A 70,977-nucleotide genomic window follows, 5' to 3' on the forward strand; every position below is an offset into this window, starting at 1 on the left:
CTTTTATTTTGGTAATTAAAGATGAATTACATTAGTTTGACTTCGTCTACTTGTCTGGTATGTTGTGATGCCCAGACCACTTTGTCTTGGCAGGCCTTTGAAAAATGCAATTAACAATTTGATAAATGGGAAATTGCTTCAGGAAAATTAATGCAATCCTGTCGGGTGAACTAGTGTTTAGAGTGCTAGATTATGCCGTTGTCTACAAGAAGACAGCTGCAGAGAGCAGCTTCCATGTGACAAATGCTGAATGGAAAAATACAAGCATGGTTGATACATGATCTCAGAGTTGGGTGAGGGGGTTCCAAAAATATGTCCACATGCCAATGTTATTTACTGCTCATTGAAAGCAAAGCCACCCGAGATCACCAGTGACCCTGGCATTTAGGAAATACTCTGCCCTATCAAAAAGGTCACAACTGAGGGTCTGAGGAAATATACTTTTAATGACAATCATAGCACTTGGTTTTAGATTTACAAATATAAAACTACATCATGTGCATCTGTGTGGCCAACAGCATTCACTTGACATTGTACGCCACAATCACAACACATAAATAATGAAAATTATATTATTTGCACAAAACCACAGATATGATTATGGATGATTACTCAAATATAAATAAAGAACATTTAAAATAATGACTAGATCTGTCAATCTTAGAATTAATGACTGGATGAGCAAATGCTCTTTCAAAGAAACTTACTGCACACCAAGTCTGGAGGCCACTTATTGTATGTATGGGTGAAAAATGATTCAATTACTTTACACACTCACATTATGTGGCGGCAGGGTAGCCTAGTCGTTAGAGTGTTGGACTAGTAACCGGAAGGTTGCAAGTTCAAACCCCCGTGCTGACAAGGTACAAATCTGTCGGTCTGCCCCTGAACAGGCACCCCATGCCCTATGGGGCTTTGGTGAACAGTACATGGCAACCCAGGCCATCATTGAAAATAAGAATTTGTTCTTAACTGACTTGCCTAAAGGCAAAATAAAAAATAATGGGCTCTTGCTAAAACATGTGAAACACAAGATTGCATTTTCCTGTTTCATACAAATTTCAAAAGGTGTCACAGAGATTTAAAAATACATTTTACTAACTCTTCATATTGGTTGACTGTTTCATTTCAAGCTGTATTAAATTTAAGTACTTGAGCAACATTTGTTTAAAGATGCAGAAATCGCCCGGCATTTCCTGGTTGCAAAAATTTTAATAGTTCACCCAAATTTTAGATAAAAAATAAGCAAGTATAGTGTAGAATACCATCTAAACCACTGTGAAATATATTTTCCATAACCAAAAATATTGTATTTTCAGCTGTTTAAGGCTGGTGCACAAAAGCAAAAGACAAAAACAAAACTTAAGAACGGGAAGCATAGAAAGAGCTGAACTCTACCGCTTCTTAGACTTGCTTTCAATGACAGGTCTATAACGCACATTTCTATGTGAAATTGGTCAGGTCACCCCAAAAGTTACATATTGCAGCTTTAGACTTTTAGAACGTGTATTTGATCATGGTTTTATTTTCATGTTTTATGTAAAGTAAATCCAGTCCAAGTCAGTAACTACCGTTAAAACTGTAATGTCAACTTCAGAAATTGGCACATGATATCAGGTAAAACACAGCATCCAAAAATATATATTACCATTGGTGTCAAGGCAAACTGATATAAAGGATCTGTAGGTCAATATTCAGTTCTATGACATGTCATCTGGGGTCTGTTCATAGGTTGAAATCTGGAGTGTATCTGGTACTGCATACATAAACTTTCACTGAAACGTAAAAATGTTTTGCCCAATGCATGAATTGTTGTATAAAACAAACCTAAAGAGTAGAAAAAAATCCCCAACAAATTCAATATAACAAACCTTAAAAAAAAAATGTACAAACACAAAAAGAAACACTCATGCAGGCTGTTTTCCTTCACCATCTCCTTCTGTCCAGTAGCTTTACATCTTCCCCTTTCAGCACAAGGATTCTACAACATCCAGAAAGATCGATGCAAAACAATCTGCCCAGTCCATTTACACACCTCTGCTTCTCTCCTCAACTCATGTGACATTGTTCGTTCAGAAATCTAACACGGTATATTCTCCACTGAAGAGGAAATAAACATACAAAACCAACCAGTTCAGGCTTGATGGGGGAAACCTTGTCTTGCTCCATTTAGTGCAAAAGGTAGTTCTTATGTTGTGTACATTTTGGCCTGTGTCAGTGTGCCTCAATGAACTAGCCGAGTTTCTGCAGTAATTTGTCCTCTTTGAGGCCAAACTGTACACTTACAGACATCTCAGCTATGAACTGTTCACAGGCCGTCTTTGTCACCTGTTTGCAGTAGCGTAGGTCAATGTGACAGATGCTTCCACAGCGCTTGAAGAAGGTAAGGGAATGGTCTGTCACCCTATTACAAACTGGAGGCGGAGACAAAAACAGAGCCAGGCATGAGGAAACGTGTACAGAGCCGGATTGAATATTACGTACGCTAAAACGCAACAAAGACTATAGTTAAACTATTAATATAAAATCGAGATAACAGTTTAAGAATAAATACCTCTTCTATACCCTCTAATATTAACAGACATTATAAAAAGTCAAATAGCAGAGTAACTTAAAAACAGCCTCTGTGCGGTTGCCCCTGTTGCTCATACTGACTGGCTGAGGTTTCCTACCTGACAGGTTGATCTCTGTGAGGGAGTCCCTGGTTGTGGTCCCTGCGGCCGTCAGCAGGTTGACTGACTGGTTGTTGACGTGGTTGCAGTAGCTCAGGTCCAGTTGTGAAAGTACCGGCATATGTCTGATAATCAGACGCAGAGAGGCGTCTGTGATGTCCAGTCCAGCCAGACGCAAGTCCATAACGTTCCTCAGCTTACAACGGTTGTCCAACTGGCCTGGGTGGGTGGAGAGGAGGAATAAAATGAGTCATTTCCTGTCTCGCAGTCAAACATGGCGAGTAATGGCCTTCATTTTGGTCCTTTAAATAAACACATGTGAACTATCTAAAGATCCCCTCACATTTTCTTCCTAATGGGTTTTAAAAAGAGGAGCCTCACAGTCACACCCACACCCTGGTTATAACGTAGCCGCGTCAATTTCACACAACTCCCCCCTCCGGTTGCCGGTGGTTACCTGGTCTGTTGTCGGTCGGAGGCGAGAGCAGGTCCCTCATCTGGGCATCTTTGAGCCCCTCTACCCACTGCACATCCAGGGTGCGCAGCAGAGGGCAGCTAGAGGTGCAGAGGGCAGACACAGCCACCCACGAGCACCCGGAGAGCAGCAACACCCGCAGACCTGCAGGACAGAGCGGAGTAGTGTCAGATGAGTTGCAACGCCGAGATGGAGACACAGAGGGATGGGCAGTCTCTAATCTCGACCCAAACCATATTTCTCTCTCATAGATCAGTGTGACATGGCCATGGTACATACCTGGTAAGCGGTTTATAAGCCAGCTTAGTTGCTTCTTGGAGATGTTGGTCCAGCTGAGGTCCAGTGAGAGGGGCTGTCTGCGGATGATGCCACTCAGCATAAGGGGAGTGATAGATTTACAGCGGTTCAGATCGATTATGGTCCACAGTCTTTTATCACAACACCTGTCAGAGATAGACAATGGAGACACACACTCACTATTTGTAATGGACAGGTGAAGGTTTTAGATACCTAGATTCAAATATACCAAGTGTTTACGTTTTTAAAAGGCCCGCGATGTGAAGTAACACAGTTTGAGTAGAATGGAGCTCTCACCATCGGTTCCATGTCTTGCAGACACGCATGCAGACACACAGCTCCTTGTGTGTGATGTATCCGAAGATCTTCACCCAGACCTCTCGCTGCACCGCGTGGGTTTTCCCGTCCACCAGGGGCAATCTATCTGGCGGGGGGCTGATGGGGGGCGGCCGGATGACGTGGCGCTCCATTTGGACACACTTGGGTGGGGAGCGTGGGGGCAGCGGCCGGGTGCCAGGGGAGCTCCTGTTGAAGCCCAGAGGGGTGATTTGGCCGGGGTAGAAGTGGCGCAGCTCCCAGGGAGTGCAGTTAATTTCCTTGGTCCAGAGGTGTGGCTGCTCCCCTCCGAGGTCACTGCCATTGCGGAAGCTCCTCTTTGGCTCTTCATTCTCACTCTCTGGCTCCACCTTCAGGGGCTGGCGGTTCTCATTGACAAGGCAGTCCTCGGTCTTCTGGATCTCCTGGTTCAGTGCTTTGCTCAGCTCTTTACTCAGCTCTTTGTTTGGTAATCGGCGTTTGCGGCATGCTTTGGGACGTGGGCCCTTCTCCTGGGGTTCACTGCCCCCCTCACTACTGGGGCCAGCCCATGGAGAGCTGCAGTGAGACTGGTCACTATCTAGAACAGGAGTTTTGAGAGGAGGCCTGGGCAGGCTTGTCTTTGTGTCCTCGTCATCCTCGTACTCTGCCTCCTCCTCGGTATCGCCTAAACGCCCTCTCCTCTCCAGGCCTTGCCGGTACAGAGAGGCCTTCTCCTCTTCATCCACCTCCTCCTCTTCAGTCTTGATCCGATTAAGGAACAGATGTCCATCTGACTTTCCCTGGAGATAGGAAGGTTTAGTTAGAGAGTATGTTCAACTATGTATACCAGAGCACATAGCATCCAGACTTTAAACAAAAGGAGTTGCTTGGCATAGCATGAAAATTGCCACCCATAGTGAGAGTGTAATGTTATACTAACAAACACAAACCACATGCTAAAATCAGAGTATCTCTACCTTCTTCCTCACATCAAAGTCCTCTTCATAGTCATCGTCGAAGAGCTTCCTCTTCTTCCTCAGTTTGTCCTCAGGTCTGGGCCGAGGCAGGGTGCTAGGGGACAGGACAGGGGGTTGTCTGTGAAGGGGCTCCCATTCCTCAGGTCTGTGTCTGGGTGTCTCATCCCTCTCAGGCTTCCTCTTGACTGTAGACGTAGAGGTGGACTCGCCCTCCTCCTTGACCACCTTCTGCTCCCTCAGCAGAGAGCCAGGGAGGTTGGATGCGTACTTGAACCCTGGTCCCCTTTTTTGCTTGCAGACCAAAAGGTGGGGGAAAAAAAGGAGACAACTTTATACCTTTTGCTTATCACAACGTTGTCAACAAACTGAGCTACTGTTTCACAAGAGTTAAACGAGATAGACTGTGACTACCACTTCTAGAGAATTAGGTGTTGGTTTCCCCTGTAACAGAAAGGGCATTGGTAAGTAGCACAGTAAGTAAACGAACAGGAAGTAAAAACCACAAAGTAAATGCATTATGAAATGCCTCACACTTGAAAGAATTTAACTCTTTGGGGAATGTTTTCCAAAGTTCACAGCCCTGTTTATTAAGTCAATGCAAATCCAACACCAGACTACAAAATATGTTGTGGCAACTGAAATCAGTAATATACCCAGTAACATGTACAATGTATATTTCTGCACATACTTGAGGATAAATGATGAATTCATTCAGGTACTCACTTTTCCTGTTTTCCCAGCGTAGTTGCATTTGGGACATTCCCAACAGTTGGGAAGTTCATCATTCACCACGCCAGAGGCATCTTTAACCTGAAAACCATGAAGTAAAAGAGCTAGTTGACAAGAAGGGCAGACAGGGAGTCTAGAATAAAGTACAATGTTTTCACCACAGAGAGAAAGCGGGAACTGAAAGCACGACCGGGTCCACTTAACGTGAGGCGGTGGAAAACACGTCCTTTTTCCCCTCAGACAATTAAAGTGAGAATCTCTGGACAACCGACAACCTCTAGCATCTGATATAAAGACCGTCACACAAATTCCTATTATCAAAATGAAAAATGTATATTCTTCAGCAATACTTTACCTATCACTTTAGAGTATTATGTGCATGGAATACCGAAGGCAGTCACAACTTCCCTTCATTTGAACAGGTTTGAGCAAGATCATGCTATGGTTTGGCAGAATGGTGAGTCACTTTGCATTTGATTTGCATCCGGCTCGACCCGGCAGTGTCAACAACACTGCAAAGTTCTATTCTTATGCCATGTGGTTTCAGCTGGACACTTCCCCTTCCCAGACACTATATTAGCCTTCTGTAAGTCAATCTGGAGGAAGGAAATTGATGAGCTGGTTCAGTCCGTGTCAAACAACAACAGGAAGTCCCCACCACACCAACGCCTCATGCTGCCTTGTAAAACTGTCTGAAAGTCAAACGCAGTGAATCACCTACCACTGGTACAGCAGCAAACATTCCAGGATACAGTATTACCCTCAAATGAGTCACAAAGCATATAAAAACCATTCAGGCGAATCTCTCACAAACACAAATGATGAGTCATGAAACTCATCAAGTGGAGGCTTGGCCTCGTGTCCAGTCATGACTTGACGGGCTCATCCTAGCTCACCTTTAAGCAGTTGGGGTGAACAATCTCACTGCAGATGGAGCACTCCATGAGCATGATGTTAAACTTGTCCTCCTCTTCCTCCAGGGAGTCCTCCTTACCTGCTTCTCCACACACGACACACACAGCCGTGTGGGGCAGGACAGGCTACAAGGGACAAACACAACATTCCGTAAAACTCATTGATTCAGACACATTGGGTCTACTATGCCAGTGTGCAATACAATTTGGAAATGGTGTTCATAAGTTGCAACGGGTCATTCTGTGTTTCCTGTTTCAGGAGAATCATTAACAGACATTGGCGACGACGCCAAGCCGTAGACAAATGTCCACTGATTGGACAGAATCTAGAGACCATTGACACATGAATGAGTCATACTGTGCCAAATAAAACATTGTTAGCACTCACTTCCTGTTGTCTCGCTCTGTATCATTGTACTTCTGGTCGGTTCTCTTAAGCTGACCATGGTTTTAAACCCTGAACCTCTCATTATGGTTTGTATGTCAAATGCACAGTCTTTGCATGTGGCACAGCACTGCATCATTGAATAAGACAATATTGGCTAACTGAACTCTCTGCTAAATAGTATGGATAATGAAAAGCCTGTGTGGTTTCTTTGGCTTTACTCACTGCAATGCACTGCCTCATGATACAGGACTGCTTCATGCGCCCAGGTCCTCCAAACTTCTTCATGTCTTTACAGAAGTGACAGTCTCCACACTCGGTTCGGAGGCACGCCTCACACTTTCGGCAGCGTGTTCTCCTGCGTCTGGCGCCAGACGCACTGCGATTCGACGGCAGCTTGACCGCTGCTGACGTCCCCATCTTGGGCTTTGGCCGGTTGGCTGCATGCTGCTGCAGAGAGAAAAATGATACAATTCAAGTTGAGGTGGGCAATTTAATGTACACCGTCACCCAAGACAGTAAATACCATCGACTTCATTACTGAACACAAAGCATCTAGTACTGTATGGTCTAATTCTGACATTCATAAAGCTAGTGAGACAGTAGTGCAGAGGCCACTGGCTGTGAGCCACAAACATTTCTAGATGACAATGCCAAATCTGCAAATCAGCGTTTGCCCCCCCCCAACAAAAAATATTCTCCCAATGCTCTTCACCCAAGCCTAGAGCCACCAGAAAAATAAAACCATCCAAATGAGAGATTCCCTATGCAATTACTGAGACACATTTTTGTACTGCAGAGGCGAGTGTTTCCTTGGAAACACAGTCCCCCATATTTTCCTAACCTTTTGAATAGTATAATGAGAGAAGGTGGGAACTAGCAGAGACATACTGTACTTTTAACTTTAATGGGAGGGGGTTAGGATTATTTTGAAATAAATCATTTTCATGACTCCTCTTGCAGCAGTAAGGTACACAACTTGAGGTCATGGGAGATACGCTGGGAAAAAAGTGAAGAGATTAATGTGTTGTAAATTGGGTTATTCATTCCCCTGGTGGCTGTTCTTACTGGCACTAAAAACACTTTGTTGTGGGATCGATGAGTGAAATAGCAGGTAGATTCTAAGAAAGGACCATTCTCCTTCCCTGGCAGGCTATAGCGTCGGGAGTGGTGGATATGCACCTATAGTGATCCCTGAAGGGAAACTAAACCCAATAGATGTACACCTCAAGTAGAATCTGCTGGTTGTCACAAAGAGCCCGCAGTCCCAGTCGAGCATGCCTGCCTACTATCTCCTGCAAAGGACATCAGTGACCCGCACAGCTCATCTATAATGCCTATACAACATTTAAACAACCTATACAAAATACATATATATACATTTTTTTTTAAAGGTACAAATTGCATTGTGTCAAAATATGACCGCTTTAAAATAAATAGACACCAGATCAGTTTTCATCTAGAGGTTTGGAGGAAATATATTCTGTTGAACATACAGAACATGACTCTTAATGACATAATCAATGCTTTTCAATTAGAGAACACAAATAATGAAACAAGCTCAGTAACAAGAACTTCAAGGCACAGGGAGGGGTGTGAGGACCGTTTATTTAACTAGGCAAGTCAGTTAAGAACAAATTCTTATTTTCAATGACGGTGGGTTAACTGCCTGTTCAGGGGCAGAATGACAGATTTGTACCTTGTCAGCTCAGAGGTTTGAACTTGCAACCTTCCGGGTTACTAGTCCAACGCTCTAACCACTAGGCTACCCTGCCGCCCCAGTTGACTGCAGAAATCCAAAACAACCACAATCTATTATCAAGCACTGCAAAATCAGAAGGCTATCACACTCCTGTTAGGCTTAAGTAAGCATGTCAACACTGCATGCTTGTGTACTTATGGCCCAAACACATCTGCCACTGTATTAGCCAGTAACTCCATCAATGAAAATAAACATGAATCACAAGACACACAGGTTTACCAAAAACATCTTACCACCTAGCAATGCTCCTCAATTAAGAATGAATCCACAACAGTGAAACCCTTCCACCCCTGAACTAAACACTGAGATACCCACGTCACAGCCCTTACATAATCATCCTCCTGGACTATCCTGGCTAATAAGGACAAAAACCTCTGTTTTATAAAAGCAGATGGAATTCTTGCTGAGGGCTTAGATAGATAGATAGATAGATAGATAGATAGAGAGAGAGAGAGAGAGAGAGAGAGAGAGAGAGAGAGAGAGAGAGAGAGAGAGAGAGAGAGAGAGAGAGAGAGAGAGAGAGAGAGAGAGAGAGAGAGAGAGAGAGAGAGAGAGAGAGAGAGAGAGAGAGAGAGATATTTCCAGATCCAAACTGAGATTCTCAGAGAGACATAGAACAGAGAGAGAGAGAGGAAGAGAGAGAGAGAGAGAGAGAGAGAGAGAGAGTTGAGAGAGAGAGAGAGAGAGAGAGAGAGAGAGAGAGAGAGAGAGAGATAGGGTCATTGAGAACAAAGTGTTCCAGATCCAAACTGAGAACATTCTAACAGGGCAACATCTAACAGGGATTGGGAAACACAGACTACAATGCTTTTCAGAATAAATATGATTGACCAATAAGTGTGTGTGAAGACACCAGAAAAACACTGACTATCAGCATTGCACAACATTCAAGTGCGATTGCAACATATTCCTGGCATTGTCTTGAACTGTTGAACTTCCAAAAACAGATAATTTTTAGAGACCTTTGAGCAGAACTCTACAAAATGTTATCCAACACAACAGACCCTTAACATCAAAAAGGCACTAATAGACAGACAGGATCAATGTGTAGGCCCACTAGAATCCCATGTGTGCTGCATGACCTCTTTTCCCCTGGGACACCCTCATCTTCACCCCGACAGAGTCCTTGAGTAAAGTATCTGATACTCTCTTACTGCAAATATTCAAGCGTTGTGTGCAACAGCGTCAGCATGACAAAATGCTTGACAAAGTCTTTGATGTAAATAAACAACGTTCTACACAATTCTGTTCTACCAAAGGGGCACGAGTTTGTCTTGGTTAAAACAAACAAAATGAGTACTTACCTAACAAGTGGGTGAGTATGGTCCACAAAGCCCTGACCTCAATCCTATAGAAAATATGTGGGCAGAACTGAAAATGTGTGTGCGAGCAAGGAGGCCTACAAACCTGACTCGGTTACACCAGTTCTGTCAGGAGGAATGGGCCAACATTCCCCAAACTTATTGTGGGAAGCTTGTGGAAGGCTACTCAAAACATTTGACCCAAGTTAAACAATTTAAAGGCTATGCTACCAAATTCTAATTGAGTGCATGTAAAAGTTCTGAAGCACTGGGAATGTGATGAAATGTAATAAAATCACTCTACTATTATTCTGACATTTCACATTCTTTAAATAAAGTGGTGATCCTAACTGACCTAAGACAGGGAATTTTTACTAGGATTAAATGTCAGGAATTGTGAAAAACTGAGTGGTGTATGTAAACCTCCGACTTCAACTGTACACACACACACACACGCACAAATAAAAAACACAACATGCAACAATTTCAACGATTTTACTCAATTACAGTTCACAAAGAAAACAAATAATTGAAATAAATTCATTAGTCCCTAATTTATTCATTTCACATGACTGGGAATTCCAGATATGCATCAGTTGGTCACAGACACCTTTAAAAATATATATATATTTTTAAAGGTCCTCAGGACCTCGTCACAGTATCTCTTTGCATTCAAATTGCCATTGATAAGATGCAATTGTGTTCATTGTCTGTAGCTTATGCCTGCCTATACCATAACGACACGATGGGGCACTGTTGACAACAGCAAACCGCTCGCCCACACAATGCCATACATGTGGTTTGCGGATGCGAGGACGGTCAGACTCATACCCAAATTCTCTAAAACGAAGTTGGAGGCAGCTTATGCTAGAGAAAGGAACATTAAATTATCTGGCAACAGCTCTGGTGGAAATTCCTCCAGTTAGTATGCCAATTGCACAGTCCCTCAAACTTGAGACAACGCACATTTTAGAGTGGCCTTTTATTGTCCCCAGCATAAGGTGCACCTGTGTAATGATAATGTTGTTTAATTAGCTTCTTGAGATAATCCATCCATCTAACAGGTGTGGCATCTTGGCAAAGAAGAAATGCTCACTAACAGGGATGTAAACAAATTTGTGCACAACATGAGAGAAACAAGCTTTTTGTGTTTCTGGAAAATTTCTGCGATCTTTTGTGCGTTGCGTTTATATTTTTGTTCAGTGTAGACCCACACTATGAGGTTGTCTTAATACTGTGAAAATTATTATATTGCCATTTTAGTGTAAGAGCTGTTTGAAAAGACCACCTGAAATTTTAGTCTGTTTTGATGGGAGTCTTGGCCTGCCTGGCAACATCACCAGGCGGTATAGATAATTATCATAATAATAAAAGCCCCATAAACATCCATCAATTTAAGATAAATATCTGTTTTTTGCATTCGGTGCTTCTCAGTCCACCGCATCTGCTGTCTCACTTCAGCATATGCGTTGAAAAGGTAACAGACCTAGAGCGTCTGTGATGCCTCGCAGAAGGCAGGTGGGAAAGCTGCCGTTACCGTCAATATTACTCGCCAACGTGCAATCATTGGACAATAAATTAGACAAGGTACGATCAAGAATATCCTACCAATGGGACAGCAAAAACTGTAATATCCTATGTTTCACAGAATCGTAGCTGAATGACGACATGGATATTCAGCTAGCGGGATACACGCTGCACCGGCAAGATAGAACAGAACACTCCGGTAAGACGGAGTGCACGAAATCTAAGGAAGTCTCTAGATTTTGCTCGCCTGAAGCAATGTGATAAATTGAAAGCCACACTACTTGCCTAGAGAGTTTTCAGCTATACTTTTTATGGCTGTTTATTTACCACCACAGAGAGATGCTGGACCGCACTCAGACAGCTGTATAAGGAAATAAGCAAACAGGAAACCACTCAGCCAGAGGCGGCACTCCTAGTGGTCGGAAACTTTAATGCAGGGAAACTTAAATCAGTTCTAAATCCTGCTATGCCCTGTGTCATGACGTTGCCCTCTTTGGGGATAGCGAGTACCATCCCCCTCTCTCACCCCGTACCAACAGGCTCTGTTAGGCAGGTCATAAATTCCTTGAGGACTTCTCTCCTCATGGCCAGAGTATAAGAGAGAGTGAGTTTTCATAGAGAGAACAAAGGAACTTCTTCCACATCACACAATTTGAGAACTGAACAATATTCATGTTCTGGAGAATGTATAAACGGTTGGTGAAGTAGCCAGCTTCGAACTGGTCCGTTTTGTACAATTTTATAAAATTCATGAGAGACAATACAGCCACATTACCATAACTCTGTTTATTCAAGAGTCTCAGTTGTGAGGCTTGCATCTGATTGTTGTATAAAATTAATGAGTAAAGATTAAACTGTTTGTGAAATTATGTAATGTGATTTTAAACTGTTTAATGAAGGAAACTCCAATTCCCTTTGGAGTTTAACTAAATCATTGGCCCGTCCCATGAACACAGACATTGATCTGGCGTCATGGGACAGCTCCTTTCTACTGTTACGAATATAACCCCCACCGGGAGGAATTCCCTTCAGACCAGCTTACCTCGATTACCACGAGAGGGCTAAGGTTTCAGACCAGTACCTCATCACAGAGGGAGTTACGGTTTGAGTAGATTGTTGAATCTTTTAACCATACCACGTGGTTAAACTCGGAGACGATCGATCCGACAGAATAAGAGCTACTCTTCGATACGAACTACTAGTCTGCAGCTAGAAATTATGTACCTGTGAATGCGAAGGCCGACAGCCACCGAAACATCTATTCTATAAACAACATTGCTGAATTTTACTCTGAACTATCAAATCTAACCACGGCAGAGAGAGAGGGCGGACCAACTCTCCAACAGAAACAAACTTTCCAACAGAGATCACGATGACACACGGAGCGTAAATATATATATTGATTGCAATTATTCCCGAATGAGTGAGCGTTCATGTGCAAAGTCTTAGCATTTCAATTGTTAGAATTATCAAGTGTGTAGTGATTAATTTGCGTAATTCCCGCCTTTCTCAGTCTACACCAACTTCCTATTTTTCTACCAAGACGCCATGCCAGTTTAGCCCACTAGGGCACATCCCCTATAATTTCCTTGGAACCATATCTACTCTGTTTGTACATGCATTTTTGTGATTATTTAGTTAATCATTTATTTATTAATTTATTATAATTTATTTATTGACAGAGACAATTGAAGTATGGAGGATTCATAGTGAAGACTGGGTTCGTGCAGATAACCAACTATTTACGACGTTTGGAATGAGACAAACGTGAGGTAAAGAATAATTCATTAGAAGACCAATTGATCAGATATTAAAATATCTGAAAGTTATATTAGGAACATTATATCTTTGTAGTCTGAATATTTCCCTTGGTGCCCCGACTTCCTAGTTAATTACATTTACACGATTAAGTTAGTTTAATCACGTAATAATAATAATAATTACAGAGAATTTTTTTTTTATGATGCCAAAGACACGACACCAGCAACGAACCATCAAACAGGCAAAACGTCAATACAGGGCTAAGATTGAATCATACTACACCGGCTCCGACACTCATCTTATGTGGCAGGGCTTGCAAACTATTACAGACTACACAGCCACGAGCTGCCCAGTGACACAAGCCTACCAGATGACCGAAATCACTTCTATACTCGCTTCGAGGCAAGCAACACTGAGGCATGCAGGAGAGCATCAGCTATTCCGGACGACTGTGTTCACGCTCTCCGTAGCCGACGTGAGTAAGACCGTCCGGAACAGGTCAACATACACAAGGCCGCGGGGCCAGACGGATTACCAGGACGTGTGCTCCAGGGCATGTGCTCACCAACTGGCAGGTGTCTTCATTGACATTATCAACATGTCCCTGATTGAGTCTATAATGCCAACATGTTTCTAGCAGACCACCTGTGCCCAAGAACACAAAGGCAACCTGCCTAAAATACTACAGTCCCGTAGCATTCACGTCCGTAGCCATGAAGTGCTTTGAAAGGCTGGTAATGGCTCATATCAACACCATTATCCCAGAAACCCTAGACCCACTCCAATTCGCATACCGCCCAAACAGATCCAAAGATGATACAATCTCTATTGCACTCCACACCCTCTCCAAACCAGGACAAAAGGAAGACCTACGTGAGAATGCTATTCATTGACTACAGCTCATCACTTAGCTAAGGACCCTGGGACTAAACACCTCCCTCTGCAACTGGATCCTGGACTTCCTGACGGGCCGTCCCCAGGTGGTGAGGGTAGGTAGCAACACATCTGCCACGCTGATCTTCAACACTGGAGCCCCACAGGGGTGCGTGCTCAGTCCCCTCCTGTACTCCCTGTTCACCCACGACTGCATGGTCAGGAACGACTCCAACACCATCATTAAGTTTGCAGACGACACAACAGTGGTAGTCGCCTGATCACCGACAATGACGAAACAGACTAGAGGGAGGACCTGGCCGGGTGGTGCCAGAATAACAACCTGTCCCTCAACGTAACCAAGACTAAGGAGATGATTGTGGACTACAGGAAAAGAAGGACCGAGCACACCCCCATTCTCGTCGACGGAGCTGTAGTGGAGCAGGTTGAGAGCTTCAAGTTCCTTGCTGTCCACATCAACAAACTAGAATGGTCCAAACACACCATGACAGTCGTGAAGAACGCACGACAAAGCCGATTACCCCTCAGGAAACTAAAAAGATTTGTCATGGGTCCTGAGATCCTCAAAATGTTTTACAGCTGCAACATCGAGAGCATCTTGACTGGTTGCATCACTGCCTGGTATGGCAATTGCTCGGCCTCCGACCGCAAGGCACTACAGAGGGTAGCGCGTACGGCCTAGTACATCACTGGGGCTAAGCTGCCTGCCATCCAGGACCTCTACACCAGGCGGTGTCAGAGGAAGGCCCTAAAAATTGTCAAAGACCCCAGCAACCCCAGTCATAGACTGTAATCTCTACTACCGCATGGCAAGCGGTACCGGAGTGCCAAGTCTAGAACAAAAATGCTCCAACAGTATTTACCCCCAAGCCATAAGAGTCCTGAACAGGTAATCAAATGGTTACGAGGACTATTTGCATTGTATGCCCCCCCCCCCAACCCCTCTTTATACGCTACTGCACTCTGTTTATCATATATGCATAGTCACTTTAACTATACATTCATGTACATATGTATATACTACCTCAATTGGTCCGACCAAACAGTGCTCCCACACATTGGCTAACCGGGCAATCTGCATTGTGTCACGTCACCCACCAACCCCCATTTTACGCGACTGCTACTCTCTGTTCATCATATATGCAGTCACTTCAACCATATCTACATGTACAGTCATTGCCAAAAGTTGAGAATGACACAAATATTAATCTCTACAAAGTTTGCTGCTTCAGTGTCTTTAGATATTTTTGTCAGATGTTACTATGGGATACTGAAGTATAGTTACAAACATTTCAAAGGTTTTTATTGACAATTACAAGAAGTTCATGCAAAGAGTCAATATTTGCAGTGTTGACCCTTCTTTTTCAAGACCTCTGCAATCCGCCCTGGCATGCTGTCAAGTAACATCTGGGCCACATCCTGACTGATGGCATCACTGGGGCGGCAGGGTAGCCTAGTGGTTAGAGCATTGGACGAGTAACCGGAAGGTTGCAAGTTCAAACCCCTGAGCTGACAAGGTACAAATCTGTCATTCTGCCCCTGAACAGGCAGTTAACCCACTGTTCCTATACCGTCATTGAAAATAAGAATTTGTTCTTAACTGACTTGCCTAATTATTATTATTATTTTTTAAATGGCAGCCCATTAGTGCATAATCAGAATTTGTGGGGTTTTGTTTGTCCACCCGCCTCTTGAGGATTGACTGCAAGTTCTCAATGGGATTAAGGTCTGGGGAGTGTCCTGGCCATGGACCCAAAATATCGATGTTTTGTTCCCCGAGCCACTTAGTTATCAATTTTGCCTTATGGCAAGGTGCTCCATCATGCTGGAAAAGGCATTGTTCGTCACCAAACTGTTCCTGGATGGTTGGGAGAAGTTGCTCTCGGAGGATGTGTTGGTACCATTCTTTATTCATGGCTGTGTTCTTAGGCAAAATTGTGAGTGAGCCCACTCCCTTGGCTGAGAAGCAAACCCACATGAATGGTCTCAGGCTGCTTTACTGTTGGCATGACACAGGACTGATGGTAGCGCTCACCTTGTCTTCTCCGGACAAACTTTCTTCCGGATGCTCCAAACAATCGGAAAGGGGATTCAGAGAAAATGACTTTACCCCAGTCCTCAGCAGTCCAATCCCTATACCTTTTGCAGAATATCAGTCTGTCCCTGATGTTTTTCCTGGAGAGAAGTGGCTTCTTTGCTGCCCTTCTTGACACCAGGCCATCCTCCAAAAGTTTTCGCCTCATTGTGCATGCAGATGCACTCACACATGCCTGCTGCCATTCCTGAGCAAGCTCTGTACTGGCGCCAGGACCGCCTCTCAACTTTAGGAGACGGTCCTGGCGCTTGCTGGACCTTCTTGGGCACCCTGAAGCCTTCTTCACAACAATTGAACAGCTCCCCTTGAAGTTCTTGATGATCCGATAAATGGTTGATTTAGGTGCAATCTTACTGGCAGCAATATCCTTGCCTGTGAAGCCCCTTTTTGTGCAAAGCGACAATGACGGCACGCGTTTCCTTGCAGGTAACCATGATTGACAGAGGAAGAACAATCATTCCAAGCACCACCATCCTTTTGAAGCTTCCAGTCTGTTATTCGAACTCAATCAGCATGACAAAGTATTCTCCAGCCTTGTCCTCGTCAACACTCACACCTGTTAACGAGAGAATCACTGACATGAGGTCAGCTGGTCCTTTTGTGGCAGGGCTGAAATGCAGTGGAAATGTTTTTGGGGGATTCAGTTCATTTGCATGGCAAAGAGGGACTTTGCAATTAATTGCAATTCATCTGATCACTCTTCATAACATTCTGGAGTATATGCAAATTGCCATCATACAAACTGAGGCAGCAGACTTTGTGAAAATTAATATTTGTCATTCTCAAAAGTTTGGCCACGACTGTACATACTACCACAATCAGCCGGACTAAGCGGTGTCTATGTAGCCTCGCTACTGTTTTTCACTATCTTTTTACTGTCGCTTTTATAACTTTACTTACCTATTGTTCACCTAATACCTTTTTGCACAATTGGTTAGAGCCTGTAAGTAAGCATTTCACTGTAAGAAACTGTAAAAAACTTTAATTTGATTTGTAGCGTCTGAACAGTTTGGCCCACAAAGTCTTATGGAAAGATGAGACGCTCATGAACATGGTCGGTAGTGTTGCAACAAATGCTTTCTGGTCTTTCATATATCTCTCTGATGTAGGAGAGACACTTCAGAACAATCTTCCTTTTGAGTGAATCTGTTCTTCAATATGTTTATATAGGCTAATACAGTGCATTCGACAAGTATTCAGACCCCTTGACTTTTTACACATTTTATTCTAAAATGGATTAAACTGTCTCCCCAATCATCAAATCTACACACAATACCGCATAATGACAAAGCAAAAACAGGATTTTAGAAATGTTTGCAAATGTATTAAACATAAAAAAAAACTGAAATCTCCCATTTACATAAGTATTCAGACACTTTACTCTGTTGAAGCACCTTTGGCAGCAATTACAGCTTTGAGTCTTCTTGGGTGTGACACTACAAGCTTGGCACACCTGTATTTAGATAGTTTCTCCTATTCTTCTCTGCAGATCCTCTCAAGGTCTGTCAGGTTGGATGGGGAGCGTCGCTGCAGAGCTATTTTCAGGTCTCTCCTGAGATGTTTGACTGGGTTCAAGTCCGGGCTCTGGCTGGGCCACTCAAGGACATTCAGAGACTTGTCCCGAAGCCACTTCTGCATTGTCTTGGCTGTGTGCTTAGGGTCGTTGTCCTGTTGCAAGCTGAACCTTCACCCCAGTCTGAGGTCCTGAGCGCTCTGGAGCAGGTTTTCATCAAGGATCTCTCTGTACTTTGGTCCGTTCATCTTTCCCTCGATCCTGACTAGTCTCCCAGTCCCTGCAGCTGAAAAACATCCCCCCAGCTTGATGCTGCCACCACCATGCTTTACCGTAAGGATGGTATTGGCCAGGTGATGAGCGGTGCCTGGTTTCCTCTAGACGTGACGCTTGGCATTCAGGCCAAATAGTTCAATGTTGGTTTCATCAGACCAGAAAATCTGGTTTCTCATGGTCTGAGAGTCTTTTAGGTGCCTTTTGGCAAACACCAAGCGGGCTGTCATGTGCCTTTTAATGATATTGTGGCTTCCGTCTGGCCACTCTACCATAAAGGCCTGATTGGTGGAGTGTTGCAGAGATTGTTGTCCTTCTGGAAGGTTCTCCAATCTCCACAGAGGAACTCTAAAGCTCTGTCAGAGTGACCATCAGGTTCCTGGTCACCACCCTGACCAAGGCCATTTTTTTACTTCACCTTTATTTAACCAGGTAGGCCATTTGAGAACAAGTTCCCATGTACAACTGCACCTGGCCAAGATAAAGCAAAGCAGTGCGACAAAAACAACACAGAGCTACACATAAACAAATGTACTGTCAATAACACAATAGAAAAATATAAATCTATGTACAGTGTGTGCAAATGTAGAAGAGTAGCAATAAATAGGCCATAGAGGCGAAATAATTACAATTTAGCATTAATACTGGAGTGATAGATGTGCAAGTAGAGATGCCCTCTTGCACCCAAGTAAGTAATAATATGGGGAGGAGGTAGTTGGGTGTGCTATTTACAGATTGGCTGTGTACAGGTACAGTGATCGGTAAGCTGCTCTGACTGCTGATGCTTAAAGTTAGAGCGGGAGATAGAAGTCTCTGATATTTGCATTTCGTTCCAGTCATTGGCAGCAGAGAACTGGAAGGACAGCTATACCTGCTGGAGCACGTGCTACAGGTGAGTGTTGCCCTTATCCCCTAATTTCTCAGTTTGGGCGGGTGGCCAGCTCTAGGAAGAGTCTTGGTAGTTCCAAACTTCTTCCATTTAAGAATGATGGAGGTCACGGTGTTCTTGGGGACCTTCGATGCTGCAGACATTTTTTGGTACCCTTTCTCAGATCTGTGCCTCGACACAATCCTGCCTCTGAGCTCTTACGGACAATTCCTTCGACCTCATGGCTTGGTTTTTGCTCTGACATGCACTAACAACTGTTGTACCAACTAGACAGGTGTGTCTTTCCAAATCAGATGGACTCCAATCAAGTTGTAGAACAATCTGAAGGATAATCAATGGAAACAGGATGCACCTGAGATCAATGTTGAGTCTCATAGCAAAGGGTCTGAATACTTATTTATTTTTAATACATTTGCAAAAATGTCTGAAAACCTGTTCTCGCTTTATGGGGTATTGTGTGTTGATTGAGGGATCTTTGTTAAATCAATTTTAGAATAAGTCTAATGTAACAAAATGTGGAAAAAGTAAACGAGTCGGAATTACTTTCCAAAATAATATTCATCATAATAAATTCTAAATATTTTTCACCATGGAGAATTAAAACTATTAATCAAATAGCTAAATTATCATTGGTACAACCTTCTAACAACAATTCCATAAAGCTTAGTTGACCCCCCCCACTGGCTTAGACTGAAGGTTTAATTAAAGAGTTTCATTCCTCTCTGCCAATATTAGCTAGTTTTCAGGTTACATATCCCTCTTATTAGTCCCCTCACTCAGACCACCCACTGCTAGACAGTCATAGCAAAATTCTTGCTTGAGAAATTGCTCTTGGCTAAAAAGCTATTTTTGTTTCCTTTTGACCACTAATTCAAGAAACAAAATAACAATTATTTTTATTGCATTTGGCCTTTAAGACCTTTTTATAGTATTTTTAACATTTTTAACCAAAGTGGTCTCGCTGGTATGAAATATTACAGAATCTAGTCAAAAATATGAAGACTAATGTGTTTGTCTACAGAGTCTTGAGCTTTAATAGTTCCAGACAAGGAACAGAAACAAAACAACTGACAAGCACTTACTGTAACTTGGCTGACTAATGTGCTACGAATGTTAGGTAAGTTTGTTGAGGCCCTCAAACACTAGGCCTAGATGGGGGCCTGGTCTGAGTAAGGCCCTCTGACTCAGTTTCACTGTGGATATCAGTGCTATGGTAGGAAGTCACATGGTTCACCACCTGCCTAGCTCCAGTGGACCCCAGGACGCCACACCACACAAAGGGGGGAGTCTATGACATCTCTACAACTGTGCCAAAAGAATAAGATTGAAATCATCTCCTTCATGAACAATGACTGTGCGAGTGGGTGTTTAAAGGGAAATGTCAAAATTGTTCTACTTCATCGTCATCATCATCATCTTCAGCACCACCCCAAAATCAACAATGTGAAAAGGGTGCATTTCTGTTTGTATTAATTAAAAAAGATGGAGGAAGAGAAATGTTTCTATTGATGTCGGTGGGCATCATGTGATTTTAACCAATTCTAAGTAGGCATTGCCTACTAATTGGTTGATGTCATTGGAAATACTCATCTTCCGCTTATCATTTTTACTACATCACATATGTTAATGTTGGTGTGGTGCTGGAGATGATGAATATGAAGTTAAATTCTCTTTACATTTCTCTTTAATGTATTGTGCTTCCTAACTCATAGCCCCCCAGGAAACCACCATTTGTCTTTTAATTGAAGCTGGGAGAGCAAGGAGTTTGAAGCTGGGTTGTGTTTGAATCAGTACTCAGTGAAACAATCCTACATCTTCCTCCATAAGGTCCTGGATCCCACTGGTCTAGCTTGTATTTTCTGCTTGCGGGGTAACCTACAACGAAAAGTAGCCAAACAGGCAAGAGCAATCAAGTAGTGCTGTAAGAGCTAACCGTTTTTCTGTAAAAATGGGGTAAATCGGTTACGGAATTGGCGGCAGAGAGAAAAGTCATTGCTGTTTTTTTCTCCATACATTTTCCTTGGAGTTAAAGAATTTTGCCGTTTGAAATCTAATTCCTGCAATTCTACATATTTGGGCATGGCTATTTCTGTGTTCTTGTGCTCAAACATAACAAAACCAATGGAGAACCCAATCGGGGCCCCTGGGCATGTACCCTGCTTGCCCTGTCAGTAATCCAGTCATGCCAGAAATACTCCTACATTTGTTTTTAGACATTTCTATTCTCCCTGACTGTTCAGCTTTTATTTTCATGATTTCTAATTCTCAAAGATTGTACATGCAAATACCGTGCATTTGTAAAGTATTCAGACCTTCACTTTTTCCACATTTTGTTACGTTACAACCTTATTCTAAAGTACATGTTGTTTTCCTCAATCTACCTCATAATAACAAAGTGAAAACAGGTTTAGACATTTTCGCAAATGTATAAAATAAATATGCAAATACCTTATTTACACAAGTATTCAGACCATTTGCTATAAGACTAGAAATTCAGCTCAGGTGTATCCTGTTGCCATTGATCATTCTTGACATGTTTCTATAACTTGATTGGAGTCCACCTGTGGTAAATTCAATTGATTGGACATGATTTGGAAAGACCCACACCGCTCTATATAAAAAAGGTCCCATGGTTATTAGTGCATGTCAGAAAAAACAGCCATGAGGTCGAAGGAATTGTCCATAGAGCTCTCGAGACAGGTTTGTGTCAAGGCACAGATTTGGGGAAAGGTACAAAAATATTTCTGCAGCACTGAAAGTCCATAAGTACAGGATGGCCTCCATCGTTCTTAAATGGAAGAAGTTTGGAACCACCAAAACTCTTTCTAGAGCTGGCCACCCAGCCAAACTGAGCAATCAGGGGAGAAGGGCGGGCCTTGGTCTGGGAGGTGACCAAGAACCCGATGGTCACTCTGACAGAGCTCCAGAGTTCCTCTGTGGAGATGGGATAACCATCTCTGCAGCACTCCATCAATCAGGCCTTTATGGTAGAGTGGCCGGATGGAAGCCACTCCTCAGTAAAAGGCACATGACAGCCCGCTTGGAGTTTTCCAAAAGGCACCTAAAGGACTCTCAGACCATGAGAAACAAGATTCTCTGGTCTGATGAAACCAATATTGAACGATTTAATCAAATCAAATCACATTTTATTTGTAACATACACATGGTTAGCAGATGTTAATGCGAGTGTAGCGAAAATGCTTGTGCTTCTAGTTCCGACAATGCAGTAATAACCAACAAGTAATCTAGCTAACAATTCCAAAACTACTACCTTATAGACACAAGTGTAAGGGGATAAAGAATATGTACATAAAGATATATGAATGAGTGATGGTACAGAGCGGCATAGGCAAGATACAGTAGATGGTAATGAGTACAGTACATACATGAGATGAGTATGTAAACAAAGTGGCATAGTTAAAGTGGCTAGTGATACATGTATTACATAAAGATGCAGTAGATGATATAGAGTACAGTATATACGTATACATATGAGATGAATAATGTAGGGTATGTAAACATTATATTAGGTAGCATTGTTTAAAGTGGCTACTGATATATTTTACATAATTTCCCATCAATTCCCATTATTAAAGTGGCTGGAGTTGAGTCAGTGTGTTGGCAGCAGCCACTCAATGTTAGTGGTGGCTGTTTAACAGTCTGATGGCCTTGAGTTAGAAGCTGTTTTTCAGTCTCTCGGTCCCAGCTTTGATGCACCTGTACTGACCTCGCCTTCTGGATGATAGCGGGGTGAATAGGCAGTGGCTCGGGTGGTTGTTGTCCTTGATGATCTTAATGGCCTTCCTGTGACATCGGGTGGTGTAGGTGTCCTGGAGGGCAGGTAGTTTGCCCCCGGTGATGCGTTGTGCAGACCTCACTACCCTCTGGAGAGCCTTACGGTTGTGGGCGGAGCAGTTGCCGTACCAGGCGGCGAATGCTTGGCCTGAATGCTAAGCGTCACATCTGGAGGAAACCAGACACCGCTCATCACCTGGCCAATACCATCCCTACGGTGAAGTATGGTGGTGGCAGCATCATGCTGTGGGGATGATTTTCAGCGGCAGGAACTGGGAGACTAGTCAGGATCGAGGGAAAGATGAACGGACCAAAGTACAGAGATCCTTGATGAAAACCTGCTCCAGAGCGCTCAGGACCTCAGACTGGGGCAAAGGTTCACCTTCCAAAAGGACAACAACCCTAAGCACACAGCCAAGTCAACGCAGGAGTGGCTTCAGGACAAGTCTCTGAATGTCCTTCAGTGGCCCAGCCAGGGCCCGGACTTGAACCCAATCTAACATCTCAGGAGAGACCTGAAATTCACTGTGCAGCAACACCTCCCACCCAACCTGACAAGAACTTGAGAGGATCTGCAGAGAAGAATGGGAGAAACTCCACAAATACAGGCGTGCCAAGCTTGTAGCGTCATACCGAAGAAGACTAGGTTGTAATCACTGCCAAAAGTGCTTCAACAAAGTACTGAGTAAATAAAGGATTTGAATACTTATGTAAACGTGATATTTCCATTTTATTTTATAAATTTGCTAACATTTCTAAAAAACTGTTTTTGCTATGTAATTATAGGGTATTGTTTGTAGATTGTTGAGGAATTTAAAAAAAATTTTTTTTTATAATAAGGCTGTAACGTAACAAAATGCTGAAAAGGTGAAGGGGTGTGAATACACTTTGAGAATGATCTTTTCAACATACTTTGTGTGGTTTGAGTCATTCAAGTTTACACTGAAAGCATTTTTCTGTCCCGAAAATGTATATTTTGTTTATATGCGGTGCGCCTCTGCTAAATTAATAGAGGGTAAACACTGACAGCTCATTGTTCCCTCTCCCAAACCCCCTCTTAAAAAGGCACAGAGCATGGTGAGGCCTGAGTTATATGAGCAATGAGGGTCAAGAAAATCATGTTATGTGAGAACAATTCACAGGATATGAGGTATTTCTCCAGATAGTTGAGACATGGAAGAAATATGTATGTGTGTAAAGCAAACTAAACCTGAATGTGACATAATGGAGCTACAGTTGGCATGGGCTGAGGTAATGTAATCGATTTACTTTAGTTTAAGTAACAAACCAAGCCCGAGGTTAAGTGGAGTGAAAGGCCCCACATGTACAGCCATGCTGCCTCCTACACTACTCTCCCACACCCTCACTGTTCACACAAAAATACCAGTCACAATGGCCCATCATTTTCCATAATCACAGTAGCTTTGACCAAGAACACAATCTGACAGGTCAGTGTGTGACAAAAACATCTAGTAGTCAGAGAGACCATGTATATTCACTGTGTCCTCTTCGGGTTTTATTTAAAACACAAAAACTGAGCTCTGAGGATACTGGACCACATAAGAAAATCAAGTATGGAGATCAAAGAACTACTTTGGTGGGTAGCTCATTCCTTTCTTTCTTGGGTCTGTCTGACACAAGTCGCCAGGATACAAGAGCCAGGGACAGGAGAAGGCGTATGTCTAAAACCTGTGAAATAGCTAAGCTAGCTCTTGCCCAGTGGATTAGTTACCCGAAACAAAATGTTTCCATTTTCCCTCCATTCCCCTGATCAAATTACTACCCTATTCCTGCTCATGATGGCAAGTGAGCAAAGATCGAGAGAAAAGAGGTCGGTGGGGGGAGAGAAAATACGTTCTACTCACGATTACAGCTCTAAAGCAAAGCCCCTCTTGAAGAAAAACAACAGCATGCCGATTAGAAACCCAATGTGTTCAGTGTCAATGTTCTGTTGTCTAACCTGTTCAGATTCTGATTCATAATCCTCTTCATCTGCACTCAGTGACAAGGCCATAGTTCCTCTCTTCTCATCGTCTGTCCAGCGTTTTAGAGAAAACTGACATGGCTGAAGCTTCCAGCCCGGCTGCTGTTCTGTTCTCTATTCACCGCTCTCTCTCTCTCTCTCTGTCGCCCCCCTCTCCCTCTCTTCACACACAGGAACAGGCAGCTGCATAGGCACACACAAGGCGGCAGGAAGCCTCATGCATATGCGTTGGGAAGGTCAGGGGGAACAGGCCAAGCCAATGGAGAGACAGATGGCATTCGGTTAAATGTGTATAGATATATGTGAATGCACTCCTTCGCGCCCCCACCCCTCTCCCCCTTCACAGTTTTGAGCTATAATTTTAATGATTTGTTTTATCTCTTATTTTTTATTTCTATTTTATTTTGAAAGTAAACAGCACAAACTCATCCCGGGAAGAAAAAAAAGGCGAAACTAATCTACGCCCGTTCTGATAAAAACCTTAGGGCATCTAGCCTCGGGGGATGCCTTGCTTGACCACACCCTCCTTCCTTGCTCTTGGCCTGCCCTGCATCTTCCACCAATCCAATTGTTTCTTATGGACAGAAAAGAGCAGAAGCTCTGAGCTGTCCGACCAGGTCCATTGTCCGGCACCCAGAGTCAGAAATGGTGGTGGAACTGGAGGGGGTAGGGAGGGAATGGTCAGGAATAGCACAGACCGAGGGTCATTAGAGAAGACAGGGGCAAGGGTAAGACATCTGGGTCGTCGGGAATGATGAGGGCGGTTGCATGTTCTAAGACAATGTTTTTCATCGTGATTGAGGATGTATTTTACTTGGTGACAGATATAGGAAGCCATCAGCTGCTCTGGGTTTGATTGCTCTTTCTTAGTGTCTACGGATAGGCCATTTGCTCCTCTGACTATCTCGTGATTTCTTGGCGTTCCAGTAAGTACTAATGTAGGACATTGAGTACTTTCTTTGGAATAATGAAATTAATTGCTGCAAAAGTATTACAAATTTCACAAAAGTGTGTCATCATCATTATACTGTAAGTCTGTTCTAATAATGTCCATAACCGTATTTTGTTGTTCAATTCATTTCTTGCATCTATGCATATGAACAAATTAAATGGAATATTGCGCAATGTACTGGAAAACGATTCTACAAACCTCTTAAGAGTTTGTTGAGGTGAGAAAGACTCACGAGCCTTTGATTTTCTCATCTGTTTGTTGAGAAACATTTATTGTCATAGGAGACTGAAATGACACATTTACTGCCATAGCCATCAGTCACACTCTTTGAATAAGTCCATGTGAAACTCTTGAAAATGAGGCAGTATATGCTGTTTTCCTTTTCTGGTCACAAGGGACTTCATCTACTTTCTGTTTCTAGGAGCTTTGCCAGGACATTTAGTTCAACACTGAGTTTGACTGGCTGCAGACTGCCCCCAACAACAGGCAATAACAGATACAATAAGATTGTTCTTTCTGCATGCCTAATTGAGCCTTGTCTTCTCTGACATCAGGGACATAGTACATGATTGTGTCCTCACCCACCTTTTCTTGAGTACTTGGTCAGTGCATAAACCTGTCACCAAAACCAATTAGAATCATTTTAACTGCACAGATCCTCAAAGACAGCAGCAGCACTTGTGTGAGGGGAGAGATGAGTGTGAGAGAGCACATACAATCAAAGCAATATAAAATGAAGAACACATTGCACTAGTATAAATGTGCACACCAAAAAGGGAGACCAATAAAGACAAGTTAAACACATTAAAATATTTGATAAAAAAGCAGTCCTTACAAAATTATTTCTAAGCCTTCATTCTCAGGCTTCATTGATTTGTCATAATATAGGATATGGCCTCCACTAGGTGGGAGTCAAAGATGGCTGCTCAATAGCATGTTTCCTATCAAATCCAGTAATTGGATAAAACAATAATAAGTGTACTACTGAACACGACCATGCCAATAGCACATTGAGACAGTTTACAACACGTCCAAAGTCACAGATGCATCGAACTGTTGCAGATGGAATTCTGGTACTAGAATCTTGTCAATCTTCTATGGCTGAAATGCAAGAAGTGAAAATATATGTTATACATTTGTGCATTTCTATAGACTATGGATGGACAAACAAATATAATCATCCCATTGTATTTAACACATTGTTTGCATTATTAAGACGAAGTTGACGGGGGCTATTCAAACATGCACCCATACAGATCTAGACTAGACACACAACCCACAAAGAAATGTTCATAGGCGCACTACAACTTCCGCAAGAAGGGAAATAGAAACAGCATTGGATTGTGGGTAGTATCGTGTCATTTCCTGAATTAGTTTAGAAGTACAATTGTATGTCAAGTCGCATGAGTCCGCAGCGCGTGTATTTTTAATCGACTCTTCAACTTGGAAGAACTACAGGTTGACTGATTGAAAAGTTATTACCAGTAGCCAGCAATGAGTTTGAACGAGCATTCGTTGCAAGCTTTGTCTTGGAGAAAACTTTACTTGAGTCGAGCAAAGCTGAAGGCTACGAGCAGAACTTCAGCTCTCCTGTCGGGTTTCGCAATGGTGAGTACCAGGACCCAGTCATCTGGATTGGAGCGGATGACAACTTTGACAAAATATGGTTACGACGCACTATTTCTTAAGACTACACCTACCGGTAGACTATCCTACCAGCCCGGTCTCATAGACGACGTAACATAATAAACGTAAATTCTAGTAAATCAAATCAAAGTATTTGCAGCCTGGTCTCAGATTAGATGTAATATAGTCAAAGTAAATCACAGTCATTCAAAATAGTATTATATGTTACGTTTGGTATAGTTATATAAGACAGCTGGTTACCTAAGGCAAAAATGAAAGTAGGGTTGTTGGATGGGTGGGTGTATAAAGCAAGTTCAAATCTTGTTACGGACAACTTTAGCATTTTAGCCAATTAGGAACTTTTGAACTACTTACTATTTTGCAACTACTTAGCATGTTAACTAACCCGTCCCCTAACCTTAACCCTTTTAGCTAACCCTTTAACCTAACACCTAAACTTAACCCTAACCCCTAGCTTACCAAACATAAGCCACCTAACTAATGTTAGCACCTATTCCAATTTGTTAGGCAGGTGGCTAACATTAGCATAACACATTTGAATTAATAACATATCTTAAGTTTGCAAATTTATAACATATACTAATTGTAATTTGTAACATATCATATGAAATGTATGATTGACAGCCACAAATTTTAATACATACCATATGAAACGTAACATACTAATTGGAGCGTCCTCAATTCACGTTTACTATGTTATGTCTACCCATGAGTCCAGGTTGCAGCATCCTACCAGTATTTGACTACAATGATGGATAAACCAAGACTGTTTTGATTGAAAATAACCGGCAAACATATTTAACGATATGCATTAGGCCTACAATTAAATGTATTTCTGTATGAAACTGGTTACATTGCAATTTTGATGCATAGATTTGCATATGCATAGTTGAGTGCATTTAAATGTCTCTGCAAGTTAAACCACTATGCAAGGCCAGATGCAAATTAAGGATGGCATTAGTGAGTCATATCTAAACCTTAACCTGGCACAAGTAAACTGCAGCAAATCTGACAGTCACTCACCCAACAAAGTTGGACCCAGTACAGTTGTCACCTGGTCAAACGCTAGGCTAGGCTACATCTTCCTGTACAGTCCTGCACCCAATAGAGCGTTGCTAGGTGATGTATGACGCCTCCTGGCGGCCATGTTTGGAAGACCACCGCATCAGTTCTGACAATAACAGCTTAGTGTCTACCCCAAGCTGCATGATAAGTGTCTAAAACTACACTGCTCAAAAAAATAAAGGGAACACTTAAACAACAAAATGTAACTCCAAGTCAATCACACTTCTGTGAAATCAAACTGTCCACTTAGGAAGCAACACTGATTGACAATAAATTTCACATGCTGTTGTGCAAATGGAATAGACAACAGGTGGAAATTATAGGCAATTAGCAAGACACCCCCAATAAAGGAGTGGTTCTGCAGGTGGTGACCACAGACCACTTCTCAGTTCCTATGCTTCCTGGCTGATGTTTTGGTCACTTTTGAATGCTGGTGGTGCTTTCACTCGTGGTTTCACACTAGTGGTTGCATGAGATGGAGTCTACAATCCACACAAGTGGCTCAGGTAGTGCAGCTCATTCAGGATGTCACATCAATGCGAGCTGTGGCAAGAAGGTTTGCTGTGTCTGTCAGCGTAGTGTCCAGAGCATGGAGGCGCTACCAGGAGACAGGCCAGTACATCAGGAGACCGTAGGAGGGCAACTACCCAGCAGCAGGACCGCTACCTGCGCCTTTGTGCAAGGAGGAGCAGAAGGAGCACTGCCAGAGCCCTGCAAAATGACCTCCAGCAGGCCAGAAATGTGCATGTGTCTGCTCAAACGGTCAGAAACAGACTCCATGAGGGTGGTATGAGGGCCCGACGTCCACAGGTGGGGGTTGTGCTTACAGCCCAACACCGTGCAGGACGTTTGGCATTTGCCAGAGAACACCTGTGTTCTTCACAGATGAAAGCAGGTTCACACTGAGCACATGTGACAGATGTGACAGAGTCTGGAGACGCCGTGGAGAACGTTCTGCTGCCTGCAACATCCTCCAGCATGACCGGTTTGGCAGTGGGTCAGTCATGGTGTGGGGTGGCATTTCTTTGGGGGGGCTGCACAGCCCTCCATGTGCTAGCCTTACTGCCATTAGGTACTGAGATGAGATCCTCAGACCCCTTGTGAGACCATATGCTGGTGCGGTTGGCCCTGGGTTCCTCCTAATGCAAGACAATGCTAGACCTCATGTGGCTGGAGTGTGCCAGCAGTTCCTGCAAGAGGAAGGCATTAATGCTATGGACTGACTCGCCCGTTCCCCAGACCTGAATCCAGTTGAGAAAATCTGGGACATCATGTCTCGCTCCATCCACCAACGCCACGTTGCACCACAGACTGTCCAGGATTTGGCGGATGCTTTAGTCCAGGTCTGGGAGGAGATCCCTCAGGAGACCATCCGCCACCTCATCAGGAGCATGCCCAGGTGTTGTAGGGAGGTCATACAGGCACGTGGAGGCCACACACACTACTGAGCCTCATTTTGACTTGTTTTAGGGACATTACATCAAAGTTGGATCAGCCTGTAGTGTAGTTTTCCACTTTAATTTTGAGTGTGACTCCAAATCCAGACCTCCATGGGTTGATAAATTTGATTTCCATTGATCATTTTTGTGTGATTTTGTTGTCAGCACATTCAACTATGTAAAGAAATTCTTATTAAATACTTTTTAAATTCAGATCTAGGATGTGTTATTTTAGTGTTCCCTTTATTTTTTTGAGCAGTGTACTTAATTCAACACCATGGTAAATTATTGTGCAGTATTTGGCTGCTCTAACAAGGCCAGAAAGACAACGTGAAAAAATATTTTTACAGATCATGAAACACCAAGGAGATAAGACTCAAGAACTGTCAAAAAGCAGAGACTCCTTTTTCCCGTCAAGACCTGAACTCGGACAGCTGTTAGTACAGGAGCTGCTCTGATCTTTTCATCATTGGAAGAAGCTAATCTCTGCTTCAGTTGCATAATGCCAAGGGGCCATTGCAAATGCCCATAAGGCTAATGTCACCATACTGATGGTCCAGTGGTTCCCAACTCCAGTCCTCAAGTAACCCCAAAAGTACACCTTTTTTATTTATGTCCTGAACAAGCACACCGGATTCAACTTGACAACTAATCGTCAGGCCCTCAATGAGTTGAATCAAGTATGTTTGTCCGAATCAGGTATGTGTGCTGTTGGGTTGTATTCGAGGACTGGAGTTGGGAAAACACTGCTGTAGGCATATGGCTGCATTGACATAGCCATTATCATCAGCTGCAAAATGGGTTCACATGGCTTTCACTCTCTCTGGATATCAATCAAATAAAACTATTTGGGGTGCTTACAACTGATCAAAAAGGTAATGTTCATTTGAGATTACAACACAGCAACACAGACAAGTCAGAGACAGATTCCCTTCCCCTCTTTATTGCAGGATTGTGATCTGTGATTAACACTGACACTAGTTCATCTTGTATAATAGTTCAGTTAAATTTAAACACTTCACTTCGAAGAATCAATACTTTGACTATATGAAATAAAAAGTAAGCTAACTCGTATGTAAAGGTTTAGACATTTTAGTAATTAGTTCCTTAGGCTATTATGAAAGCATCATTTCATCTTTACAAAAAAGTCAATACCAGAGGTAGCCAACCTCACACCACTGATCCCTATTCTCCTTGGTGAGCAGACTTCTATTCCAGCCCAGCAAAAGCACACTTGATTATCAACTAATTTGGTTTGAGAAGTTGAATCAGGTGTATTAGTGCTGGGCTGGAATAGTAGGGTTGGCTGCTCCAATTGTAATAGGTTTTATTAATTGTTTGACTTTTTTAAAACTATTTTTATTTACAACATTTACACACAACACATGGTATACAAGGATGTACCCTTATTCTCTTGGGACATTCATTGGGACCTCTTCATCTGCATACAGGTTTTCACAGCTTGCTTTATCTGACGACAGAAAACATCACAAAGAAACAGGCTTAATCATACTCAAATAAGACGACACTGAATGTTATGTTTCTATATCTCTCTTTCCCCAGTTTCTCTCGCTAGGGACTGGAACTCATCTTTTTCATAATGTCCACTGGGGCAAAACTGTGACACTGAAGTTGCCCACCCCTGTTTTAGTCAGTACTTTGTTGAAGCACCTTTGGCAGCGATTACAGCCTCAGGTCTTCGTGGGTATGACGCTACAAGCTTGGCACACCTGTATTTGGGGAGTTTCTCCCATTCTTCTCTGCAGATCCCCTCAAGCTCTCATGTGCAGCGACGCTCCCCATCCAACATCTATTTTCAGGTCTCTCCAGAGCCGTTTGATCATGTTCAAGTCCGGGCTCTGGCTGGGCCACTCAAGGACTTTCAGAGACTTGTCCCGAAGCCACTTCTGCGTTGTCTTGGCTGTGTCCTTAGGGTTGTTGTCCTGTTGGAAGGCGAACCTTCACCCCAGTCTGAAGTCCTGAGCGCTCTGGAGCAGGTTTTCATCAAGAATTTCTCTGTACTTTGGTCTGTTCATTTTTCCCTCAATTCTGACTAGTCTCCCAGTCCCTGCTGCTGAAAATCATCCCCACAGCATGATGCTGCCACCACCATGCTTCACCGTAGGGATGGTGCCAGGTTTCCTCCAGATGTGAACGCTTGGCATTCAGGCCAAAGAGCTCAATCTTGGTTTCATTAGACCAGATAATCTTGTTTCTCATGGTCTGAGAGTCTTTGGGTGCCTTTTGGCAAACTCCAAGTGGTCTGTAATGTGCCCTTTACTGAGGAGTGGCTTCTGTCTAGCCACTACAATAAAGAGTGCTGCAGAGATGGTTGTTCTTCTGGAAGATTCTACCATCTCCACAGAGGAACTCTGGAGCTCTGTCACTGACCATCGGGTTCTTGGTCACCTCCCTGACGCAAGGCCCTTCTCCCCCGATTGCTCAGTTTGGCCAGGCGGCCAGCTCTAGTAAGAGTTTTGGTAGTTCCAAACTTCTTCAATTTAAAAATGGAGGCCACTGTGTCCTTGGGGACCTTCAGTGCTGCAGAAAAGTGTTGGTACCTTTCCCCAGATCTGTGCCTCAACACAATCCTGTCTCAGAGCTCTATGGACAATTCCTTCGACCTCATGGCTTGGGTTTTGCTCTGACATGCACTGACAACTGTGGGACCTTGTATAGACAGGGCAAACTACCTGCCCTGTATGACACCTACAGCATCCGATGTCACAGAAAGGTCAAAAACGACAACAACAACCTGAACCATGGCCTGTTTCCCCCCTTTATTTTCCAGAAGGCGAGGTCAGTACAGGTGCATCAAAGCTGGGACAGAGACAGAAGCTTTTTTTTCAATCTCAAGGTGATTTTTAAATGGCCATCACTAGCCGACTAACACCAGGTTACGCAACCCTGGACCTTATAGGCTGCTGCCCTATATACATAGACTTGGAATCACTGCTACTTTAATAATAGAACACTAGTTACTTTAATAATGTTTACATACTGCTTTACACATCTCATAACAATATACTGTATTTTAGTCAATGCCACTCCAACATTGCTTTATCTAATATTTATATATTTCTTAATTCCATTATTTTACTTTTTAGATGTGTGTATTGTTGTGAATTGTTAGATACTACTGCACTGTTGGAGCTAGGAACACAAGTATTTCGCTACACCCGCAATAACATCTGCTAAATTTGTGTATGTGACCAATAAAATGTGCTTTTATTACATTATGTGCCTTTCCAAATCATGGCCAATCAATTGACTTTACCGCAGGTGGACTCTTGTCAAGTTATAGAAACATCTCAAGGATGATCAATTGAAACAGGATGCACCGGAGCTCAATTTCAAGTCTCATAAGCAAAGGGTCTGAATACTTACAGTACCAGTCAAAAGTTTGGACACACCTACTCATTCCAGGGTTTTTCTTTATCTTTCCTATTTTCTACATTGGAGAATAATAGTGAAGACATAACTAAGAAATAACGCATGGAATCATATAACAAAAAGTGTTAAACAAATCAAAATATATCGGTGATTCTTCAAAGTAGCCACCCTTTGTCTTGATGACTGCTTTGCACACTCTTGGCATTCTCTCAACCAGCTTCATGAGGTAGCCACCCGGAATGGATTTCAATCAACAGGTGTGCCTTAAGTTAATTTGTGACCCGATTTCAGGAAACTAGGTGTATGTCGCAAGTCACGACTTCACAGGAGAGCTGCTTGAACGTAAAATATATTTTCTTAACAAAATGTTTTTTGGGGGCAGAAATGCCTTCTCGAACATGTGAACTTTCAGGTGCCTTTTAATAACACGTTTTTATGCCATCTGTAAATACAAATAAAGAAGTTAAATTACCAGCCTAGTTGGTTTAGCCAAAGAAAAAGACAGTAACCTTCTCGCTAGCCATGATTGGCTGAGATAATGAGTGGGCTGGACATGCCGAGAAGTTTCAGATTGTTCAGCAGGGTAGCATCTTGTCTATAAAATGAGCTGCTCGTTATGCGTAGATAATTCTTTCTACTGCAGTTTTTTTATGAAGAGGGAACGTTAGCAATGCAGAACGGCAAATATGTTGCTTCTGCTCTCAATAACATTGCTGCCCTGAATTTATCAGGCGCTATCGACAAAGGTCAGTGGGGAAAAGTTGTGATGGACGACTTTCTGGAGGACGATTGTGTCATTCTGACTCTGAAAATGAATCAGACGATGAGGAAATCCCTGATGTTAAGTAAAAACATTTTCAGTTGAAGACATTGGAGTCTTCTGATGATGGGGAAGAAACGGCGATCAACAGTGTTGTCACGGAAGAAGTTGACCAAATTTTGAAATCCGTGGAACACAACGGGCCAAAAAAGCTGTGCAAACTAAACGGAAACAACACAGGATGTCTTTTATTTAATCAAAGGAGTTGCAGGCTGCCATGAAGCTTTCATCCATGTATATGGGTAAGAATCTAGCTACAGTTTCAGCTATTATACGTTTCTAATTTTGCCAGTTGTTTTTATTGCAAGTTAAGGCTTGCTGTTAGCTAGCCAGATGGAGTTTGATGGCTGGCTTGCTAGCTGATGTTGAACCTAGTTTATTCTGGTAACTTTAGCTATGACAATCGGTTTGTTTTGCTAGTAATGTTACTCTGAATTGGGATTATAGTTAAATTTTTAGCTAGTTAACATTAGCTGGCTGGCTTGCTAGCAAACATTAATTCATGTGTATGATTTCTCCAGAATGCCATTTTGAATTGCTAGTTATAGCCTAATGTTAGCTAGCTAACATTGAACCTATTTGGTTAACATTAGGTAGCCATGACAATCGGTTTGTATTGCTAGTTAAAGCTTGCTGTTAGCTAGCCAGCTAATGTTAGATGACTGGCTATCTAGCTAACATTACGTGTATGAACTGTGTGTAGTGATATCAGAATGCTATTTCGCATCTATTGTAGAATAATGCTAAATAAAACATCTGGAATTTGTTTTTTAGCATAAGTAGAACACTACTGCCTCTCCTCCACCAGTCACACAAGGAGAATGGTCTAATGCCTCCCATCAAAAAGAGAGCTGGCCCAAGCAAGCAAAGGCAGCAGCGCAGTCATCAACTACATGCACCATTTCTTCACCAACTACAGAGTTTGGGAAACACGTGTGGACCTGAATTGTGATAACTGCAGTGGCCAAAACAAGAACACATTTGTGCCCTGGAATTGTGCCTGGCAGACCATGCACAAACTCCATCACAGTCTGGACCTTCACTTCCTGATCACGGGCCACATCAAGTTTGCCCCGACTGGTGCTTCGGCCTCATCAAGCAGGGCTTCAGAAAGACCAGAGTGAACACTTTGTCTGAGATTGCTGGTGTTGGGAAGGACAGCACTGTGACGGGTCAACATCCAACAGCTGGTTGGACTGGAGGACGGTACGGTGCTGGTGAAAAGCTATGGCTGGCAACATCTGACTCCGTACTTCAGGCCGCTGCCACAGATCAAGCAGTACCAGCACTTCAGCTGAAAGTCATTTTCATTGTATTGCATGAGGTTATTCTTCTTGGGAGGTGATTTGATGTTGTAAAGGGTTGTAATGTCTTTTTTTTTAGTATTTCCCTGTTTTACAGCTTCGATGCTCTGGAGCCTGGTGTGTTACTTTTGTACCTGTTTCCTCCAGCATCTTCACCAGGTCCTTTGCTGTTCTGGGATTGATTTGCACTTTTCCCACAAGCGCGTTCATCTCTAAGAGACAGAACGCATCTCCTTCCTGAGCGGAATGAAGGCTGCGTGGTCCCATGGTGTTTATACTTGCATACTATTGTTTGTACAGATGAATGTGGTACCTTCAAGATTTTGGACATTTCTCCCAAGGATGAAGCAGACTTGTGGAGGACTACAATTGTTTTTTTCTCAGTTCTTGGCTGATTTTTCCCACGATGTCAAGCAAAGAGGCACTTGGTTTGAAGGTAGGCCTTGAAATACATCCACAGGTACACCTCCAATTGACTCAAATGATGTCAATTAGCCTATCAGAAGCTCCTAAAGCCATGACATAATTTTCTGGAATTTTCCAATGAGGTTTAAAGGCACAGTCAACTTAGTGTATGTAAACTTCTGACTCACTGGAGTTGTGATACAGTGAATAAGTCGAAACAATTGTTGGAAAAATGTCTTGTGTCATGAACAAAGTGGATGTCTTAACCGACTTGCCAAAAGTGTGGTTGAAATTGGTGGTGTGGTTGAAAAACGAGTTTTAATGACTCCAACCTAAGTGTGTGAACTTCCAACTTCAACTGTATATATAAAAATGAATATTGTTATGTAGTCGTAACATGATTTTGTGACATACGGTCACATGTATCGTTGCGGTATCAAGTGTCCACCACACAAATATATGGCGCATGCATCTGTTTATGTACTGTACATGTGCACCTCACTCAGGTTTCAACTCAGTTTGCATGGCCTTATCACATAGTATCCCATACATAAGTTAAGTGCATGTGTAACAGTATGCTAATGTGCTGGTGTGAAGGCATTTGGGCAGTGGCCAAAAGTACTTGGGTAAAACTACTCTGTACCTTATTTTTGGCAACTTTTACTTCACTGCATTCAGAAAGAAAATGTACTTTTTACTCCATACATTTTCTGACACCCAAAAGTACTATGTATTGACAGGATATTTTGACAGGAAAATTGTCCAATTCACACACTTATCACGACATCCCTACGGCATCTGATCTGGCAGACTCACTAAACACATGCTTTGTTTGTCAATTTTGGAGTGTGCCCTTGGCTATCCTTCAATAAACCATTTTTTTTAAATAAAGAGATTGTGCCGTCTTGTTTAATATAAGGAATTTGAAATGATTTATACTTTTACTAAAGTATGACAATTTAGTACATTTTCCACCAGGTTGTGGCTGGGTGTTTATTATTTCTTTCACATGACCCATCAATTCAGACAAGTGTGTCTGGGTAAGCATCTAATATGTATAAACTATTTTTAAACTACTTTTATCTGGACACTTTCTGTTTACCTGGAATTTTTCCTTGTAGGCTACCACCATTTTTAGTCTTAATCTTTATTTACTACACTACTCACTGTTTAGCACATGACCCCATGTGAATCCTTAAAGAGATGGGTGGAGCTTGCTTAAGAGGGTGTGAACAATGCTGAATGGGGGCGTAGACAAAGGAGAGCTCTCCAGTAGGTACCAAAACATTCAAGGGCCCTTTTCTCAAAAGTGAGTTAACAAATGTATCAACATTCAAAGCAAAATTACTTTCCCATGGTTCCAAAAAGCATGCTGTGTATAATATACCATTTTGTAGTTTTGAGTCTACTTTTATCCAATGTAAAAAAAAAAAAATACAACAAATTCTGCTACATAAGACTGAAACCAGGTGGTGAGTCATTTGTGGAATTTCTTTCCTTAATGCATTTCAGCCAATAGGTTGTGTAGGGGTGGTATACAGAAGATGGCCCTATTTGGTAAAAGACCAAGTCCATATTATGGCAAGAACAGCTCACGTTTCTTCAAGTGCATTCGCAAAACAACATCAAGATCTATGATGAAACTGGCTCTCATGAGGACCTCACAATAGGAAAGGAAGACCCAGTTTCCTCTGCTGCAGCCCAAATAAATGCTTCAGAGTTAAATAAGACAACATCAACTGTTCAGAGGAGACTGTGTGAAGCAAGCCTTAATGGTCGAATTGCAGTACTATTATTGCAGTACCACTACTAAAGGACATCAATAATAAGAAGACTTGCTTGGGCCAAGAACACAAGCAATGGACATTACACCAGTAAAAATTTGTCCTTTGGTCTGATCAGTCCAAATTTGACATTTGATTCCAACCGCCATGTCTTGAGATGCAGAGTAGGTGACTTGATGATCTCCGCATGTGTGGTTCCCACATGACGCTTTGCTGGTGACACTGATTTATTTAGAATTCAAGGCACACTTAACCAGCATGGCTACCACGACATTCTGCAGCGATATGCCATCCCATCTGGTTTGCGTTTAGTGGGACAATAATTTGTTTTTCAACAGGACAATGACCCAAAACACACCTCCAGGCTGTGTAAGGGCTATTTGACCTAGAAGGAGAGTGGAGTGCTGCATCAGATGACCTGGCCTCCACAATCACCTGACCTCAACCCAATTGAGATGGTTTGGGATGAGTTGGACTGCGGAGTGAAGGAAAAGCAGCCAACAAGTCCTCAGCATATGTGGGAACTCCTTCAAGACTGTTGGAAAAGCATTCCAGCTGGTTGAAAGAATTCCAAGAGTGCAAAGTTTAAGGCAAAGGTTGGCTACAAGATAGCTAGATAATACGAATTTAGCTAGCTGGGTGGCGAGATTTAATTCACTTAACTTATACTGAATAGCTAACTAGCTAATAATACAGTACATTTTTTATAATTTTCTAAATATATTTACTAAAGTGAATAGGTTCTTCCACTGTCTCTATTCTGGGTGCTTAGGAAAAAAACGAAATAATGAGAAATCTTCCTGAATTGTTTTTCGGTGGTAGCGAAACAGTCAGCCATGTGGACGATTGGGGGACACAGGGCAACAAAGTTCCACCAGACTGACTGGTCTTCCAACATGGCGCCCTCTGTGGTTGCTACGTGATTTGTAACAACTGCAACCCCTCTATAGAGGAAAAAACATGGAATTGTCACATGCAGTGGTTGAGCTTTAAATTACATCATTGTCTTTGTTCAGATTCCTCATCCTGTTTGCACGTCGCTTTTTCAGTCAAGCTGTAACCGTGTGAAATCGTGTCTCTTTCAGGTGGCTATGGTGGAGGTACAGCTGGAACAAGATCATGTGTATCCCCAAGGGCTGCTGATAGCCTTTAGCGCCTGCACCACTGTCCTTGTGGCAGTGCACCTTTTCGCCCTGATGATCAGCACCTGCATCCTGCCAAACCTGGAGGCTGTCAGCAATGTTCACAACTTGAACTCGATCAACGAGTCGCCCCATGAGCGCATGCACTGCTACATTGAGTTGGCATGGGCCTTCTCCACTGTCATCGGCACCCTTCTCTTCCTGGCCGAGGTGGTTCTGCTGTGCTGGGTCAAGTTCCTGCCCCTCAGTCCCTCAACTGTTAAAAATAGCACCGACAATTATGGAAGGGCGGCAGCCATTGTCTCCACCTCCATTATGGTGCCGTTTGGACTGGTTTTTATTGTGTTCGCTGTGCACTTCTACCGCTCTCTAGTGAGTCACAAAACTGACCGTCAGTTTCAGGAGCTGGAGGAGCTGTCCAATATCACCCGGCTGCAGAACCAGCTAGACTACAGGGCGGAGACAACCAGTCTGCAGCCCTCCTCCGACTTCCCCTGACAGGAGCACATACAAGTAGGGAGTTGGAGCAGTACACAGCTGTAAGAAATGTATTATTGACTTGTTTTTTTGTGTATCTATTTGCATGAGCACCATGAGAAAGGATACTTTATATAGTAAAATCATTTCTTCAGATGTTTTGTATTGGGATTTGGACTCTGCATTAGGCATTTTTCTACTTGTGTAAATAGTTGGAGAGGTCAGAATTTGCTTTGTATTGTTCACTAGTTTGGAATCAAGCCACTTTTTAAAAAAACTTTGCATGTCTATTGTCTTCCTTATGGCTTCAGAAACAGATCTGAATAGCTGAATGTGAGTGAGCATCTGTGTGAAATTGTTTTTTAAATGTTTTCTATATCATTACATAGATATCTGTAGTTATGTCACATACAACTACACTAAGTTCTGTCTAAGGTGGCTGGGGAACACAGTGTGGGATGAACATACTGTAATAACATTTTGTGAAGTAGTTGGATTTTAATTTGACAAAATGATAACCGGCCAATTTCCATGAAAGGAAAACTGGTCAGAGCATAATATGTAATAACTGCTGTAATAGTGCTGGTGCAAGGGAAAAGCAGAATTTAGATTTTTAGTCCGTCTGGAATATATACCTCATATTTTAACATTTCAAAGTCAGTACAATTGATCAGATTTGCTCTGATGGTCATTTGATGAGTTAATGTATTTTAAGCACGCTACTGTTAACATGATAGACAAATACAAGTGTGGAATTTGAAATGTACACTACCGTACAAAAGTTTGGGGTCACTTAAATGTCCTTACTTATGTCCATTTTAAAATAACATCAAATTGATCAGAAATACAGTGTAGACATTGTAAATGACTTGGAAATGTCAGATTTTTTATAGAATATCTATATAGGTGTACAAAGGCCCATTATCAGCAACCATCACTTCTGTGTTCCAATGACACGTTGTGTTAGCTAATCCAAGTTAATCATTTTAAAAGGCTAATCGATCATTAGAAAACCCTTTTGCAATTATGTTAGCACAGCTGAAAACTTGTGCTAATTAAAGCAGCAATAAAACTGGCCTTCTGTAGACTAGTTTAGTATCTGGAGCATCAAGTTGTAGGTTCGATTACAGGCTCAAAATGGCCAGAAACAAAACTTTCTGATACTCGTCAGTCTATTCTTATTCTGAGAAATGAAGGCTATTCCATGTGAGAAATTGCCAAGGAACTGAAGATCTTGTACAATGCTGTGTACTACACCCGTCACAGAACAGCGCAAACTGTCTAACCAGAAGAGTGGGAGGCCACTGTGCACAACTGAGCAAGAGGACAAATACATTAGTGTCCAGTTTGAGAAACCGATGCCTCACAAGTCCTCAACTGGCAGCTTCATTAAATAGTACCCGCAAAACACCAGCCTCAACTGCGAAGAGGCGACTCCGGGATGCTGGCCTACACTACACTGTATTTCTGATCTTTTTAATGTTATTTTAACAGACCAAAAATGTGCTTTTCTTTAAAAAATGACATTTCTAAGTGACCCCAAACTTTTGAACGGTAGTGTATTTTAACCTTTTCCTCTACGTTATGTAATTATTAGACAGGTTGGTTGGGATATGGTTCCCAGTTCCTCATGTCAGGCTGAAAACCACCTTCAATGTGAAGTACTTTTCTTAGAGATTGTAAAGCTGTTTGTTTTGCATTTATGACAAATCACAAGTAGCTTCTTCTAAAGGAAATACTTCAAACTAGAAGGCAAATTAATAAATGCATTTTTATGGAGGCAATATATTATCTTTGTCGACCTTTTAAATGTGATCCAAGTGCACATATTTACTTTCATCAAATAATGGCACATGATCTTCTGTTTTTATTATTTATGAGTCAATTGTGAATTGTTCTCTTTCGTATGGTCCACCAACCAAAGGACATCCAGCCAATTTGACAACTGTGGGAAATATTGGAGTTAACCCAACTCTTTCGACACCTTGTAGAGTCCATGCCCCAACAAATTGAGGCTGTTCTGGGGGCTATTCAATATTAGGAAGGAGTCCTTAATGTTTTGTACACTCAGCGTATACTGTATGATGATAGTAACATCCCCCTTAAATGCCATTTGAGGCCAAGATTTGTAAGAGGTCTTCGAGTGCCTGGGGCTTATGAAACCCCACACTGTTTACACTGCATTGTCTGGTGCCAAATCATTGTCTTATACTGTAAATCTGTTACATTGTGGTGAGACTCCAAAGGGCAGAGGATTGGATTGATATGACCTCTTTATTAGACAACCATTGTGCATTTTGTATATTTGATTACGTTATGCATAACCCTATGCCTACTGATTAAAGAATAATATAAGAAAATCCATCTTATGTTGCTTCATTTATTCATATTAAAGTTTTTTTTAAATACTTATACGACATGTACTTTGAATTACTGTTAGTCAACCTTCTTTTGAATGAAAAATATTGGATGCATCAATATGGAAAACAATGGTACCTTCAATTATTTGCCATGTCCTGCTCATGTATGCTCAAATTGAAGACCCAATTTCCTTATTTGTGGGTCTATAACTTTAGGGCATTGTCCGTTTCTTTGAAAGAAATACATTTAGAAGATATGTCAAGAGTTAGCAGGAAGGAAAACCACACAAAGGAAGTGGGTTAGCACAGGGTAAAATGAAGTGGACACGCAGCATCAAAAGTGTAAGAGGACTTGTCGTTGGGAGGAGTCATCTGTGTTTTCCCTGAGAGTATAGGTCTAGAGCACTGTCTATCAGGAGCTCACGGTGGGGGATCGCATTATCTCTTGGGTCACAGAAAGGCACAGAATCCTTTCCATTTTGCCTTCCTTGTTGCTGCAATGGCTCGTTTGATAGCCTCTCTGAATATGTCCTCCACATTCTCCTTGTATTTGGCTGAACACTCCAAGTAGAGGTCAGCGTTGATCTTCCTTTTGGTCTCTTCACCCTGCTCAGATGGAGGAAAACATTTTAAAAAGTGATATTTTTAATTGAGAGGCACCAACAAGACATTACATAACTATTCTGAGCTAAATCTTCCTGTTGAGAGTTTCTGATTTCAAGTAGAAAATATTACATGACATTAAAAGGTTCCCTGCCTGACACGAACTAGCCAAAAATAAAATTTCAGATAAATACATTTAGTCCAGGAGAAAGGGTGATTCAGAATTGTAATTATCACTCACAGATTTGGGGTGAGTGGAGATTTTCATTGTCATTACGGTCATTAACATAATCTCATCACTGCTATTGATCTTTTGAAGGTGTTCTGATCAAAGTCTACCTTTCCCAACAAACCATCCTAATTCAACCACTTGTATTGCATTTTCAATAAACCCAATACTAATGACATATGTAAATTGCACGGCAGATATACAGTATATTCAATGTCTATAAATTATACATAAGGCTATGTAGGAAATCTCTACCTGGATGTATGTGATGGGGTTCTCGCCTGAAGACCACAGTTTATTTGCCAAGACCTTGTCTTTCCGCAGGTCTGTTTTGCATCCTACCAGTATAATGGGCACGCCACGGCAGAAGTGATGCACCTCGGGGAACCACTGAAAGATATGCTAAACAGAGTTAGATATTCTAAACATTCTATGTCATGCAGTGAAAATACATGTATAGTCAGTGGGATCTTTGTACAGTCCATAGAATAATCCCTGTGAGGGTGACTGCATCTACTTTGCAAAACAAATTTACCATGAACCTGATAAATACTTGCTTGAGCAAGTATTCAAATATATTTCTGATTGTCAGCTGACATTGTCACCCATCTTCAGGTACATTAATTATGTTGTAGATGTCATGAAACGTATGGCACTGTATGTTAATGTTTCTTCCTCCTTCTGTGGACTGAAACAGACAGAAGAGCAGTAAAGCATGAAGAGAGTGCAGTACCTTGATTAGCAAATTGTCATAACTTGAGGGGCAAGTGACATCATAGCAGATCAATATCAGGTTGGCACTCTGATAGGACAGAGGGCGTAATCGGTCATAGTCCTCTTGACCTGAAATAGATGGATGTGTATTATTAATCTTTCATGAAAATCGCATAACCAAAAAAAAATCAAATAAAAACTAGTTGGCTACTTAAATCAATGCCAGCCTCATCTGTTATTCCTTTATCTTTATTTAAAATCTACTATGACTCTCCTGAGTCACTCTCACTTAAAGTACATTAGGATTCTTTAACAACCAGAGGGTGTCTGTTACTGCATTTCTAAGATACTGTAGATCTGACTACTTATGAGCACAACACGCCCACTAAAGACTCAGGATACCTGTTCAGCCAAGTGTTAGTGCACTGGTGCTCTCAAAAGCATGGATATGTAAGACCTGACCTGCAGTATCGTAGATGTTCAGACGAAACTCAGCGCCTCTGTATCTCACGTTGGCGACACATTTTTCAAACACAGATGGTACATATTTCTGAAAGAGACAAAATTTGAGTTTCAAGTCCAGTTTTTTTAAATGTTATTTCAGAGATGGTAGCTAAAAAGGTTGAAGTTAACTTTGCTCTTTTTGTCATCTCATGTGCATATATAAATTGTGTTGTCACTTACATTCCTCACAGTAATTTGTCTACATGCAGAGTAATAATAGTACCTGAATAAATAATGTAAATAGATTGCCTTTTCCCTGAAAAGTGTAAATAAAGAATAGAAGCAGCCAGCTGATGAGCTGGCTTTGTCAGTTGTCTTACCTCTGGAAAGTCTCCTTTAGTGCAAACCTGGAGTAGGGAGGTTTTCCCACATCCACCATCACCTACTATCACAACCTTAAACTCCTCTCGCCTCCTGGTATGCCCACTGCTCCCCCCTGACATGTTCTGTAGCATGCTTCTCTCTGAGAAGCTAGATGAAAATGTGGCAAAAGAGCCTCCACTTGTTGAAGGAGATAATGGAGGCAGACACTTGAGATAACAATAAATTGCACAAAAATCTGAGTAAGAAAACTAGCTTAACCTAGTGAGTTACTAGCACTGGACTACCGGTCCATTGTCACCTTCTACCAGTGGTTTTAAGGAGGCTCCTCTTGATTGAGTACCTACCCCTCCTATAAAAGAAACCCCCCTTCTTTCCTTTCCTGAATGGACACATTACCAACACCTTATCAAGGAAGACAAAAGCCAGAAAAGATTGAATTAAAAAGGAAGATTATCCTATCGACCTGACAATCTCTTGTTCATTAGTTGCAGAACTAAATCAACTGTTAGCAAGAGAGTGAACAAATGGAAACACTTAATCTATGTCCTGGAAACCAGCCAAGTAGCATTATGGCTATATGGTAGAATTGGCACTGTTCCTCCCTTTCAAAACAGATTGAATTCATGTCACCTAGTGGATCAAATGTTAAGGGATAACGTACATTCAGATAGTAGATCCTTTATGTGCTAATGTATAGTGTACTTGTTTGTAGAATCCAATAAGCCAAATTGTTCTCTGCTACTGCACGGAGCGCCAAGTCTAGGACCAAAAGGCTCCTTAACAGCTTCTACCCCCAAGCCATAAGACTGTTGAACAATTAATCAAATGGCTACCGGACCATTTACATTGACGATCCCCCATGTGTTTTGTACACAGTTGCTACTCACTGTTTATTATCTATGCATAGTCACTTTACCCCACCAACACATATAAATTACCTCGACTAACCTGTACCCCCACACATTGACTCAGTACAGGTACCCCCTGTATATAGCCTTGTTATTTTAGGGTGTTTAGTTTATTTGGTAAATATTTTCTTAACTATTCTTGAACTGCACTGTTGGATAAGGGCTTTTAAGTAAGCATTTCACGGTAAAGTCTACACTTGTTCTATTCGGTGCATGTGACAAATTGTTGACTTGAATGTAGATTTAGGTACTTTCTCCAACAACTAACTAACTATCTAGATCCTACATTTTCCAATTTCCATCTAGCCTAGCTGTATACATTTTAATGTAAGCCTATATGGACAGAATCATGATATTATTTTATTCTGTTTAAAGTGTCGACCCACTGGGCAATTTCAACTTGGAAATTTGGGTAGTATTTGGTTGATATCCAACGGAATAAAAATGTCTGTTTTTGGTTTAGTTGTCATCTAAATGCGTTACCACTGAGCTTTCAACCATTTTAAAACACAACAACATTCAAATTGGAATACAATGTGAGATATTTTCTATTTATACAGCAACTTCGTGTTATCACTGTGCTTCATCTAATAGCACAACCAAATTACCTGGATTTGCAGTTGGGATTAAATTAAAAGTACATGGTGCAAGTGATCAATGCTGTTCAGATTATTACAGCAATTGGGAAGATCTCCACAGACCTGTGACCTTTGCATGTGATCTTGAACAAGCATGCTTTCAATGACTACATAAAAATATATTTATAGACAGTAGGCCTCAAAATGTGGCCGTGGATGTGTTACTTATTTTAAGGTTGGGTAATTACTGTTACATCAGCTTCTAAGATATATTACAAAAATATTGAGTCGTGTTTGGTTGACAACACAATCAAACATTTAAAGGCTCAATGTAGCTGTTTTTATCTCAATATAAAATAATTTATTGGTAACAATTAAGTACCTTACTGCGATTTAAAACAATTAAAATGGTCAAAAAGAAACAAAAATATCTTCATAGTAAGAAAGCAATTTCTCAATCAATAATTTTGTTATGATTGTAATGGGAGTGGTCTGAGTGGAGAGGGAGAAACTAAAAATGTGCTATTATTGTCCACCAAAACAGGCTGAAATTTCAGGACGTAATTTCAAACAGCTCTTACACTAAAAGGGTATTATCATGAAGCCTTTTCATAATTTAAAACTATTATTCCAACCTCATAGTGTGGAAAGACACATCATTTAACTGCAATGGACCTTTAAATTATATCTAATGCTTGGATAGTTTCATCTGAGCCACTGGCTTAATCCTATTCTTCAACTTTTATATGTTTGGTTTAGTTGGAGACCTGAAGCCAACATAACTTGTCGACAAGTTAACAAATGACAGGCTAATAGGCTATTTACTATATTGCAAAAGTGATTTTGAATTGTGTTTGGTTGACAACAAAATCCAGTTTGTCTACAAATTATTAATCTATATATGTTGGATTCACGTCGCCATCTCAACCTAGAATCAAAGTTAAAGAATAGGACCGGATCAAGTCAAACTTTATTTAGTCCTATTCTGTAGCCCTTTACACTCATACCCATATATGGGTTGAAAATGGCAGACTTGGAGACTAATACGCTCCTAAATTGGAGCACAGTTACGTGCTATATACTGTATAACTCCAGAGCTCAGGCTCTGCGCTTCACAGCTCTGTATGGGTTTTGACTGACAGCACCGTTCATGAAAAGTTGCTACCATCCCTCCCATAAATTGGCCAACTTTTGCTAAATGTCTGAGTGAGGAAAAATGTTGTAAATTATAAGGAATCAAATGTATTTTGAAAGATGAAACATTGACAATTATAATAAATACCACTTTGATGTCATACAAGCAAGCCAAACCCCTGCGAGTCCAAATGTGCATGACCCAAATCAAAATCAAATTTTATTTGTCACATACACATGGTTAGCAGATTTTAATGCGAGTGTAGCGAAACGCTTGTGCTTCTAGTTCCGACAATGCATATCAACGTTTATGATCACTTATGTTTGATGTACAGTTAAAAGATGACGTGGGGTTATACCCTAGGTTTCCCTGAACAGAATGAGCCTGTTTGTAGTATGGTGAAGAAAATTTGATTTAGTACTATTCTGTAGCCCTTTACACTCGTACCCATGTGGTTTGAAAATTTCGGACTTGGACACTGATAAGCACTTACGCCACTTCCACGCATCTGAGTTCTCTCATGACTCCATTCTATTTGCACCTAAAATATGAACTGCTTCTCTGAATTGCCTTGTGAAAGCCTAGCACTGTAAAATCGTATTTTTGAACTTCGCTTGTCTTCCCTGCAAACAACAATGAGTCATTAGGATGTCCCCGGGACGTCACTAAATGGTCACCTAAAGTCATCAGGATGTTGCGTCCCGGTACCCTGGAGGTTTTGTATAGTTCCCGGATTGTCTTGGGGGAGGTTTTTAGGACTTTCTTGGGATGTTGTGTCATCAAATTATGTTCCGGAGTTCTAAATTGAGCAGCTGCTGAAAAATGAGCTCCTGTATATATTGAGATTTAAATGGTTTTTTAGAGTGAAGTACATCGAAAAAATCAAGAGAAAACTGCAAGACTCAATAGAAGACAAAACAAGGAACAAACCAAAAAAGACAGGCTTTTGAAAAATTAACTATTTTTCATAAAATTGTACAGTTATCTTAGCTAGCTGAATTGCTAGCAGAATTGTTTACTTGTTGCTAAGCAGTTGCTAGGGACTCTCCTGGAAGAAGCTAGCTAGCTTACAAAGAATAACAACAAAACATATCTAGTTAACAGAAGAAAGGAAGACAAAATAAGGACAAAAGGACAGAAGAAAAGGAAAAGAAAGAGGACAACAAAGTGAAACAGTCAGCACTTCTATTGCAACTTCGTATTTCGTCGTCCTAACGTAGTCTACACTGCTATCTGCCCAGCAGCTAGCCAGCTAGCAAACGTCCACCGTCTACTGAATAGCAGCACTGTAGAAACTATTACACTCAACTGAACGACTTGATTAGTGTAGTGTTAGCTAGCTACATAGTTGTCTTTGCTGTCTTCGTATCCAAGATAATTGTGTAGTTTAGAGCGTGTAGTCTTAGAGTGATTATCTTAATTTACCGAGGTTAGCTAGCCAGCTATTTGTCGTCCTTAACGTAGGAGACACTGCTAGCTAGCCAACAGCTAGCCAACGTCTACTGAAATAGAACTTCCGCACTCAACAACCCGGTCGCATTCCGCTTCGCTCCACAGGTAGTATCACATTTTCATTTCATTACAGCACAACGGTTTGATTTGTTTGATCGTAGCTAGCTACATAGCTAGCTACATAGCCGTCTGTGTATCAAAGATAATTGTGTAGTCTAGAGCGATTTTCTAGGTTAGCTAGCCAGCTATTGTCGTTCTTTTAACGCAACGTAACGTAATCAACACTGCTAGCTAGCCAGCTAGCCCCCGAATAGCAGCACTGTAGAAACTATTACACTCAACGGAACGACTTGATTAGTGTAGTGTCAACAACGCAGCCACTGCCAGCTAGCCTACAAAGTCAACAACACAGCCACTGCCAGCTAGCCTACTTCAGCGGTACTGTATCATTTTAATCATTTTAGTCAATAAGATTCTTGCTACGTAAGCTTAACTTTCTGAACATTTGAGACGTGTAGTCCACTTGTCATTCCAATCTCCTTGCATTAGCGTAGCCTCTTCTGTAGCCTGCCAACTATGTGTCTGTCTATCCCTGTTCTCTCCTCTCTGCACAGACAATACAAACGCTCCACACCACGTGGCCGCGGCCACCCTAATCTGGTGGTCCCAGCGCGCACGACCCACGTGGAGTTCCAGGTCTCCGGTAGCCTCTGGAACTGCCGATCTGCGGCCAACAAGGCAGAGTTCATCTCAGCCTATGCCTCCCTCCAGTCCCTCGACTTCTTGGCACTGACGGAAACATGGATCACCACAGATAACACTGCTACTCCTACTGCTCTCTCTTCGTCCGCCCACGTGTTCTCGCACACCCCGAGAGCTTCTGGTCAGCGGGGTGGTGGCACCGGGATCCTCATCTCTCCCAAGTGGTCATTCTCTCTTTCTCCCCTTACCCATCTGTCTATCGCCTCCTTTGAATTTCATGCTGTCACAGTTACCAGCCCTTTCAAGCTTAACATCCTTATCATTTATCGCCCTCCAGGTCCCCTCGGAGAGTTCATCAATGAGCTTGATGTCTTGATAAGCTCCTTTCCTGAGGACGGCTCACCTCTCACAGTTCTGGGCGACTTTAACCTCCCCACGTCTACCTTTGACTCATTCCTCTCTGCCTCCTTCTTTCCACTCCTCTCCTCTTTTGACCTCACCCTCTCACCTTCCCCCTACTCACAAGGCAGGCAATACGCTCAACCTCATCTTTACTAGATGCTGTTCTTCCACTAACTTCATTGCAACTCCCCTCCAAGTCTCCGACCACTACCTTGTATCCTTTTCCCTCTCGCTCTCATCCAACACTTCCCACACTGCCCCTACTCGGATGGTATCGCGCCGTCCCAACCTTCGCTCTCTCTCCCCTGCTACTCTCTCCTCTTCCATCCTATAATCTCTTCCCTCTGCTCAAACCTTCTCCAACCTATCTCCTGATTCTGCCTCCTCAACCCTCCTCTCCTCCCTTTCTGCATCCTTTGACTCTCTATGTCCCCTATCTTCCAGGCCGGCTCGGTCCTCCCCTCCCGCTCCGTGGCTCGACGACTCATTACAAGCTCACAGAACAGGGCTCCGGGCAGCCGAGCGGAAATGGAGGAAAACTCGCCTCCCTGCGGACCTGGCATCCTTTCACTCCCTCCTCTCTACATTTTCCTCCTCTGTCTCTGCTGCTAAAGCCACTTTCTACCACTCTAAATTCCAAGCATCTGCCTCTAACCCTAGGAAGCTCTTTGCCACCTTCTCCTCCCTCCTGAATCCTCCTCCCCTCCCCCTCCTCCCTCTCTGCAGATGACTTCGTCAACCATTTTGAAAAGAAGGTCGACGACATCCGATCCTCGTTTGCTAAGTCAAACGACACCGCTGGTTCTGCTCACACTGCCCTACCCTGTGCTCTGACCTCTTTCTCCCTCTCTCTCCAGATGAAATCTTGCGTCTTGTGACGGCCGGCCGCCCAACAACCTGCCCGCTCGACCCTATCCCCTCCTCTCTTCTCCAGACCATTTCCGGAGACCTTCTCCCTTACCTCACCTCGCTCATCAACTCATCCCTGACCGCTGGCTACGTCCCTTCCGTCTTCAAGAGAGCGAGAGTTGCACCCCTTCTGAAAAACCTACACTCGATCCCTCCGATGTCAACAACTACAGACCAGTATCCCTTCTTTCTTTTCTCTCCAAAACTCTTGAACGTGCCGTCCTTGGCCAGCTCTCCCGCTATCTCTCTCAGAATGACCTTCTTGATCCAAATCAGTCAGGTTTCAAGACTAGTCATTCAACTGAGACTGCTCTTCTCTGTATCACGGAGGCGCTCCGCACTGCTAAAGCTAACTCTCTCTCCTCTGCTCTCATCCTTCTAGACCTATCAGCTGCCTTCGATACTGTGAACCATCAGATCCTCCTCTCCACCCTCTCCGAGTTGGGCATCTCCGGCGCGGCCCACGCTTGGATTGCGTCCTACCTGACAGGTCGCTCCTACCAGGTGGCGTGGCGAGAATCTGTCTCCTCACCACGCGCTCTCACCACTGGTGTCCCCCAGGGCTCTGTTCTAGGCCCTCTCCTATTCTCGCTATACACCAAGTCACTTGGCTCTGTCATAACCTCACATGGTCTCTCCTATCATTGCTATGCAGACGACACACAATTAATCTTCTCCTTTCCCCTTATGATGACCAGGTGGCGAATCGCATCTCTGCATGTCTGGCAGACATATCAGTGTGGATGACGGATCACCACCTCAAGCTGAACCTCGGCAAGACGGAGCTGCTCTTCCTCCCGGGGAAGGACTGCCCGTTCCATGATCTCGCCATCACGGTTGACAACTCCATTGTGTCCTCCTCCCAGAGCGCTAAGAACCTTGGCGTGATCCTGGACAACACCCTGTCGTTCTCAACTAACATCAAGGCGGTGGCCCGTTCCTGTAGGTTCATGCTCTACAACATCCGCAGAGTACGACCCTGCCTCACACAGGAAGCGGCGCAGGTCCTAATCCAGGCATTTGTCATCTCCCGTCTGGATTACTGCAACTCGCTGTTGGCTGGGCTCCCTGCCTGTGCCATTAAACCCTACAACTCATCCAGAACGCCGCAGCCCGTCTGGTGTTCAACCTTCCCAAGTTCTCTCACGTCACCCCGCTCCTCCGCTCTCTCTCCACTGGCTTCCAGTTGAAGCTCGCATCCGCTACAAGACCATGGTGCTTGCCTACGGAGCTGTGAGGGGAACGGCACCTCAGTACCTCCAGGCTCTGATCAGGCCCTACACCCAAACAAGGGCACTGCGTTCATCCACCTCTGGCCTGCTCGCCTCCCTACCACTGAGGAAGTACAGTTCCCGCTCAGCCCAGTCAAAACTGTTCGCTGCTCTGGCTCCCCAATGGTGGAACACACTCCCTCACGACGCCAGGACAGCGGAGTCAATCACCACCTTTCGGAGACACCTGAAACCCCACCTCTTTAAGGAATACCTAGGATAGGATAAAGTAATCCTTCTCACCCCCCTTAAAAGATTTAGATGCACTATTGTAAAGTGGCTGTTCCACTGGATGTCATAAGGTGAATGCACCAATTTGTAAGTCGCTCTGGATAAGAGCGTCTGCTAAATGACTTAAATGTAAATGTAAATCATGGCCCCTGAACATTCTTGGGACGTTGTGTCATAATCCCCTGGAGGTTTTTGTCTAGTTCTCGATTTGTCCCAGAGACGTCACCTGATGGTGACAGAGAAACATTCTCCCCCCCACCAAAAAAAAGGTATACACCGGGCACGCACATCCTAGTACACATCACCCCTCGTTACTGTCATCAAGCCTATCAAGGCCCTGATTGGTGAACCACTGATCCAGCTTTGTTTACATGTCCTTACCTGGGATTTGAACTCACAATCACTTGGTTCACAGCATGGCAATCTTCCTGCTACACCACCATGTCCATCACTGACAGATTTCACCTGTAGGCCTATTCCTACACTTTACACTTCAAAGTAAATCTCAGCTCTGTTAAAACACATTTATTTGTTTTTATTCAGTGTATCATAGACATAGTGTTTCAGGAGTAATATTAAAATAGAATAATATGCCCCACCAACATTAGACAAATATTTTGAAAACTAACTGAAATATAGTGGTGGAAAAAGTACCCAATTGTCATACTTGAGTAAAGATACCTTAATAGAAAATTACTCAAGTAAAAAGTGACTCACTCAGTAAAATACTACTTGAGTAAAAGTCTAAAAGTATTTGGTTTTAAAACTACTTAAGTATCAAAATGTAATAGCTAAAATATACTTAAGTATTGAAAGTAAAAGTATAAATACATTTAAAATGCTCTATATTAAGCAAACCAGACAGCACCATTTTCTAGCTTTTTCATTTATGGATAGCCAAGGGCACACTCCAACATGATTTACAAACGAAGCATTTGTGTTTTGTGAATCCACCAGATCAGAGAAAATAGGGATGGTCTCTTGATAAGTGTATTAATTTGACCATTTTCCTGTCCTGCTAGCCATTCAAAATATAACGAGTACTTTTGGGTGTCAGGGAAAATGTATGGATTAAAAGGTCCTCTACTAAAGTATTTGTACTGAAGTACTTTACACCACTGCTGAAATACATTAATGAAAGCAATGAGAGAATAGTCAGATTACTAATATATATATATATATACACACACAAAAGTATGTGGACATCCCTTATATTTTTGGATTTGGCTATTTCAGACACATCGTTGCTTACAGGTGTATAAAATTTAGCACACTGCCATGCAATCTCCATAGACAAACATCAACAGTAGAATGGCCTTACTGAAGAGCTCAGTGACTTTCACTGTGGCACAGTCATAGGATGCCACCTTTCCAACAGTTCGTCAAATTTCTGCCCTGTGAAGTAGAAACCTCTAGGAACAACAACAGCTCAGCCACGAAGTGGTAGGCCACACAACACTCACAACAAAGTTCCAAACTGCCTCTAGAAGCAACATCAGCACAATAACTGTTCGTCGGGAGCTTTATGAAATTATTTTCCATGGTCGAGCAGCCTAAGATCACCATGCACAATGCCAAGTGTTGACTGGAGTGGTATCAAGCTCGCCACCATTGGACTCTGGAGCAGTGGAAACCCGTTCTCTGGAGTGATGAATCAAGCTTCAACATCTGGCAGTCCAACGGACTAATCTTGGTTTGGCGGATGCCAGGAGAATGTTACCTGCTCGAATGCATAGTGCCAACTGTAAAGTTTGGTGGAGGAGGAATAATGGTCTGGAGCTGTTTCATGGTTCAGGCTAGACAACTTAGTTCCAGTGAAAACAAATCTTAATGCTACAGCATACAGTTACATTCTTGTCAATTCTGTGCTTCTAACTTTGTGGAAGGCCCTTTCCTATTTCAGCATGACAACGCACAAAGCGAGGAATACAGAAATGGTTTATCAAGATCAGTGTGGAAGAACTTGACTGCAATGCACAGAGCCCTGACCTCAACTCCATCGACCACGTTTGGAATAAATAGGAACGCAGACTGCGAGCCAGGCCTAATCATCCAACATCAGACCTCACTAATGCGCTTGTGGCTGAATGGAAGTGAGTCAGCTCAGCAATGTTCCAACATGTAGTGGAAAACCTTCCCAGAAGAGTGGCGGCTGTTATAGCAGCAAAGGGAGGGACCAACTCCATAAGCTGATGATTTTGTAATGAGATGTTCGACGAGCAGGTTTCCACATACCTTTGGTCATGTAGTGTAGCAAAAGAGTGCAAGCTGCACTGCTAAGTGCAGAGACATATTATAGGTAATGATGTAGGGGACTTCTGAAATTTGACAGACTTTGTGGCACAGCACTAAGAAAAGCATACCCCAAATCCACAGGTTGTGAGTTCAAATCCCAGGTGTGGTCATAATGAAAAATCAGTACTAAATGATCATGTATTCATACTGTCATTGATGAAAGAGGAACACTATTTTAGCTGAACAGCATACTCCTTACAGTGGGGCAAAAAAGTATTTAAATCAGCCACCAATTATTCAAGTTCTCCCACTTACAAAGATGAGGCCTGTAATTTTCATCATAGGTACACTTCAACTATGACAGACAAAATGAAAAAAAAAACATCCAGAAAAATTCATTAAAAATCCTACAATGTGATTATTTGCAAATTATGGTGGGAAAAAAAAAAATTAAATCAGTATTTGGTCAATAACAAAAGTTTCTCAATACTTTGTTATATACCCTTTGTTGGCAATGACAGAGGTCAAACGTTTTCTGTAAGTCTTCACAAGGTTCACACACTGTTGCTGGTATTTTGGCCCATTTCTCCATGCATATCTCCTCCAGAGCAGTGATGTTTTGGGGCTGTTGCTGGGCAACACGGACTTTCAACTCCCTCCAAAGATTTTCTATGGGGTTGAGATCTGGAGACTGGCTAGGCCACTCCAGGACCTTGAAATGCTTCTTAAGAAGCCACTCCTTCGTTGCCCGGGCAGTGTGTTTGGGATCATTGTCATGCTGAAAGACCCAGCCACGTTTCATCTTCAATGCCCTTGCTGATGGAAGGAGGTTTTCACTCAAAATCTCACGATACATGGCCCCATTCATTCTTTCCTTTACACGGATCAGTTGTCCTGTTCCCTTTGCAGAAAAAAAAGCCCCAAATCATGATGTTTCCACCCCCATGCTTCACAGTAGGTATGGTGTTCTTTGGATGCAACTCGGCATTCTTTGTCAACATGACGAGTTGAGTTTGTACCAAAAAGTTATATTTTGGTTTTATCTGACCATATGACATTCTCCCAATCTTCTTCTGGATCATTTGTTACTTTGGTCCCAGCTCTCTACAGGTCATTCACTAGGTCCCCCTGTGTGGTTCTGGGATTTTTGCTCACCGTTCTTGTGATCATTTTGACCCCACGGGGTGAGATCTTGCGTGGAGCCCCAGATCGAGGGAGATTAGCAGTGGTCTTGTATGTCTTCCATTTCCTAATAATTGCTCCCACAGTTGATTTCTTCAAACCAAGCTGCTTACCTATTGCAGATTCAGTCTTCCCAGCCTGGTGCAGGTCTACAATATTGTTTCTGGTATCCTTTGACAGCTCTTTGGTCTTGGCCATAGTGGAGTTTGGAGCGTGACTGTTCGAGGTTGTGGACAGGTGTCTTTTATACTGATAATAAGTTCAAACAGGTGCCATTAATACAGGTAATGAGTGGAGGACAGAGGAGCCTCTTAAAGAAGAAGTTACAGGTCTGTGAGAGCCAGAAATCTTGCTTGTTTGTAGGTGACCAAATACTTATTTTGCACCATAATTTGTAAATAAATTCAACGTGATTTTCTTTCTCATTTTGTCTGTCATAGTTGAAGTGAACCTATGATGACAATTACAGGCCTCTCATCTTTTTAAGTGGGAGAACTTGCACAATTGGTGGCTGACTAAATACTTTTTTGCCCCACTATACGTTAACCCCCCCGCCCATACCATTTAATTACTTATAAAATGGTAGGGGACACCTCGGACCATCACATGACAAAAACCTCCAGGGGAACATTACACAACGTCCCAAGAACATCATTTGGGACGTCACCGGGACAAACCGTGAACTACACAAAACCTCGAGGTGACCATGAAAAAGTCCCAAGACCATTCAGGGGACCTCCAAGGGACCATTAAACAACATCCCAAGAACGTCCTCTAGTCGCCCCCGGGTCAAACTAGGAAAGAGACAAAACCTCCAGGGGACCATGACACAACGTCACAAGAATGTTCAGGGGACAAAGCGGGAACTATAAAAAAAGTCTCCCAGAGAACGTTCCCTTAGGACCATCATATTACGTCCCAAGGACTAGTAAAATGAAAGTCCTGAGAACGTCCCTGAAAAAAGGTCCTGACGTGGTCGTCAGTGATGTCCAGGAAATGTACAGGGAACTAGACAAAGGTCTCCCAAAGAACGTTCCCCTGGGACCATCACGCGACGTCTGGAGGACTAGTAAAATTAAAGTCCTTAGAATGTCCTATAAAAAGGTCATGATAGGGTCACATCCTGGTAATTTCAATAAGGTGCCACAGTGAACATTCCCTTGGGACCATCATGCAACGTCCTTAGAATGTTCTCAGAACGTCAGTGGGATAACTTTACATCAAAACCCTTAAGGGACCTTTTTTTTTTAACCTTTATTTTACTAGGCAAGTCAGTTAAGAACAAATTCTTATTTTCAATGACGGCCTAGGAACAGTGGGTTAACTGCCTGTTCAGGGGCAGAACGACAGATTTTGTACCTTGTCAGCTCGGGGATTTGAACTTACAACCTTTCGGTTACTAGTCCAATGCTTTAACCACTAGGCTACCCTGCCGCCCCGGGAACATCGCCAAATGTCCTCAGGACATTCCCTGTTTGCAATAGAACAAGCTTTCAAACTATGCCCGACTGTTTTTTTCAACAGTAATTGTGTAAAAGGCAGGGATGCAGATCTGTGTTTAAAAGAAAAAAGTGTTTTCTTTAGTTCCTCAACGGCACAGCAAGGAGAGCTCAGAAAACTCAAAGACTCTTTTTTGAGTCATAAAAGTACATTGAAATTATTTAGGAACTGTGCACACGTTGAAGAGGTGTGTGACCACTTGGATACACCAGTTAGATCTCACTGAAACCCTTAAACATTTTGTCTCATGTTGCACCTACCCCCAATATTCCAAGAACATTCTTATCATGTTACAGAATGTATCCAGAATATTTACAGATTTTGTAAATCAACAAATACAGCAAAAAGTACAGTACATCTCAAATGCACATTAAAATCAGTGTAATTTTTGGTTTCAGTCTTGTGTCAGGTGAACTGTTGTGTATTGAACTTTGGTCTAATCATTTTTCCATAATCGTCAAACTTCATTGTCAATTGCTACCATGCTTATGAGTTTCATATTTATTTCTGTAAGAAACATTTCAGTTTATCCCTATAGGCTAATTCCCATGAGTATAAGGGGTTATTAACTTAGCTTTTTGGTTGAGATAGAGACATAAATCCAACATATTAAATATTAATTTGTATACAAAATGGAATTAAAGCCAGACTAAGTCAGTGGCACAGATGGAACTATCCAAGCAGAAGATACAGTACATATCCCACAAATGTTGATATTTGGTTGTGTTGACAACCAAATCCAAAATTAAATAAAAAATTTGTCACATGCTTCGTAAACAACAGGTGTAGACAACAGGGGAATCCTTACTTGGCCCTACCGAACATTAGAGAGAGAGAGAGAGAGAAAAAAAAGAGAACTAAGAGAAAAATAATAACGCAAGGAATAAATACACAATGAGTAATGATAACTTGTTTATACACGGGTTAGCAGTACCGAGTCGATGTAATTGAGGTACATACGGTGCCTTCAGAAAGTATTCTTACCCCGTGACTTCAGTGGAGGCTGCTGAGGGGAGAACGGCTCATAATAAAATGCTGGAATGGAGCGAATGGAATGTATTTGATACCTGTCACGTGTGCTTCGTCTCCGGCCTCTAGGTCACCAGGCTGCTCGTTATGGTCCACACCTGTCACCATCGTTACGCACACCTGCGCATCCTCATCACCATCTATCACTCCAGTGCTTAATTGCTAAATTGTAATTACTTCGCCAATACGTTATTGCCTTACCTCCCTAATCTTACCTCATTTGCACACACTGTATATAGACTTTTCTGTTGTGTTATTGACTGTACGCTGGTTTATTCCATATGTAACTAACTCTGTGTTGTTGTTTGTGTCGCACTGCTTTGCTTTATCTTGGCCAGGTCGCGGTTGTAAATGAGAACTTGTTCTCAACTGGCCTACCTGGTTAAATAAAGGTGAAAAAAAAATCGGACTCACCTGGACTCAATCACTTCCCTGATTACCTTCCCTATATATGTCACTCCCTTTGGTTCCTTTCCCAGGCATCACGGTTTCTGTTCCAGTGTCATGTCTGTGTGTTGTTTGTGGTTCTTGGTTTGTATTTAGTTGTGGTTTATTTATTGAAACACTCACTCCCTGAACTATCTTCCTGACTCTTAGTGCACTTGTTGCAATACCATTCCGCTTCAGCCACTACCATGAGCCCATCCTCCCCAATTAAAGTGCCACCAACCTCCTGTGCTTGACTTACTCCATGTTTTGTTGTTACAGCCTAAATTCAAAATGGGAGACATTTTTCTCACCCATAATGACAAAGTGAACATTTGTTTTTAGAAATGTTGGAAAATGTATTGAAAATTAAATACATAAAATATTTACATAAATATTCACACTCCCAATACTTTGTAAAAATGCTTTCTTTCTGGGTAAGTCTCTAAAATCTTTCCACGCCTGGATTGTGCAACGTTTGCCAATCAAATTGATTGTTGATCATTTCTAGACAACCGTTTTCAGGTTTTGCCATAGATTTACAAGTAGATTTAAATCAAAACTTTAACTCGGCCACTCAGCATCATTTACTGTCTTCTTGGTAAGCATCTCCAGTGTAGATTTGGCTTTGTGTTTTAAAATATTGTCCCGCTGAAAGGTGAATTAATCTCCTAGTGTCTGGTTGAAAGCAGACTGAACCAGGTTTTCCTCTAGGATTTTACCTCTGCTTAACTTTATTCTGAAAAACTCCCCTGTCCTTAATGATTACAAGCATACCCACAATATGACGTAACCTCCACTGTGCTTGAAAATATGGATGTGTTATGCTGGATTTGGAATATGTTTTATTCTGTACAGGCCTCCTGTAAATACGAGTAGCCATTAAACTCTGTAGCTGTTTCAAAGTTACCATTGGCCTCATGGTGAAATCCCTCAACGGTTTCTATCATCTCCGGCAACTGAGTTAGGAAGGACGCCTGTATCTTTGTAGTGACTGGGTGTATTGCCACAGGAGGCTGGTGGCACCTTAATTGGGGAGAACGGGCTTGTGGTAATGGATGGACTGGTATAAGTGGAATGGTGTAATTCATCTACCAATAGATGCCCTTCTTTGCAAGGCATTGGTTGGAAAACCTCCCTGGTCTCCGCGTTTGAAATTCAATGCTCGATTAAGGAAATTTACAGATAATTGTATGTTTGGGGTACAGAGATGAGATAGTCCTCCAAAAATCATGTTCAACACTATTATTGCACACAGAGTCCATGCAACTTATTATATGATTTGTTAAGTACATTTTTACTCCCAAACTTTTTTATGCTCGGCATAACAAAGGGGTTGAGACATTTCAGCTTTTCCTTTTTATTTAATTAGCAAACATTTCAGAAACATAATTCCACTTTGACATTGTGGGGTATTGTGTGACAAAAAATCTCAATTTAATAAATGTTAAATTCAGGCTGTATCACAACTAAATGTGGAAAAAGTAAAGGGGTGTAAATACTTTCTGAAGGGTCTGTATAGGTAGGGTTAAAGTGACTAGGCAACAGGATAGATAATAAACAGTAGCAGCAGCATATGTGATGAATCAAAAGAGCTCTCGAGCCACACCACTACAGCCCTGTCAATGTGGATGGGGGCGTGCTTCGCCCTCCATTTCCATTAGTCCACAATTACATAATTAGCTCATTTGTCTTGCTGAGTTGAGGGAGAGGTTGTAGCCCTGGCACCACACTGCCAGGGCACTGACTTCCTTCCTATAGGCTATGTTATCGTCTTCGAGGATCAGGCCACCGTCGTATCATCAGCAAACGTAATGATGGTGTTGGAGTCATGCGCGGCCATGCAGTCGTGGGTGAACAGGGAGTACAGGAGGGGACTAAGTACACAACACAGAGGGGCCCCAGTGTTGAGGGTCCATGTGGTGGATGTGTTGTTGCCTACCCTCAACACCTGGGGCCGGCCGTCAGGAAGTCCAGGATCCAGTTGCAGAGGGAGGTGTTCAGTCCCAGGGTCCTGAGCTTAGTGATGAGCTTGGAGGGCACTATGGTGTTGAATGCTGAGCTATAGTCAATGAACAGTATTCTCACGTCCAGTTGGGAGTGGGCAGTGTGGAGTGCAATAGAGATTGCGTCATCTGTGGATCTGTTGGGATGGTATGCAAATTGGAGTGGGTCCAGGGTGTCTGGGATGATGGTGTTGATGTGAGCCATGACCAGCCTTTCAAAGCATTTCATGGCTACAGATGTGTACAGAGTGCTACGGGGGGATATTCATTTAGACAGGTTACCTAGGTGTTTTTGGACACAGGGACTATGGTGGTCTGGTTGAAACATGTAGGTATTACATACTGGGTCAGGGAGAGGTTGAACATGTCAGGACAGTTGCCAGCTGATCAGCGCATGCTCCGAGTATGTGTCCTGGTAATCCATCTGGCGCAGCGGCCTTGTGAATGTTAACCTGCAGTGGCAAACTGTGACCTTGGCCTTCAGTTTAGAAACAATGCTTTTTGATGACAAAATCAAACAGGCCTGAGCTGTGCTTCGGGCTGCAGCTCACACAGAGACAGCACACAGACACAACAGTGACACATCAACAGTAGCGGTGCATGTAGATCACCTATGTTGTGATAATTGCGTTGTTTAGACTACTCTATAATCCCATTAGAAATGCATTCATACGCCACTGTGATATATGAGGCCGAAATGCCATACGTTGTTTCACAGTTGCTGAAGACAACAGTCACACTCACACAGTGGCAGAATAAATTCATCCACACATAGGCCTAACTATTGATTCAGGACCACGAACTGCGAGCCAGAGCAAAGGAAACAGGCGCGCTGCCTCCGCTATTTCAGCACCAAATAATAAACCAGTAGATCAGCACACAAAATAACCGGAGATCTAAAGTTTAAATGCAACAATGTTTCACACGCATTATATCAAAAAGATTATTAGCAAATAGCAACAGAAAAAATACTGAGGCTTATTTTCTCAATTAAGATCAAAGCCAAGGCTGACAGTCGGTCCTAATATGTTTCAGGATGGAGAATGATTTTTCAACTGAGGTAGTAGATATGGGAATGGTCAGGACCAGCCAGGTAAGGGACAGATCGAAAATTCCCCCGCCTCCACACTGTTAAAAATATGTTCACATGACCCTCCCCTTGTACTGTAAAATAAATGGAACACCCTCCCCCTCAAAGAATTAACTCAAAATAATGTTTAAGACCACACATAAATAACTGTACAGACCCAGCGTTTATAAACGTGGACATCGACTTTGCCACTTCAGCATGCTTTTGTGGCACAGTTGATGCCACATGAGGCTACAGGCCAGAAGGTTGAGGGTTCGCCGACCACCACAGACAAACTCACTCTCCCTGTCTGTTTTACTACAGATCAGAGCCGGCTGCACACAATGATCAGCTAGGGGGAAATCCGATTTCCAACATTTTGAGGCCATATTTATAATTATATAAAATAATTGCAACAAATTTTCCACCAACAGGTTTCTATGCCAATGCACCACACAAACCACATAAACAAAGCATACCGACTTCGGGCCCTTCGTTTTCAACACCACAATAAATAGGCTATGTCAATCTCGGGCAATTAGAAAATACACAAACAAAAATATTATTGCAACATGTAAAGTGTTGGTCCCGTGTTTCATGAGCTGAAATAAAAGATCCCAGAAATGTTCCATGAGAACAAAAAGCTTATTTCTCTCAAATGTTGTGCACAAATTTGTTTCAAATCCCTGTTAGTGAGCAGTTCTGGTGTACCTTGTGCTGGGGACAATAAAAGGCCACTCGAAAATGTGCAGTTTTGTCACACAACACATTGCCACAGAGTTTTGAGTGAGCATGCAATTGGCATGCTGAATTGAGGAATGTCCACCAGAGCTGTTGCCAGAGAATGTCATGTAAATTTTTCTACGATAAGCCACCTCTCTAACATCGTTTTAGAGAATTTGGCAGTATGTCCAACCGGACTCATAACTGCAAACCACGTGTAACCACGCCAGCCAAGGACCTCCACATCCGTATTCTTCACACCACGTTTCTTTAAGGTTCTGCCGTCTCCTTCCTCTGCCCGGTCTCCCTACGGCCCTACAGACTGCGGAGGCCTTGTTAACGCACGTCTTCCGGCACTACGGGGTGCCTGAGGACATAGTGTCTGATCTGGGTCCCCAATTCACTTCGAATGTCTGGAGGGCGTTCATGGTTTTCACCCTGAGAGTAACAAGCAGGTGGAGAGAGTTAACCAGGATGTGGGTAGGTTTCTGTGGTCTTATTGCCAGGACCGGCCAGGAGAGTGGGCGGCGTTCATGCCCTGGGCAGAGATGGCCCAGAACTCGCTTCGCCACTCCTCCACTAACCTCTCCCCTTTCCAGTGTGTATTGGGGTACCAACCGGTTCTGGCTCCTTGGCATCAGAGTCAGACTGAAGCTCCTGCGGTGGACGACTGGTTCCGGGACGCCGCCCATGTTCACCTTCAGTGCGTCGTACTGCACCAGAAAGTCAGTGCAGACCGTCACCGCAGTGAGGCCCCGGTGTTCGCACCAGGTTTCGGGTCTGGCTCTCGACCCGAAACCTGCCCCTCCGCCTGCCCTGCCGGATTCTGGTTCCGCGGTTTGTGGGGCCTTTCAAAGTCCTGAGGAGACTGAACGAGGTGTGTTACAGGTTACCCCCCTCATCCTTGACTGGAGTCCACCTGTGGTAAATTCAATTGATTGGACATGATTTGGAAAGGCACACACTGGTCTATATAAGGTTCCACAGTTGACAGATCTGGGGAAGGCTACCAAAACATTGAAGGTTCCCAAGAACACAGTAGCCTCCATCAATCTTAAATGGAAGACGTTTGGAACCACCAAGCCTCGTCATAGAGCTGGTCGCCCGGCCAAACTGAGCAATCGGGGAGAAGGGCCTTTGTCAGGGAGGTGACCAAGAACCCGATGCTCACTCTTACAAAGCTCCAGAGTTCCTCTGTGTTCTTTGGGACTTTCAATGCTGCAGAAATGTTTTGATATCCTTCCCGCTCCCTAGACCCCACGGACACCCGGGAGGGACTTAATCCCGACCAAGAGAACACAGGAAATTCCCCCTAGATAGCGCTTTAGAAAAAAAGATGCTATCTGGAACCTAAAATAGTTATGCGGCTGTCCCCACAGGAGAACCCTCTGAAGAACCCTTTTGGGTTCCAGGTAGAACTCTTTTGGTTTCAGGTAGAACTCTTTGGGGTTAGGCCTCCCAAGTGGCACAGCGGTCTGCGGCATTGCTTCACAGTGCTTGAGGTGTCACTACAACCCTGGGTTCGATCCCAGACTGTGTCACAGCCGGTCGGGAGAATTGTCTGGGTTAGGGGAGGGTTTGGCCGGTCAGGAATTTCTTGTCCCATCGCGCTCTAGCGACTCCTTGTGGCGGGCCGGGCACCTGCAAGCTGACTGCGTTCATCAGTTGTACAGTGTTTCCTCCGACCCATTGGTGCGGCTGGCTTACAGGTTAAGCGAGCAGTGCGGCTTGGCAGGGCTATTTTCTCATGGCTCTCAACCGTCGCCTCTCCCGAGTCTGTACGGGAGATGCAGCAATGGGACAAGACTGTAACAAAAAACTAGATATCACGAAATTTGGGAGACAAAGGGGTAAAATTATCAAAAATAATTTCAAAAAGAACTCTTTGGGGTTCCATGTAGAACCTTTTTCACAGATGGTTATACATGAAACCCAAAGGTGATCTACTGGGAACCAAAAAGGGTTCTATATGAAACCCAAAGGGGTTCTCCTACGGGGACAGCCAAAGAACCCTTTTGGAACCATTTTTTCTTAGTGTGGCCTCTTCACAGAGGACAATGGTGCTCCTCTTTTCTAGCTTCCTCTCCTAGCGGCCTCTCTGTAATCAGCAGAGACTCCTAACCATGTGGGTGTTTGGCTTAATCCTAATCCTGGATCCCACAGGAAGATGTCCTTGCATGGCCTGGAGAACCAGCCAGGGCTGGTAGATGTGGAGAACCAGAGAGAGATGGGGAAGTGCTCCTGGAGGGGGGTACAATGGAGAATGAGGTGGAAAATGAGGCGGAAGATGGTTTCTAAAATGACTGCCTCGCCTGGTTCACCAACTACTTCTCAGACAGAGTTCAGTGTGTCAAATCAGAGGGCCTGTTGTCCAGACCTCTGGCAGTCTCTATGGGGGTGCCACAGGGTTGAATCCTCGGGCCGACTCTTTTCTCTGTATACATCAACGATGTCGCTCTTGCTGCTGGTGATTCTCTGATCCACCACTACACAGACAACACCATTCTGTATACTTCTGGCCCTTCTTTGGACACTGTGTTAACTAACCTCCAGACGAGCTTCAATGCCATACAACTCTCCTTCTGAATGCATGCTCTTCAACTGATCGCTGCCCACACCTGCCTGCCCCGTCCAGCATCACTACTCTGGACGGTTCTGACTTAGAATATGTGGACAACTACAAATACCTAGGTACCTAGAATGTAAACTCTCCTTCCAGACTCACATTAAGCATCTCCAACCCTAAATTAAATGTAGAATCGGCTTCCTATTTCGCAACAAAGCCTCCTTCACTCATGCTGCCAAACATACCCTCGTAAAACTGACTATCCTACCGATCCTTGACTTCGGTGATGTCATTTACAATATAGCCTCCAAACACTCTACTCAGCAAATTGGATGCAGTCTATCACAGTGCAATCCGTTTTGTCACCAAAGCCCCATATACTACCCACCACTGCGACCTGTTTGCTCTCGTTGGCTGGCCCTCGCTACATATTTGTCGCCAAACCCACTGGCTCCAGTTCTATAAGTCTTTGGTAGGTAAAACTCTGGCTTATCTCAGCTCACTGGTCGCCATAGCAGCACCCACCCGTAGCATGCTCTCCAGCAGGTATATTCCACTGGTCACCCCCAAAGCCAATTCTTCCTTTGGCCGCCTTTCCTTCCAGTTCTCTGCTGCCAATGACAGGAACAATCTTCAAAAATCACTGAAGCTGGATACTCATATCTCCCGCACCAGCTGTCAGAGCAGCTCACAGATCACTGCACCTGTACGTAGCCCATCTGTCAAAAAATGTATTTATTTATTTCACCTTTATTTAGCCAGGTAGGCTAGTTGAGAACAAGTTCTCATTTGCAACTGCGACCTGGCCAAGATAAAGCGTAGCAATTCGACACATACAACAACACAGAGTTACACATGGAATAAACAAAACATACAGTCAATAATACAATAGAACAAAAGAAAACAAAAAGTCTATATACAGTGAGTGCAAATGAGGTAAGTTAAGGAAATAAATAGGCCATGGTGGCGAAGTAATTACAATATAGCAATTAAACACTGGAATGGTAGATTGGCAGAAGATGAATGTGCAGGTAGAGATACTGGGGTGCAAAGGAGCAAAATAAATAAATACCGGTATGGGGATGAGGTAGGTAGATAGATGGGCTGTTTACAGATGGGCTATGTACAGGTGCAGTGATCTATAGCCCATCCCACCACCTCATCCCCATACTGTTATTTTATTTATTTTGCTCCTTTGCACCCCAGTATCTCTACTTGCACACTCATCTTCTGCATATGTATCACCCCAATGTTTAATTGCTATATTGTAATTATTTAGCCACTATGGCCTGTTCATTGCCTTACCTCCCTTATCCTTACTCATTTCCACACACTGTATATAGACTTTTCTATTGTTTTATTGACTGTATGTTTGTTATTCCATGTGTAACTCTGTGTTGTTGTTTGTTTCACACTGCTTTGCTTTATCTTGGCCAGGTCACAGTTGTAAATGAGAACTTGTTCTCAACTAGCCTACCTAGTTAAATAAAGGTGAAATAAAAAAATGAATAAAAAATGAGGCGATTGCAAAGGATGAGGTCACTGCAGAGAGCCACACCCTCCCCTGTCTCCTCAGTCAGTCCCTGCCTCTGTCATCGTTCTCACCATGAGGAGTTGGATGTCCTCCACAGTGTCTGGAGGGATGGCCTGGGTGAGGGGGACGCCAAGGAGCTGCATGTCACCTATGACAGGCTGCTGCAGCAAGACAATGGCTTCAGCTGGCTCAGTGACACTCTCTGGGTCCCCCGCCATAACACATCAAATCAACTAAAATGTTATTTGTCACATGCCCCGAATACCACAGGTACAACCGTACAGTGAACTACTTACTCATAAGCCCTTAACAAACAATGCAGTTAAAAAAAATATATATTAAAAAAATAAAGTAACAAATAACTAAAGAGCAGCAGTAGAATAACAATAGTGAGGCTATATACAGGGGGTACCGATACAGTCAATGTGCGGGGGCACTGGTTAGTTGAGGTAATATGTACATGTAGGTAGAGTTAAAGTGACTATGCATAGATAATAAACAGAGAGTAGTAGCAGCGTAAAAGAGAGTGGGGGGGTGCAAGTAGTCTGGGTAGCCATTTTATTAGATGTTCAGTAGTCTTATGGCTTGGGGGTAGAAGCTGCTCAGAAGCCTCTTGGACTTGGCCCTCCGGTACAGCTTGCCGTGCGTTAGCAGAGACAACAGTCCACGACCAGGGTGGCCGGAGTCCTCGACAACCTTTTGGGCCCACCTCTGACACCGCCTGGCATGTCCTTTACTACAGAGCTGTTATTAACATACTGTCGCTGGGGTGGGAAACTGATACACTAATGGGGTCACAACTGTTATTAGGGGTTCAAGCAGCAAAAGAAAGCCTATTCCCATGAGATGGTAAGGCCTAGGAGGTTGCAACCTTGCATGATGGTAAGGGGCCAAAGGCCACACCCTCTCATGGAATGGCATGCCAATTGACCACATGGTGGCGCTATAACAAGCGATACAAAATGCTAACTTTAAAATAATAATAATTTTAAACAGTTCCTGACATAACCACACCCCGGGCCCGGGCTCTGTGTTCCTCTCCTTTAGCATTTAAAAGGACAGGGTGGGGTATGAAAATACCTTGACCTGGAAAGATGGTTTGTTGTGCAAATATGTACATGATGAGTTATGTGTACATGAGAGCTAATGGCGATGTATTCAGTTTGTGTCAAGCCTTTTACTGGGTTCTTATCGTAATTGTTTTCTCAGGTATTTATTTTTAAGACAGAGTGGAACTGTATATTTATAATTGATTTGTTACATATTTTTGATAAGTTCACTCTCAAATACAAACAAACACTGTGAATGATGGAGTCTCAATGCAGATCAATTGTTTTATTACATGCTCTTAAATACGAATGCTAAAAGTAACAGTTTGAAGTGAAAGGATACAATTAACTGACATTTGTGTGTTACTATGCATTATTTTGAATTGTAGTTCATTACCTCCCTCCTGGTTAGGTTGTGGTTTATTTGTTATTATTTTTTCAGAAATAAAGCAAATAAGACAATATAAAGCTAAGACTACAGAGTGAGGTCACATTTAAAAAAAATAAAAAGCCAGTTAATGCAAAATTATATAACTGGCTCAAATTGTATAATGATATCTGCTCGTATTGTACATCAACATATCTGATTCTGATCAGTCACAAAAACAAATATAACAATTTGGCTTGAAGTCAAAATGATTTAGTATGTTCTTTTTACAGCATCACAGTATTATTCTAATAATGAACAATCGTTCCTTACGTTTGACTCCACAAGCACTGTCAATCATAATTCCATGTATATATAGTGTGTAGACACAGCTCTCCAATAAATCATTGAACAAATTATTTGCAAGCTCAAATATGGTTAGACACACCATTAGGGGTCAGGATAGTCAAGTTCCCTCTAGCATTCTGGTCTGCCTCGATGGCTTCGAAAAGAGCCTTGAAGTTGCCTGCACCAAAGCCCTTGGAAGAGTACAAAGACATGTTTTTACATAATTTTCAGTCTAAATGTAGACCTGCACATCCACCTTTATCATCACTACATACTGCAAATAGATTTTTCAATAAACTAAGAAAGCTCATATTCTTAAAATCATAATGGTTTCATATCGTTTCATTTGTAATGCTCTATGATATTTCATGCTACTCTCACCTGATGGTTGTGTCTCTGAATGACCTCCAGAAACACGGTGGGACGGTCCTGAACAGGCTTGGTGAAGATCTGGAGCAGGTAGCCACTGTCATCAAAATCCACTAAGATCTTCAGCTCCTGTCAAAGCAACAGGACATAAAAGTGCTTATCAGGCTGAAAAGCTAAGAACCGAGCATGGAACTTCAAATTAACTGATTGTAATTGCCATCCTTATGCATTTAACTATCAGGTATTTGGATAAACTAAATATAATAAATAATTGGAAAATGTATTCAAACAGCAGGGAAAGTTGTGTCTCTGACCTCCAGAATGTCCAGGTCCTCAGTGATCCTGACTTGGGAGTGTTGGAGATTCTTTCTCAGCAGCTGGTAGTAGGTGTCTGGCACACACATGAACTCCATGCCACGCTCCTTCAGGTTACGGATCTACAACAAGGAGAATACACTAACCACACCAAGCTTTCATCTTCCATTGATGTGTATTTTATAGTGACCAGGTTGAGCTTAGCCTTTATTTGTGAAAAGACTTACTGCAGTGATGATGTCTGATGTGTTCATGGCGATGTGCTGGACACCTGGGCCACCGTAGTATTCCACATACTCCTGTTGAATCCAGTGAGTTTAGCAAGGTACAAGCTCTACACTTGACTTTTTTGTAATGCTTAAAGGTACAGTCCTAAATATATGTCTATGGAGGACATTTGTATGTCTTTGTTACATAAGTAAATACCTCTTGACATACTTAACATATTATATATTGAATAACAAGGCATATGACTTGCCTGGATCTGGGACTTGCGTTTTCCCATGGCTGGCTCATTAATGGGCATCTTCACTGTCTCTTCATAATTGGCCACAACGATGGAGCGCAGTGCACTGAAATCTGTCTGCAGCTGCTTGTCATCCACCGACCAGAACCGGTGGAAGAGCAGGTTCTTCTGGTACCTATGGAAACAGAACCTACTACTCAGGAATCTTTGTGTGTTGAATGGATAGGTGAGAGACTACACTATATCTATCCCAAGGCCCTAATCCTTGGGCCTTCCCTTTAGAGATCAAACCCATCCCTGTTTTTCATCTCAGAGCTACATGGTGGACCTCTAATTGACTCCAGATGTGGGGAGCCCCTGGGACCCAGCTCAAAAACGGCTAAGTAATATTAGTCTCTGACCTATGCCAAACAGCCTGGGTTACGTACTACAGACACGTCCCCATCCACCCATCTATCCACCAACCAAACCACTGCTGTATGGAGAAACGTGAAGAGCAGTCAACTTGGCTTTACTTGCATTGGATGGAAAACATTCTGGAGAATGTCAAATGAACCCAAAAATGTTGTCTATTAGACTGCTGTTTTTTTATATTGCGATTAGTGTGTGGTAGTTTTTTTTTTTCGAGAAGGAAACTGATATCCATGGATGTTTTTGTCTGGAACAAAATGTACAGTCCAGGATGTGTAATAGTAGGACAGCAGGTAGCCTAGCATTTAAGTGCGTTGGGCAAGTAACCGAAACGTCACTGGTACAAATCCATGACTGGGTGAAAAATCTGTTGATGTGTCCTGGAGCAAGGCACTTAACCCTAATTGCTCCTGTAAGTCACTCTGGATAACACCATCTGCTAAATCTAATCTAGACCTAGACGATGCCTTACCATTCCACCACAGGCACCATTTCATCATCCGGCTGGTTCCCCACAACATGGTCAATGAAGTTCAGTAATCCACTGGGTCTGTAATGTTAGATAAGGCTTCACAGTGACGCCAACTGCTTAACTGAAACAGTCTGTCTCGTTTACAATGATCTATAAAAGCTCATTTCAACACCAGGTAAAATTGCTCATACTCACAGCTTGGCCAACAAGGGGTCCCGGTGGAGAGGAGGATGGAACCCTGGGAGGAAAAGCCCTTTGTAGGCTGTCCTCTCCACAAATGTGTGTGTTGTGTCCCCATACTATAGTGATATAAGAGAAAATCCCAAATCTAGAGCATACTGTAAATCTACTTTCCTCTGCTCAGTTTCAGCAGATGTTGACTGACTTACCGTCTGGAGAACAGCTAGCTTAACCCTGCCATAATTGTCCTCCAATACATACGGCTCTTTCACTATGATGGCACCACGCTCTCTGGCTTTCTAAAGAGTATAATAGACAGATAAACATATGCACATGTGATAAAAATCCAGGAAGATTAAGATAATTATCCTATAGCTATGCGTCTTTTCAATAAATCCAAGAAAAAGATTGCAATCCTTAATAATATTTTCAACCCATCTCATTAGGAAAGAAGCATTCTCCTCATTCCAGAAAAAGCTGATATTTTGGATTAAATAGCAAGCATGCTTTGATACCTGGACAAGGTAATCACAGTTCTCCACAGTGAATGCAATGTCCCTGGCGCCATCCCCATGCTTCACCAAATGCTCCCCCATTTCTGAATAAGGGAGATGGACAAAAGTGCAGTATATTAAAATCAAAGTGAGTGAAGTAGCACACTAGTCAGTGACAACCAATCTCATAATATTTAACCATATGAACGGTGACGTTTTTGTCATACCGGACCTTTGTTTCCAGGATTGAGGGCGGAAGCGAATACATACATAATCTGGGAAAGACAAAAAGCCCAAAAGTTACATGATAGACAACCAAGGAACTTCCATCACTTGTAACAAGTTACGATCTATTATTAACATGTGCCATAATTAATTCAGGATATGCTGCAATGCTCTGCTCACCTTGCCTTGTTTGACCACATGAGACACCACATCACGGCAGCCTGTCTCTAAACCCTGGTAGGCCAACGGTTCAAATCCAAGCTTGTTACAATAGTAAGATGCTGCCTGTTGAAACAGAAGAAAAACACCATTGGCACTCACAACCAAACACTTGTGCATTTACTGTTTAGGCACAAAACCTTAACACAATTTCTATACAGTGTGTTGTTGTACTGTAAAGGACTGGTGTGCTGGGAGCGCCACCCCTTGGTGATGGAGTGGGAAAGCATCTGGATCAAATTAGAGGATGATGAGGTCTACTCTGAGGTTTCATGCCTATTGTCCCTCCACCCCTTAAAAGAGCCAATAGCCATCCCCCTCAGTGAATAGTCCTCTAACTTTGAGAATGTTCAGGAAAAATGTAACAACATGCAAAACAATTTAAAATCAGCATATGAGCTTCATACCTGTTTGGCATTTCCAACCCAGAATGTGATGTGGTCGAAACAGATGAACTTGCCATGGTCGTGCTTCAAACAAAACCAGAACAATTTAATACTGG

The 70,977-nt window shown here is 42.7% G+C and overlaps 4 protein-coding genes and 1 long non-coding RNA gene across 11 annotated transcripts in view; 1 reads left to right on the plus strand and 4 right to left on the minus strand.

Annotated features, from left to right (window-relative positions):
* Nucleotides 1–426: 426 nt before the first annotated feature.
* On the minus strand, nt 427–24,834 carry LOC118358247 (lysine-specific demethylase 2B-like). Of its 3 annotated transcripts, none has more exons than XM_052478704.1 (10): nt 24,517–24,834; nt 6,972–7,196; nt 6,344–6,487; nt 5,440–5,528; nt 4,731–5,016; nt 3,742–4,541; nt 3,427–3,590; nt 3,130–3,291; nt 2,673–2,891; nt 427–2,414 (listed from the first exon to the last, which is right to left on the minus strand). In XM_052478704.1, exons 1-10 carry the CDS (start codon nt 24,568–24,570, stop codon nt 2,233–2,235), a joined length of 2,325 nt encoding a protein of 774 aa, XP_052334664.1. In that variant the 5' UTR covers nt 24,571–24,834; the 3' UTR covers nt 427–2,232. The 3 variants fall into 3 exon arrangements, with proteins under 3 accessions (XP_052334664.1, XP_035591734.1, XP_052334663.1); XM_035735841.2 differs by having other exon boundaries at nt 4,719–5,009; nt 5,442–5,528; nt 24,517–24,832; XM_052478703.1 differs by having other exon boundaries at nt 4,719–5,016; nt 24,517–24,831.
* A 477-nt stretch (nt 24,835–25,311) lies between these two features.
* Nucleotides 25,312–41,330, plus strand: LOC118358250 (calcium release-activated calcium channel protein 1-like). Of its 2 annotated transcripts, none has more exons than XM_052478706.1 (2): nt 25,312–25,466; nt 38,435–41,330. In XM_052478706.1, the coding sequence occupies exon 2, from the start codon at nt 38,441–38,443 to the stop codon at nt 38,987–38,989; it is 549 nt and encodes a 182-aa protein (XP_052334666.1). In that variant the 5' UTR covers nt 25,312–25,466; nt 38,435–38,440; the 3' UTR covers nt 38,990–41,330. The 2 variants fall into 2 exon arrangements, with proteins under 2 accessions (XP_052334666.1, XP_035591740.1); XM_035735847.2 differs by lacking the exon at nt 25,312–25,466 and adding an exon at nt 26,806–27,100.
* Nucleotides 41,331–41,464: 134 nt separating this feature from the next.
* LOC118358252 (rho-related GTP-binding protein RhoF-like) lies at nt 41,465–57,575 on the minus strand. Of its 3 annotated transcripts, none has more exons than XM_052478708.1 (6): nt 57,275–57,575; nt 43,699–43,849; nt 43,337–43,424; nt 42,894–43,003; nt 42,416–42,562; nt 41,465–41,934 (listed from the first exon to the last, which is right to left on the minus strand). In XM_052478708.1, exons 2-6 carry the CDS (start codon nt 43,831–43,833, stop codon nt 41,779–41,781), a joined length of 636 nt encoding a protein of 211 aa, XP_052334668.1. In that variant the 5' UTR covers nt 43,834–43,849; nt 57,275–57,575; the 3' UTR covers nt 41,465–41,778. The 3 variants fall into 3 exon arrangements, with proteins under 3 accessions (XP_052334668.1, XP_035591742.1, XP_052334667.1); XM_035735849.2 differs by having other exon boundaries at nt 42,416–42,550; nt 57,192–57,575; XM_052478707.1 differs by having other exon boundaries at nt 57,192–57,575.
* A 6,524-nt stretch (nt 57,576–64,099) lies between these two features.
* Nucleotides 64,100–70,977, minus strand: part of LOC118357917 (uncharacterized) — a 17,159-nt gene continuing 10,281 nt past the window's right edge. The window contains exon 4 of the long non-coding RNA XR_004820380.2: nt 64,100–64,147. This is a non-coding gene — a long non-coding RNA (uncharacterized LOC118357917). The remainder of the gene's footprint in view (nt 64,148–70,977) is intronic.
* Nucleotides 66,881–70,977, minus strand: part of LOC118358253 (4-hydroxyphenylpyruvate dioxygenase-like) — a 4,957-nt gene continuing 860 nt past the window's right edge. For both annotated transcript variants that reach the window (XM_052478709.1, XM_035735852.2), the window contains 12 exons: nt 70,883–70,945; nt 70,437–70,541; nt 70,264–70,306; nt 70,053–70,135; nt 69,747–69,836; nt 69,553–69,656; nt 69,358–69,435; nt 68,487–68,649; nt 68,236–68,307; nt 68,008–68,130; nt 67,706–67,822; nt 66,881–67,515 (listed from right to left, as the gene is read on the minus strand). In XM_052478709.1, coding sequence (XP_052334669.1) covers nt 67,405–67,515; nt 67,706–67,822; nt 68,008–68,130; nt 68,236–68,307; nt 68,487–68,649; nt 69,358–69,435; nt 69,553–69,656; nt 69,747–69,836; nt 70,053–70,135; nt 70,264–70,306; nt 70,437–70,541; nt 70,883–70,945 — 1,152 coding nt within the window. In that variant the 3' untranslated portion in view covers nt 66,881–67,404. The remainder of the gene's footprint in view (nt 67,516–67,705; nt 67,823–68,007; nt 68,131–68,235; nt 68,308–68,486; nt 68,650–69,357; nt 69,436–69,552; nt 69,657–69,746; nt 69,837–70,052; nt 70,136–70,263; nt 70,307–70,436; nt 70,542–70,882; nt 70,946–70,977) is intronic.

The sequence above is a fragment of the Oncorhynchus keta genome, chromosome 25 (assembly GCF_023373465.1).
Source record: "Oncorhynchus keta strain PuntledgeMale-10-30-2019 chromosome 25, Oket_V2, whole genome shotgun sequence".
NCBI classification, from domain to species: Eukaryota; Metazoa; Chordata; class Actinopteri; order Salmoniformes; family Salmonidae; genus Oncorhynchus; species Oncorhynchus keta.

Excerpts from the sequence above, each read along its gene's own strand:
- LOC118358250 (XM_035735847.2), top strand. The coding sequence starts at position 26,987 with ATGAGTTTGAACGAGCATTCGTTGCAAGCTTTGTCTTGGAGAAAACTT. Across the intron at positions 27,101-38,434 it reads TCCTGTCGGGTTTCGCAATG|GTGGCTATGGTGGAGGTACA; the intron begins GTGAGTACCAGG and ends TGTCTCTTTCAG.
- LOC118358247 (XM_052478703.1), bottom strand. The coding sequence starts at position 24,570 with ATGGCCTTGTCACTGAGTGCAGATGAAGAGGATTATGAATCAGAATCT. Across the intron at positions 7,197-24,516 it reads ATGAATCAGAATCTGAACAG|CAGCATGCAGCCAACCGGCC; the intron begins GTTAGACAACAG and ends TTCTCTCTGCAG. Across the intron at positions 4,542-4,718 it reads ACTTTGATGTGAGGAAGAAG|GGAAAGTCAGATGGACATCT; the intron begins GTAGAGATACTC and ends TCCTATCTCCAG.
- LOC118358252 (XM_052478708.1), bottom strand. The coding sequence starts at position 43,833 with ATGCTACAGAACATGTCAGGGGGGAGCAGTGGGCATACCAGGAGGCGA. Across the intron at positions 43,004-43,336 it reads GAACATCTACGATACTGCAG|GTCAAGAGGACTATGACCGA; the intron begins GTCAGGTCTTAC and ends CATCTATTTCAG. Across the intron at positions 42,563-42,893 it reads ATGACAATTTGCTAATCAAG|CATATCTTTCAGTGGTTCCC; the intron begins GTACTGCACTCT and ends AACTCTGTTTAG.